The sequence below is a fragment of the Triticum aestivum genome, chromosome 2D, assembly GCF_018294505.1.
Source record: "Triticum aestivum cultivar Chinese Spring chromosome 2D, IWGSC CS RefSeq v2.1, whole genome shotgun sequence".
NCBI classification, from domain to species: Eukaryota; Viridiplantae; Streptophyta; class Magnoliopsida; order Poales; family Poaceae; genus Triticum; species Triticum aestivum.
Window position 1 is genome coordinate 339,399,395 of NC_057799.1, and position 72,089 is coordinate 339,471,483.

Genomic DNA, 72,089 nt, shown 5'->3' on the forward strand with positions numbered 1-72,089 from the left:
GCATGCAATGTTTAAAACACTATGATCTCCTATTCAAATATATGAATCAGCTTTCATATCAAATTATGATCTTTGTTAGTCTCTTACACCCACACAATCCTCTAACCTTTGTAGCTACCACTAACTTTCTCTCGTGCATGCACACGCCCTCCTCGCCCTCCCCCTCCCTCGGCATTCTATCCACCGGGCACATTCATTTTTTTCTTTAGGTCATTCTCCCAGAGTCTCCACAACTCCTTTCTGACACACACCGATCGATAAACCTCTCCAGCGATGCCTGCCTACAACATACACACACACCTTCAATCTCCTCCTTTATGTGTCCTTGCCTCGTGTCTCTCATACGGTCAGACACACGTGTAAACTCTCGCCCCTCTTTTCATCGATCTCACAACCGCACACTCCTCCCCCTATCTAGCTAGTAGTTGGGCCTCTCGCACCACCTCCTAGCTCCATTCTCTTTGTCTATCCGTCTCGCTGGGCCTTATTTGCCTCTAACAAATGGACGTACACCGACCGATCTCTCGCTATACATATAGCCAGCTAGGTCCTTATAACTCGTTTTTACCCACACGTAAATCGATCTACCTCATTAGTTGTGTCTCTCCCTTCCTCTGACAAACAACAATTGATCTATCGATCTAGTTAGGTTTTCTTACCAAACACATGGTTCCCCTTCATCATCCATGGATGTGTCCCGACAGATCTATCATGCACAGGCACACATAGAAACACATCCCCACTCTTATTGATAACATTGCAGTTCCACCCTCAGTTTGTCTAGTAGGCCTCTCCCACCATCTTCGAGAAGCAACTCCATCACCCATCCAGCACTCTACCCCTCTCCCTCCCTCTCCCTCCCTCTCTCTCTCCTCTCTCTCTATCCCATCATATTTCCCGTCCTTCAGTTATGTATGGATGTCGACCGATCTCCCTCAAGACATAGCTGGGTCTCTCCTTCTCAACACATATACGAGTCGTTCTACCTCTATAGTTAGGCCTCTGCCTACCCCTCCCCTACCCCCTCCCCCCACACACACCGATACATCGAGCGCTCTAGTCATGTCTCCCTGCCACACACAAACTTGACATGTGCCCTCTAACGTTCCGGTAGGCCAGTCGCCCTATATCTTTGACTTGCACACACACACAATTTCGATGGCTCTCTTCATCGATCTCGCACCCACCCACTTGATCCTCTCTTCGACTCTATCGATAGCTATGACTGCTCCCTCTCTTCTCGTGGATTGCCCGACCCTCTATGTATGATATGGATAGGCCTCCATTTCACACACATTGCATGCAAAATTTTGTTTGAGATGTCATCGACACATATTCCCACAAATAATTCACGAAATCAACCCCCCACCCCACCCCCACCCCAAAACAAAAAAACACTCATGAACGCGGTTTGTATCTCTCACACACACCCACGTAGGTGGGGGACGTGCACGAAGAGAAGAGGTGCATGCACGGCGCACGTACTCCCGTCTCTTTCCCAACCACACCCGCGCGGGTACACGGTGGAGCTCATTTCTGTATGAAAAAGGCAGCCCACGTGGTAATTTGGCACGTGTACTGGTTGTCCACTTGGTGGAGGGAGGATCGGGTGAACAAACAAATTGCGACTTGATGTGTTATGTTAAAAAAAGAGGCAAACCATGTGGGGCCTACCTTAGAGGCAAGGCTCTATACACCGGAGTACTTTTGATGTGTCCCGTCAACTCGCAGAACGAGGAGAAGCTTGCTTAGTACGCCGTCTCCCCCGCCCATGGGCGCGGTGGCTCGCAGGATGAGGTGAAGCTTGCTCCGCCTTACGCCCGCTCCCTCGCCCATGCGCACGGTGGCTCGCGGGACGAGGAGAAAAATTTACTACTCCCTCCATTTACTCCTCGTCCCTACTACCTTGGTTATAGAGATTATATCATATTGTTTGGAATATATATGTCCTTTAGTAGATTTCAATATGAACTACTAGTACATACTCCAAACACTGATGTATATAGACGTATTTTAGAGTGTAGATTCACTCATTTTGCTCCGTATGTAGCACTCTCCCTCACCCCTCGACCCTCACCCACGTGGTGGACATGCAGCAATTCATTCAGTCTCATATAGCCAGAACGATATATATTGCACTACCATTATTGCTCGACTTCCCGAAGAGGCGAGGAGCCAATCGCAAGGTTAATATTTTGGAGATGCCAAGCGCAAGGTTGTAGGAGAACGAGTAGTAGGTGCCGCGTCATTTATAAATAAAGTTTTTTTTTCTTCAGTGGCACGTACGCAATATGATAGGTTCATATGGAGAGAAAAGGAAACCGTCCACTATATACATAGTCAGGATGGGCCAGCCTACACGGTTGCTTGCTGGGGTTGCTCTCTTCACACTCTCTCGCACAAAACGACTGTGGCCACATCTCTAACATCCCGGCGGATCACGTCTGCTTGGGGAAGGGGTGGATGCTTAGTGTAGATGCGGTGGCCGTCGCCGACAGCGAAAACCCACTGTCGGCACGTCCCGATCAGGGGTCCCCGCCGTTCTCTCTCACAAAGCCTGTGAGGTTGCCTTCGTCCCTTGCTCACTGTCGCGACATGGGCAGTTGCCGCCTCCCGCCGCCCTCCTCAAGGTTGAGCTACGTCCCTCAGGTACAACTCCCTTTACAGCCGGCTTGCACCATTGCTCCAGCTGCCCACATCACTCCCTGTGGATATTTCTCTACTTCTTTGCCCCGCACATACCTCTACTGGCTTCTACGTACTGTATTTGTGATGAGTTTATGTCTCATCAACTAGTCCCAGTAATCTTATTCTAATCACGGTTCTTCAATTTCTTTGCCACGGGGATGCTCATCTCGATTTTGGTGAAACTGCACAAAATGATCCGATGGTCAAAAGGTTCCAAACTTCATTTATTAGGAACCTCGAACGTTGCCAGCAAATTGAAGCCTGGTCAGGGTTCACGGTTCAAGGGCTAGGGACTGCATGGATAGTTTTTTTCTTTAGCTGCCTCTGTTCCAAAATAAGTGTCAACTTTAGTAGTAGTACAACTTTGTACTAAAGTTTGCACAAAGTTGAGACACTTATTTTGGAATGGAGGGAGTACATATTTGCTATGATCTGTCAATCATTGAGATGCAATAGCATGCATGTTAGTCTCCTTTGTATTTGATGAAATGTTGCAACGGGCAACCTTGGACGCAAGATACATGTAACAGAAGCTGGAAGCTTCATAGCATTGTACAAATTTATCTCGCTGATAAATTATAGTACGTACTATACTAGTACTTCCTCCGTTCCTAAATATAAGTCTTTGTAGAGATTTCACCATGAACCACATGCGGATGTATATAGATGCATTTTAAGTGTAGATTCATTCATTTTGTTCCGTATGTAGTGGAATCTCTACAAAGACTTATCTACTAGTAATAGCTAGCCCCCACTACTAGGAATTCTCTATCCTCTCCTTGAGCCACATCATCAAAATTGATGTAGCCGTTAGATGAAGTAAATCAGTCCATAATAGCCGTCTGATCTAGATGTTGAGAGGCTCCGCACTAAGCCACATGCAAGCATGCAGAAATACCGTGGCACATGCATGTGAGTGGGTTTTAAATCACATCAACATGTCTGCATGCATGTAAGTGAGCTTTTAAGTCCCATTAACATGTCAAAAAGAAAAATATAATCCCATTATGCAGTAGGAGTTGGCTGATCTTTTTTCCTTATGTGGGATGATCTAAATGATGATGGGAGTTTATTTAGTTTGGCTACCACATTTGTCATGTGGTTATAGAGTTTTTTTAGTTCTATGAAATTGATAATTTTGCGCAGAGAGATATACCGCTGTTCCGCGGCAACGCGCGGGGACTTATCTAGTAATATTTAGGAACAGAGGGAGTACTATGTAAAGAGTTAGGTGTCGCACGGTGATAGTGTGAGGTGGGCCATGTAATCACTGAGCCTGCGTGTTTTCACTGCTCTTGCACGCCTCCGCTGTAAGAATGGAGAAAATTGTAATCTAGTAGTAGTACCTCCTTTCGCCGAAAGCATGGGACATCCAGCAGTCCTACCACCTCAGTAATAAAGACCAATGAGCCGTCAAATCACATAGACCCAGCAGTAAGTTGGACAGACGAAGCAACCATCACTCTTGCGCCAGTGAGAGGTCGCGTCTGCTCTGCCCGGGCATGAATGCGGCACCGATTCTTTGGAGCGGCGCTGACCGTTTCGGGCGGGAAGCGCGCGCGGGCGATGGAGGGGCTTTGGGTGGGCCAGGCTGGTCAGGAGCGGGCGTGGCAGCTGTCCGCATGTCCCTACCGGACACGCCTGGAAACGAGAGGATGCACCGACTCTCGCGGCTAAAATCGTACACTACACAACATCTCTCTGTAGGAGTAGGTCGATCTGTCGCTCTCTCTAACACACACATGCTGTTAAACACGCACACACACACGCACACGCACGCACCTTGGTCCCGTTGCACCTTCTAACGTGACTTATTACACCTAGACGGAGGGAGTAGTAAGTATACGAGATACGGTGGCACACTGACTTAAGTCGAATACAAGTGCCCAAAATTTGTGTGCATGTTATAATAAGGATTCACTTAAAATAGTACGTGAGCGAACAGAGGGATCAATTGGACAGTGTTCCCGAGCAGTAGCGAGATGTGTGAGGTAAGATACACCGCTGGCGCTTTTAATTTTTCTTATTAATTTGTTTGTTTCACCCTCTGACTGGTGGGACCCAACGTACTACGTGGAGAGAGGTAAGGTGACTAAGGCTGCATTATTTCTGCACCACTGTGGATAGTCTTACCACCAAAGCCACATGACACGATTATGATTGAAATCCCAATGACTCCCACACACACAAAAAAACACGGCATGCTTGTCACACGAATGCAGGAATGTATAAAAGGTTATTTCCCTCTCGTTGAACATAACGGGAGGGTTGTGTAGCTGGTTAGCCTGTTCGCTCATCAAACTTGAGGTCTCGGGTTCGATAACTACACTTGAGCATAATTTGTGCCAGGAGGATTCTTTGACTGGTCAAAATGTTTTCTAGGGTTTGCACGCTTCACACTCTCTCTCCAGTATATATATACACGCTGGAGCCTCAGCGCTTGTAGTTGCTCTCTTCACACTCTCTCGCCCTCTCCCGCTGGAGCCTCAGCGCTTGTAGTTGCTCTCTTCACACTCTCTCGCCCTCTCCAGATCTAAACAAGACTTCGTTGGCCTCTCTCTCCCCTCACTGCTGCTCAAAGAGCCGGCAGGATCCGTCCGCCGGGAAGGGAAGGAGGCTTAACGCTGTCGCCGTCGGCGAGGGACTACCGGCGCAGCTGTTCACTTTCCACCCAGCGGCGGCGCGGGAGGGCCTCCGACCCCTTCTTCTTCGCCGCCGTCCCGTCGCCCACCGAACCACGCCCCAAGAACCTTAAGGTATAATTTACTTACTCCACATGCATTGCTCTAGCTGCATGTATACCATGAATCTAGGACGTGGTTCAAAGAGGAAAGGAGTGGGGGAAAGTAGTGGGAAAAGTTGTATATAGCATGAATCTAGGACGTGGTTCAAAGAGGAAATGAAGGGGGAAAGTTGTATAGCATGAATCTAGGACGTGGTTCAAAGAGGAAAGGAATGGGGGAAAGTAGTGGGGAAAGTTGTATCGCATAAATCTAGGACGTGGTTCAAAGAGGAAAGGAAGGGGCGAAAGTACTAGTTCAAAAAGGAAAGGAAGGGACAAGGCTGTAGAGTTTGAGCAGGACTAGATTTGCTGCGCTCACATAGGGAAAGGTGTCTAAAGATAACAAAACTGGGACCAACACAAATATGCTCCTTGGTTGTTTGTTCTTTGTTGCAACAGACTGTGCATGACCACAGTACATCGGTAGATGCACATGGTGCTGGTGCGTCCACTGTCCCGTGCAACTCATTAGCTGTTGTTAATCTAAGGCCCTGTTTGGTTAAAAACTCCCTAGTCCCTACCTGCTTGGTTCCAGGGACTAAACATGGACTAGAGGTTATTAAATGACATGCTAAAAGACCATGTTACCCCTAGTAATGAACTAATAGAGACAAGGTGCGATGCGTGGCAGGGGCAACTGTTGGAAAAAGTCCCAAAAAGACTCCCTCGGGGTCTTCTTTCTTTAGTCCCAAATGCCCACTTTTAGTCCCTAAAAGTCCCTCCTGTTTGGTTTAGATGGGACTGACACGGAGTTTTTTTAGTCCCTACACCAAAATGTCCCTGTAAACAAACACCCTCTAATAATGCCGCTGGAAAATTGATGCAATGCCACAGTTAAAAGCAAATTACATGTTTAACGAATTTTATTGTTAATATAATCTCTATGTTAATATTAATCAATGCCACCGTTTGAGAAATGCTACTGTCTTGCTTTCTTTCCCATTTAGATAAGGTAGATGCTTCTTTTTGTTGGCTTCTGTGTCATCCACCGTTATTGACCACTAATTGTTTCCTTTGCACCTCTGTGTAAACAGGGTTATCTACTTCACCTCGTTGCCATTGTGACCTTTTGTTGCACTGCACAAAACACTTTTGTTTTAAGAGTGTTTTGTGCAGTTCAACCAAAATGTCACACCGACAACGTTGCTTGATTGCTTGATCTTAGTGGAACTGCACAAGAGGAGATCTTACTTCCTATCCGTTAAGGCGAATTTGGTTCAGATCTTCTTCTTGTGAGTTGTTTGAATTCCGCATCATGAGAGGTCAGTACTAGCCTTCTTTCACATGATTCTGCAGTGTGCTTTCATATGTTGTGCTACTTGTACGATAATGTTGCTTGATTTTAGTGAACTGCACAAATGGAGACAAGACTTCCAATCTGTATGTGCACCGTAATATCCCATTGAGGTAAGATAAGGATATTTCACAACTGCTGGCCTGTATTTTGCCACTTTCATCAGAAAATTAAGTTTAGTACTATACTTGTGCTCCCTAATTGACATGCCAAATCTTACATTGAAGGCGAAGCTTGTCTGTTATTGAACCAAGTGATGAAGGGGAAGAACAAGCGGAAGAAAAACAAAAATCAACTCCCGGTGCTGTAATGAAGCACTGGAACTGTGATGACACAAGTAATGATATAGTTTTGCATCTTAATTTATTGCTATGGCTGGAACGAGCAATTGTTTTGCCACTGATTTGATGCCACTCTTAATGTAATATGTAATTATCTCTACTTGTGCAAACAGGGATCTTCTTTGAAGATACCATATATTTTAGTGGAACTGCACAAGAAGATGTTGGAAACATTAAACTAATCGAGGAGTATATAGTAAGCATGGCCACCACCGTAGATAGCAACAGATGGTTCCGGAGAAGTGCTTCATCTGTATGCTCTACACAATAAGCCTCCTGACAAAGGTTGGTACTCGCCCACTGATTTCATCCATATGATTGAGCTTTGTCATCTCTATTGGTGTTGTGCTACTGTTTAGATACTGTCATGAAAAAGTGGTATTGTCCTTGAGAAGTGCTTCATCTGTGCTGTTTTAAATATTTCCTTTCCTTTTTTTCGAGCAAACAGGGATGCTAGCATTTAGTAGTCCTCTTGTCTTTGCACAACAGGATCATCTTCCTCTGAAGAAGAATATGGAGTACGTGAAGTGACTAGTTCCGATTATGCCAGGATGAAGAAGCCCTGTCTATCTTCTCATCAGAAGGAGCAGTTGAAGGATGGTTACATTACTCCCCACAAGACCAAACTAACTTCAGCTCAGAAGGACTGACAAATCTCCATTTTTTTGCTGTGATGCGCGAGTACAATGTTGTTCTAGGATTCTTTCTGGTGAGTTCCATTTTTCTAAAAGTGTGCTCTACATGGACCATGTATGTGCCTGTTGAAACTGTCAATTCATAGTACAGTTTGCTTTATACTAATCACTTTTTTGTATTTGTGCAAACAGGGGTGCTCAGCTTGATTTCAATGGGAACTGCACAAAATGTTCATGAATACATCGAATCATTCATTTCCACCACAAGAAAGGAGGTGCCGATAAGTTCAAGGCGTTGCAACATATAAGGGCGAAATCATACAAGCTACGCGCGAATTTGGTTGATTTTGGTGGAACTGCACAAAAAGAACAGCTGGTTTATTTAGCACGAGGTGCCATGTCAATGTCCGAACTGATGGCAAACCCTGCCCATTCCACAATCGTAGGCATTTGATATTTTGGAATGGGACAACCTTGTCAAATTTTGCTCATTGATTTTAGCAAGACATGCGTTTGATATTTTCGAATGGGACGCCCTTTGCTGTCAGCAGCGTCGATCAATTTTTTCTTTATTCTTTAGTTGTGAAGTAAATATTGCCTCTGACATGTGAGTCGCTGAGATGCATAATCATCGATTGTTTTGAATGTTCTCTATGAATTGCCAGGCCTGTGTGTTTGATTGCAATGTACAGAAACGCTAAAAAGCTGCTCAAACTCTTTGTACTCCTTCTGTTCCTTTTTACTTCGCACATTGTGAAAGTGCATACTTTTTTGTATAAGATTGGTCAAAGTAGAGATACTTTGACTGCAGACAAAACTTGTATGCACGACTAGAAAGGACCGGAGGGAGTACATGTGAAACTGCTGCAAACGAGGTGATCACCCTGGGAATAATGCTAGTACGTATTGTTTTGCATGTTCATCCAATGCCAGTGATACAGGAATTCGAACTAATCGAAATAAATTCATTCATACACGGTCGGATTTCATATAAACATGCCGGATTTCATTACATTTCATACATTCTTCAACTAAAAAGGGGTGCGCTGGAGGTATAATTAATTAACCGAAGCTACCCACCTGTGTCCCGCTGAGCCGAACAGAAGCTTCAGTGACTTAACTGCAGGTGCAGTTGCGTAACTGACATGTGGCCTGTTGGGCCCACGTGTCAGTCAGCCAACTGCACCAGCAGTTAAGTAGAAGCAGCGTTCTTCTCCAGCGCAGCTCTCCGACTCCACGTCGCCGCCAAGAAGCTAACCGGCCGTCAATGGTCAACCCGCCTAGCTTGGCTTCAACCGGAGGGTAGCAGCGGTGGCCTTACTTGGACCCGAGCGGCGGCGACCTACCGTGTTCTACTCTTCCTCGTTTTCTGTGTGGCGCGGCCTCGTTGGCAGCGGGGCGGGGCCTCGGCGGAGCCGGCGATGTCCTCTGTCTCGTTGCCGGCGGGCGGCGCCTCAGCGGAGCGGTGGAAATCCTCCCCCACGTTGCCGGCAGGGTGGGGCCTCGGCTGAGCCGGCGATGTCCTCTGCCTCGTTGTTGGCGGGGCGGGGCCTCGGCGGAGCCGGCGGTGTCCTCTGCCTCGTTGTTGGCGCCGCGGGGCCTCGGCGGAGCAGGGCCTCGTCGACGCCAGCGGAGCGGGGACTCGTCGGAGCCGGCATTGTCCTCTGCCTCGTCCTCGGTCTCGCCAAACAGCGCCTCGCCCGCTTCATCGCCCTCTTTGCTAGCCTCTTTGTAGGCGGCCGCAGCCTCCGCCACCCGCATGCGGTACCGCCAGCGCTCGAGGCGGCCCTTGCGGGCGGAGCGGTACGAGTCGAGCAGCGCCTCCTGCTCCGCCCGCTCCGCGGCGATCTGCTCCTCCGCCTGCAGGTGCTCCTGGAGGAGATGGTGGTTGTAGGCGGCGTCGGCCTGCGCCTCCCGGAACTGCTCCTCACGCATCTGCCTCACCCTGTCCATATATTGGGCACGGGCCTCGCCGATGGTCATGGTGCAATGCACCGGCGAGGATGGCGCGGAGGAGGGGGTTGGCGCCGGATCGTCGACTACCATGTTCTCCATTGGGACGTCGTCGTCCTCCGGCTGCCTGCCGGCCAGCCGGTCGGCAGCAATGGCTGCCATCTCCTTGTGGTCCGTCGTCCGCCCGTCCCGAAGAGCGCTGGAGCGCGAGGAAGCCATGGTGGGCAGTAGTGGTGTGGACAGGAGAAAGGGAACGGATGCGGATGACTGCGGCTATGGCCGGCGCAGCAGTTTATATAGCAATGGTGGGCGGGCGGAGGGACGGACGTGTGGCGCCGGAGTAGCCGCCTCGGCAACCGCGTATCATTAATGTGGGCGGCAGATGGACGGACGGACGGCACTTGTGTCGTTTGAAGGCGGAGCAATCGCCTGCACCGGGAAGCGGGGCGGGCGGCGCTGACTGTTTCGGGCGGAAAGCGCGCGCGGGCGAGGAGATGACTTTACTTGGAGAGGATGACAATGGGGACCCACCAGGTCCATAGCCTCACGTACGCAAGTGCCTCCTTATTATATATATATATAACTATAATTTATTTTGCTTCCTCCTGGTTTCCTGACATCACGGTCCCACACCATTGTCAACCTATGTAGTAGTCAATAAACGAGAGAATTGCACAAGAAGCGGCCGACAGCTGGGACCAAGCAGCTCGAGCAGTATTTGTGTTTTTGAGGTGTGAGCACTGCAGAGTTTTTCGATGTTTAGCCCAGATATTAATTTTTCTCCTCTGAACAACAACGAAAACATCGCTGCAGGTATTAACTGGGCGGGCTGTGGCCCGTCTAGCCCAGGCCAGATATCCAGCCCAGATATTAATTTTTTTCAAGCTGAAAATGGCTAGCCCAGCTATACTTTTTTTAGGAATACCCAGGCAAGGTCAAGTTGTTATTCTCCGCCCCGCTGGGCTGCAAATCTTTCCTAGGAGGGATGCATTAGGCTTAACAAGAAAATGGGCTTTAAGAAATAATAAATGGGATGTAATTATAAAAACTGGGCAGTAACTATAAAAAAATGCACCAAACACGTGATTACTTTATAAAATATTATTTTTGGATATTGAAAATTTTAATTTCATTAATTGTTGCGAGCGCAATGTTTCGTTGGATTTTTACGTAATATAAATTTATATTGAAATTGTATTTAATCTGACTAGAAATTTCGGGATAAAAATATTTCGGATCCCATCAAAATGTGGGAAATTTTATTGAATTCTGTTTTGAACGGTTGGTTGAAATGGGCTGTACTTTTAACAAACTGTAAATGGGCTGTAGTAAATTCCATTAGAATTCAAAAATGGGCTACACATTCTTACAAATCTCAAATGGGCTATAAGTTCTCTGCCACACACTTCTGGCCTTACTAAGTTGACGCGTCCCCTAAAAAAACAGAGTTGACGCGTATGCAAGGCTTTGTCAACTTATAGTCAACACACGGTTCTAGCAGCAGTGGCCGTTGGATGTCCATCCAACGGATGCCGTGCTTCTTCTTCAATCTCGGATATTCTAGCTTCACCCGCCCAAAAAATGATTCCTCCCCCTGACATCTGGGGCGCACCGTTTCGGAAGCTGACCTGTGGGCCTACTAAGTTGACGTACCAAGGGCTTTGTCAACTTAGTCAATATAAACGATTCTAGCTGCAGTGACCGTACGATGTCCATCCAACGGCCGTCGTGCTTCTTCAACCTCTGGTCTTCTTGCTCCAGCCGCCCAAAGCAGCGCCGGTCGTGCCGCCTGCTCCTGCCTCCCGTGGCCGGCTGTGCTGCCGCGGAGGCCTCACCGCCCCCTACTACTCCCACCGCTGGCCAGGCCATCCCTCCACTCACCCACACCCCCTGTTATTCTGCGGCGACGGCAGCGCAGCCGAACCAGTGAACCCTCGTACTCCTCTCCGCGTGTGCATCCACTGCCGCGTCTTCCCCGGCTCCGCGTCGTCCCCTTCCTAGGCCTCGCCGTCGTCCACCGCCCTGGTGCTCTCGGCGCGGCGTGGTCAACGTGGTCAAGGAACGACTTCCATCGGACGTGGACTGTACGTGGAGAGGCTGACAGCTGGGTCCACGGCAGCCGCAAGGAAGTGCCTCCTTATTACGCGCAAAATAATTATTCCTCCACCTGACAGCGGGGACCCACCGGACGGGCCACCGTATTTCGCGAAAAAAATGATTCGCCCCCTGACTGCTGGGACCCACGAGCTACATCTTCGCACGCAAGGAAGTGCGTCCGAAAAAAAACGATTCGCCCCCCTGACTGCTGGGACCCACCAGCTACATCTTCGCACGCAAGGAAGTGCGTCCGAAAAAAAACGATTCGCCCCCCGACTGCTGGGACCCACCAGCTACACCTTCGCACGCAAGGAAGTGCGTCCGGGCAAAAAAAAACGATTCGCCCCCCTGACTGCTGGGACCCAGCAGCTACACCTTCGCACGCAAGGAAGTGCGTCCGGGCAAAAAAAAAAACGATTCGCCCCCCTGACTGCTGGGACCCACCAGCTACATCTTCGCAGGCAAGGAAGTGCCTGACAGTCGGGACCCACCTGGTCGAAGCGTACGTAGCGTTGTCATTCTGGTCGCGAACGTGTACGTACATACTGGTCGATGTAGAGGCGCGCACGTGTCGTAGTAGAGGCGCGCACGTAGCATGTACACGTACGTACAGCGGCCAGGGTGCAAGAAAGAAAATACGGCCACGTATGTGTACATACGGGCAGGGTCTCGAACGCCTACTCGCGCATACGTACGGCCAGGGCTCGTGTACATGGCTGGGTCGGAACGGAGAAACAGCGTCGTCGTCGTGTTCATGGGGAGGCAACGGAATGCGTCGTGTTCATGGGGAGGCAACGGAATGCGTCGTGTTCATGGGGAGGCAACGGAATGCGTCGTGTTCATCGGGAGGCAACGGAATGCGTCGTGTTCATCGGGAGGCAACGGAACGCGTGGGAGCCAACCGGCTGGGTCGGAACGGAATGCGTGGTCGTGTTCATCGGGAGGGCTTGGACGGAACAGGCGATGGAAACGAGGCCTGGCGTACCGCAGAACGGAGGAAACGGACCTCCTACGTTCGGAACGGGGTCCTGTTGATCGGGAGGGGTGTGGCGTACCGCAAAACGGAGGAAACGGACCTCCTACGGTCGAAACGGGGGTCCTGTTGATCGGGAGGGGTGTGGCGTACCGCAAAACGGACGAAACGGACCTCCTACGGTCGAAACGGGGGTCCTGTTGATCGGAGGGGTGTGGCGTACCGCAAAACGGACGAAACGGACCTCCTACGGTCGAAACGGGGGTCCTGTTGATCGGGAGGGGTGTGGCGTACCGCAAAACGGACGAAACGGACCTCCTACGGTCGAAACGGGGGTCCTGTTCATCGGGAGGGGTGTGGCGTACCGCAAAACGGGACTCCACGGGATACTGTTCATCTCCACCGTCGACCTCCTCCAGCCTCCACGGGCTACCGTCGACCTCCTCCAGCCTCCACGGGCTCCTGTTCATCCAGCCTCCACCGCGCGCTACTCCACCGGCTACTGTTCAACCACCCCTCCACGGGCACCCCTCCACCGTCTACTGTTCATCCAGCCCTCCACACCACGGGGTCCTGTTCAACCACCCCTCCACGGGCACCCCTCCACCGTCTACTGTTCATCCAGCCCTCCACCACACCACGGGGTCCTGTTCATCCAGAGGCAACGCCACCGCTCACTGTTCATCCAACCCCCCCCCCGCAACGCTCACTGTTCATCCAATCGATCGGCTTCAGTTAGCAGCAGTAGCGAAGGAATCGCTCGATCGGGTTCAGTTAACAGCCATCGATCGATCGCTCGGGTTCAGTAACGCGTAGCCTGCAGTGCAATCGCTCGGGTTCAGTTAGAGCCCAACGCCTCGCTTGGGTTCAGTTAGAGCCAACGCCTCGCACACACGCGCGTACGTGTATGAGAGAAACGCGCATCGCTCGGCCCCTGACCTCCCACCGTAACCGGGAACTCCCCGAAATTTTCCTCCCCCTCGCTTCTACCACGGTTTTTTCTGTCATGGACGGCCCAAAGAATGTCATGCAGTTGCGTCTCCGACCCGCCCAGGACGAAAAGCCCATTTTCTGTCATGATTTTTTGTCATAGAAGTAGGAGCCCACCACATCTATGATGATACCGGGTTTTGTCACAATTATCGTCATAGAAGTGTCATATGTATGATAGAAAAAATTTCGTTCGGCCCAAAATGTCACGGATGTGTCTTTTTTGTAGTGGAGGGATTGAGAGTTAGCAAGCTCGAAGAAGGTCAACAATGGGGGAAGAACACGAGCTCAAAGATAAGGTTGAATGAGGAAGAAGAACCCCTTTTATAGGAGCTCCCGAATCCAACTGTTATGTGCTCAGTCCGCGCACGAGCGGTACTACCGCTCAGGGGGGCGGTAGAACACGGAGAGCGGAGCAAAGCAGAAGGCGAGGCAGAGCCGTATGAGCGGCACTACCGTTGGCTGCAGCGGTACTGCCGCTTGGCCCAGCGGTACTACCGCTAGGACCGCGCACAGCGCCTTCCACGAGCACAGGGAGAAGGAACAGGGAGGAGGGCCATTGAGCGGCACTAGGGGCGGTGGTAGCCGCGGTACTACCGCACACGAGCAGTACTACGGCTCCTACTGCCGCTACTACTACCGCTGAACCCGACACGAGAAAACCACGTCTCGAGTCGAGGCGGTACCAGCACGGAACCGGAGCCGTACTACCACTTATGGCCATGGGAAGTACTACCCTGTGGGGCAGCGGTACTACCGCTTGTGGCGATACGCGGTACTGCCACTCCGGCCCAGCAGTACTACCGCTGGCGCCATCCTTATGCCACTTCCACGAAAACAAGTAAACTCCAAGGAAAACCAGAACTGCCAAAACTTCTGCAAATGAGCTCCGAATTGAGCAAACTCAAGCTTGTTGGATACAAGACGACAAGTAGCATCAAAACAACACTGTTTATAGTAAGAAGAGGCAGGGGAGGTATGCCTAACAAATAGAGGAGTGAAACCTCCAACAGAGAAGAACCGACATAACCTCCAACATCGAAAACATCATAGAAGATGCACGAGTGAAACGGACTTGTGTTGGAGTGCTACGGTCGAAACGGGGGTCCTGTTCATCGGGAGGGGTGTGGCGTACCGCAAAGCGGGGCTCCACGGGATACTGTTCATCTCCACCATTGACAGCCTCCACGGGCTACTGTTCATCCACCGTCGACCTCCTCCAGCCTCCACCTGCGACTGTTCATCCACGGGCTCCTGTTCATCCAGCTTCCATCACGCGCTCCTCCACCGGCTACTGTTCAACTAGCCCTCTCCACGGGGTCCTGTTCAACCACCCCTCCACGGGCTACTGTACATCCAGCCCTCCACCGGCTACTGTTCAACCAGCCCTCCACGGGGTCCTGTTCATCCAGCCCTCCATGGGATCCTGTTCATCCACCCCCAACCGGCTCGACCGATCGGGGTCCTATTCATCCAGCGGCAACGGCCTCTACTACCACGGGGTCCTGTTCATCCAACCCCCCACCAGGAACTGTTCATCCACCCCCCCAACAACGCTCACTATTCATCCAGAGGCAGCATCGATCGACTTCAGTTAGCAGCAGTAGCGAAGGAATCACTCGGGTTCAGTTAATAGCAAGGGATCGATCGCTCGGGTTCAGTAACATAGCTAGTGCAATCGCTCGGGTTCAGTTAGAGCCCAACGCCTCGCACACACGCGCGTACGTACGAGAGAAACGCGCATCGCTCGGCCCCCGACCACCCACCGTAACTGGGAACTCCCCTGATATTTTCCTCGCCCTCGCTTCTACCACGGTTTTTTCCGTCATGGACGGCCCAAAGAATGTCATGCAGCTGCGTCTCCGGCCCGCCCAGGACGAAAAGCCCATTTTCTGTCATGATTTTTTGTCATAGAAGTAGGACCCCACCACATCTATGATGATACCGGGTTTTGTCACAATTATCGTCATAGAAGTGTCATGAGCATGACAGGAAAAAAATTCGTTCGGCCCAAAATGTCACGGATGTGTCTTTTTCTTGTAGTGATAGGGGCTTATTGTTTTGCCTCCCAATGTATTCACCTCAAGGGTGATGTCAACAATAATAACTCATGCTACCCTTATTCAACTGGACATATTTCCTAGATCTTTCCTCACCACATGATGCTTGCCGAAGGAGAAAACTAAAAAGGAATAGAGAGAAAAACTTTGACTCTTTGCATAAAAGTAAATACATAAAAGTAAAGATAGACCCTTCGCAGAGGCAGAGGTTGCCATGCGCTTATTTGTTTGTATGCTCAACCCCTTAGTGCAAAAGAACTTCATGTTATATTGCCCCTTATGATAGCAACCTTTATTATGCAGTCTGTCACTTTTATTCTTTGCCATCACAAGTTCGTACAACGTTCAATTTTCTCTTACACTAAATGATCTAACACTTTTAAAAGCAATTTTTATTGCCTTATTGCACCAATGACAACTTACTTGAAGGATATTGCTCAATCCTTAGGTAGGTATGGTCGACTCTTGAAAATAAGATTTGGGTTTAAGGGTTTTTGGATGCACAAGTAGTATCTCTACTTGGTGCGGAATTTTTGGCTAGCAAAGATGGGGGGCAAACACCACATGTTGAAGGATCTATGACAATATAACTTCTATGTGGATATGAACAAACATAAATCATTACATTGTCTTCCTTGTCCAATGTCAACAATTTTGGCATATATTATTTTGATGGGGGCTCACAATCACAAAAGATTTCCATGATAGCGTATTTATATGTGAAAGTTCTCTTCCTTATACTAATTATTCGTGAATTGCTTGTATGACCAAAATTGTGATTGTCAAGCCCTGAAATATTTCACTTTCTAAACCCAATGTGAAGGTACCACTAGGCATGATATGATTTCAACTTCATGACATACAATTTATTCAACAATTTACTCATAGGATATAAGTGAAGCACAAGAGCAATTCCAAAGAAAAGAGCTTCGTTGACGGGATGTGACTGCCGCTTACTTAGCCTCCTTGGCAAATATTTGAGGAATCTATATTATTTAAAAACTTTCAGATCTAAGTATTTTATTAAAACAACAAGCAAAACAAAATAGAATGACATTCCAAGCATAGCACATATCATGTGAAGAAGCAAAAACTTAGGCTCAACCGATACTAACCGATAATTGTTAAAGAAAAAAGGTGGGATGCCTACCGGGGCATCCCCAAGCTTAGATGCTTGAGACTTCTTGAAATATTATCTTGTGATGCCTTGGGCATCCCCAAGCTTGAGCTTTTGTGTCTCCTTAATTCTTCTCATATCACGGTTTTCCTAAATCTCAAAAGCTTCATCCACATAAAACTCAACAAGAACTCGTGAGATAAGTTAGTCTAAACCAATGCAAAAACCTTATCAATCTCTACTGTAGCAAATCACTAAAACTATTATTCAACATTGCATGCTAAATGCCTCTGCATATTTAACACTCCTATCCTCAAATAGAATCATTAAACAAGCAAACATAACAACAATCTGCCAAAATAGTATAGTCTATAAACAATGCAAGAGTATCAATACTTATTCAACTCCAAACATTATGAAATTCTACCACACTGTAGAAAATTTATTAGAGCTTATTATGCAAAAAGTTTCAACATTTTATCACATTCTGACTTTCCTCGGGAATTTTTGCAACATCGATAAACTTTCTGTTTTCAAATAGCAACATGTATACTTGCAAGATAAGCATGGCAAAGGCTATCAATGCCACTTTTATTGAAATAAAAGATGCAAAACATTATTCTAAATAACAGCAAGAAAATCCTAATAAAATGATGCTCCAAGCAAAACTCATATCGTGCGACGAATAAAAATATAGCTCCAAGTAAGATTACCGATAATGTTGGAGACGAAAGAGGGGATGCCTTCCGGGGCATCCCCAAGCTTAGTTGCTTGGCTCTTCCATGGATATTAACTTGGGGTGCCTTGGTCATCCCCAAGCTTAGGGTCTTGTCACTCCTTATTCTCCTCATATCGATATCTCACCCAAAACTTGAAAACTTCAATCACACAAAACTTAACAGAACTTTGTGAGATAGGTTAGTATGATAAAGAGCAAACCATTTCACTTTGGTACTGTCAAAGACAAGATTCATAATTATTTCCACACAATTCCTATTGTATCATATCAGTTCCACAATTTATATTGAGCAATATAAGCCATAGAAACTAGAAAACAAGCAAACTATGCATTGAAAACAGAATCTGTCAAAAACAGAACAGCCTGTAGTAATCGGTACTCAAACCATACTTCTGCTACTAAAAAAATTATGAAAAAATTAGGACCACGTGAGCAATTTGTATATTAAACTTCTGCAAAAATAATCAAATCAAAAGCACTCTTCTGTTAAAATGAGACTTACTTTCGTGAGCGCAAAAGTTTCTGTTTTTCAGCTAAAGGTCAAATCAACTATCACCCAACATGGTCCCAAAGGCTTTACTTGGCACTTTATTGAAACAAAATCAATAAAACATGATCAATACAGTAGCATAATCATGTGAACACACAAGAATAGTATGTAAAAGTGTTGGGTTGTCTCCCAACAAGCGCTTTTCTTTAATGCCTTTTAGCTAGGCACGATGATTCAATGATGCTCGCATAAAAGATAAGAATTGAAGCATAACGAGAGCATCATGAATCACATGACAAGCACATTTAAGCCTAACATGCTTCCTATGCATAGGGATTTTGTGAGAAAACAACTTATAGGAACAAGAATCTACTAGCATAGGAAGGCAAAACAAGCATAACTTCAAGATTTTCAACACATAGAGAGGAAACTTGATATTATTGCAACTCCTACAAGCATAAGTTCCTTCCTAATAAATTTTTTCAGTAGCATCATGAATGAATTCAACAATATAACTATCACATAAAGCACTCTTTTCATGATGCACAAGTATAGAAATTTTATTACTCTCCACATAAGCAAATTTATTCTCATGAATAGTAGTGGGAGCAAACTCAACAAAATAACTATCATGTGATTGAAAATTAAATCATGATGACAAGTTTCATGGTTATCATTATTCTTTATATCATACATGTCATCACCATAATCATCATAAATAGCAACCTTGTTCTCATCATAATCAATTGAAACCTATTCTGAAATAGTGGATTCATCACTAAATAAAGTCATGACCTCTCCAAATCCACTTTCATCAATATAATCATCATAAATAAGAGGCATGATTTCATCATAATAAATTTTCTCATCAAAACTTGGGGGAGTAAAAATATCATCGTCATCAAACATAGCATCCCCAAGCTTATGGCTTTGCATATCATTAGCATCATGGATATTCAAAGAATTCATACTAACAACATTGCAATCAAGCTCATCATTTATCCCAAACATTCTATTGAATTCTTCATCTAACAATTGAGCACAATTTTCCGAACCATCATCTTCAAGAAAGATATTATGAAGATGATCAATAATATGATGCAACCTCAATTCCATTTTTTGTAGTTTTCTTTTTATAAACCAAACTAGTGATAAAACAAGAAACTAAAAGATTCAATTGCAAGATCTAAAGATATACCTTCAAGCACTCACTTCCCCGGCAACGGCGCCAGAAAAGAGCTTGATGTCTACTACGCAACTTTATTCTTGTAGACTCGTGTTGGGCCTCCAAGCGCAGAGTTTTGTAGGACAGTAGCAATTTTCCCTGAAGTGGATGACCTAAGGTTTATCAATCCGTGGGAGGCGTAGGATGAAGATAGTCTCTCTCAAACGACCCTACAACCAAATACAAGAAATCTCTAGTGTCCCCAACACACCCAATACAATGGCATATTGTATAGGTGCACTAGTTCGTCGAAGAGATGGTGATAAAAGTGTAATATTGATGGTAGAAATATATTTTTATAATCCAACTAAATAAAAACTATTCTTGAAAACAGGCACAAAAACGGCATTGCAATGCTTGAAAATGAGGCCAAGGGTTCGTACTTTCACTAGTGCAATCTCTCAACAACGCAAAAAAATGGATCATATAACCACCCCTCAAAGTGCGATGAAGAATCACTCCAAAGTTCCTATCTAGCGGAGAACATAAGAATAAATTGTTTGTAGGGTACGAAACCACCTCAAAGCTATTCTTTACGTTCGATCTATTCAAGAGTTCATACTAAAATAACACAAAGCTATTCTTTCCGTTCGATCTATCCTAGAGTTCGTACTAAAATAACACCAAAGAAAATTCATATTCATAATACTCAATCCAACACAAAGAACTTCAAAGAGTGCCCCAAGATTTCTACCGGAGAAACAAAGACAAGAACGTGCATCAACCCCTATGCATAGATTACCCCAATGTCACCTCGGGAATCCGCGAGTTGAGTGCCAAAACATATATCAAGTGAATCAATACGATACCCCATTGTCACCACGAGTATTCAATTGCAAGACATATATCAAGGTTATCAAATCCATAAAAGTATTCAATCCGATAACAACGAAATCTCAAAGGGAAAAACTCAATTAATCACAACAAGATAGAGAGGGGAAAACACCATATGATTCGACTATATTAACAAAGCCTGCGATACATCAAGATCATGACATCTCAAGAACACGAGAGAGAGAGAGAGAGAGATTAAACACATAGCTACTGGTACAAACCCTCAGCCCCGAGGGTGGACTACTCCCTCCTCATCATGGTGGTCGCTGGGATGATGAAGATGGCCACCGGAGATGATTCGCCCCTCCGGCAGGGTGCCGGAAAGGGTCTAGATTGGTTTTCAGTGGATACAGGGCCTTGCGGCGGCGGAACTTCTGATCTAGGTTAACCCCGATGGGTTTCGGAATATTTGGGAATTTATAGTGCAAAGAGGGGGTGCGGGAGGCCACCGAGGTGGGCACAACCCACCTGGGCGCGCCAGGGCTCCCTAGCGCGCCCAGGTGGGTTGTGCCCCCCTCGGGGCACCCCCCTGGCGCTGCTCTGGCCCAATGGATGTCTTCTGGTCCATAAAAAATCTCCGTGGAGTTTCATTGCGTTTGGACTCCGTTTGATATTGATTTCCTGTAATGTAAAAAACAAGCAAAAAACAGCAACTGGCACTGGGCACTGGGTCAATAGGTTAGTCCCAAAAAATGATATAAAGTTGCTATAAATGATTGTAAAACATCCAAGAATGATAAAATAACACCATGAATACTTCATAAATTATAGATACGTTGGAGACGTATCAAATAGCACAGGAACGCACGGGAAGCCGACGACATGCGCCGGCGTACAGGGCGACCGGCTGCGGTATTGTAGCGGTGTCATGGGGAGGAGCACCCATAGTCAGGCCCTGGGGATGTAGCCATATCGGTGAACCTCATTAACAAATCTTGGTGTCGTGCTTGTGTGATTGCTTGGTCCTTGGTAGATCAACGGTGACCTCAGATTAATTCTAACAATTACAAAGTTTGATGACCTCATGATGTCCAGATCCAAGCCACACCATGGCACGACCCGTAGTTCTACCAAAAGATGCCTACAAATGGCTTACATTGTTTTGACCACGATAAATGTGAGTAATACAAGAATTTCGTTGATCCATGAGTATTTGGATTTCATAAACCATGAAACTGTTCGCTGATCTGTCCATTTCTCCCTTCTTCAAAAGATTGATAGCCTCCAAGCAATCAGACTCAATGTGTATAGGTAGCTCACTCCATTGTAAAGCAAGTGACAGACCCTCTCTGATGGCCGTAAGTTCAGATTCTAAAGCATTGTGGCAATGGTACAAATGACGACAAGCATTGAAGACTATATTACCGTTATGATCACACAAGATCATGCCGCTGCCAGTAGTACCATCCGCCGAAATGAATGAGCCATATGTATTGAGTTTAATTCATCCTTCTTCAGGTCTTAGCCACAGAACTACTAGATTTACTAGTTCAGACGTAGCCGTAGGTGCAGCAGAAAAAGCACAATCCAGCATAGCAGATTTCCCCTTCAAGGGGTCTTTCTCTGGCTCTTCCGCGATTGTCAACGTGGACTGGACACAGCTTCTAAGAAAGCGTACAGAAACCTGAACCGGCGGTGCTGGTTTATCATGTACTACCTCAGTTCGAACGTACCAAATTCTCCATAAGAGCATAACCATGTGCAGGTGCTGCTCATCGGGCAATTTGCACAGGGCATGGAGAAGCCATTCCGGGCCTGTGTTCATCATGGTTTTAAGATCGGGGATAGGCCAAATATCAGCCATTGCAAGCCAAAGATTCCTGGCATTAGGACATCGACACAAAGCATGAAACATGTCTTCTTCTTTAGAGCCACAAACTGGACATAAATCAACAATGAAAGATCGAGGATGTCGCCTAGAGGGGGGTGAATAGGCGCTTTAAAATAATTACGGTTAAGGCTTGAACAAATGCGGAATAAACCTAGCGGTTAATATGCCAAGCACAAAACCTACAACAACTAGGCTCACCTATGTGCACCAACAACTTATGCTAAGCAAGATAAACTACTAGGTGAAAGCAAGATATATGACAAGAAACAATATGGCTATCACAAAGTAAAGTGCATAAGTAAAGAGCTCGGGTAAGAGATAACCGAGGCACGCGGAGACGATGATGTATCCCGAAGTTCACACCCTTGCGGATGCTAATCTCCGTTTGGGGCGGTGTGGAGGCGCAATGCTCCCCAAGAAGCCACTAGGGCCACCGTAATCTCCTCATGCCCTCGCACAATGCAAGATGCCGTGATTCCACTAAGGGACCCTTGAGGGCGGTCACCGAACCCGTACAAATGGCAACCCTTGGGGGTGGTCACCAAACCCGTACACTTTGGCAACCCTTGGGGGCGGTCACCGGTACCCGTCAAATTGCTCGGGGCGATCTCCACAACCTAATTGGAGACCCCGACGCATGCCCGGAGCTTTACACCACAATGATTGAGCTCCGAACATCACCAACCGTCTAGGGCGCCCAAGCACCCAAGAGGAACAAGCTCAAGGGTACCAAGCACCCAAGAGTAATAAGCTTCTCAACTTGTAACTTCCACGTATCACCGTGGAGAACTCAAACCGATGCACCATATGCAATGGCAAGGGCACACGGAGTGCCCAAGTCCTTCTCTCTCAAATCCCACCGAAGAAACTAATGCTAGGGAGGAAAATGAGAGGAAGAACAAGAAGGAGAACACCAAGAACTCCAAGATCTAGATCCAAGGGGTTCCCCTCACATAGAGGAGAAAGTGATTGGTGGAAATGTGGATCTAGATCTCCTCTCTCTTTTCCCTCAAAAACTAGCAAGAATCCATGGAGGGATTGAGAGTTAGCAAGCTCGAAGAAGGTCAAGAATGGGGGAAGAACACGATCTCAAAGGATAAGGTTGAATGAGGAAGAAGAACCCCTTTTATAGGAGCTCCCGAATCCAACCGTGATGTGCTTAGTCCGCGCACGAGCGGTACTACCGCTCAGGGGAGCGGTACTACCGCCCGGGTGGTAGAACACGGAGAGCGGAGCAAAGCAGAGGGCGAGGCAAAGCTGTATGAGCGGCACTACCGCTGGAGCCAGCGGTACTACCGTTGGCCGCAGTGGTACTGCCGCTTGGCCCAGCGGTACTACCGCTGGGACCGCGCACAACGCCTTCCACGAGCACAGGGAGAAGGAACAGGGAGGAGGGCCATTGAGCGGCACTAGGGGCGGTGGTAGCCACGGTACTACCGCACACGAGCAGTACTACTGCTCCTACTGCTGCTACTACTGCCGCTGAACCCGACACGAGAAAACCACGTCTCGAGTCGAGGCGGTACCAGCACGGAACCGGAGTCGTACTACCGCTTATGGCCATGGCCAGTACTACCGCTGTGGGGAAGCGGTACTACCGCTTGTGGAGATATGTGGTACTGCCGCTCCGGCCCAGCGGTACTACCGCTGGCGCCATCCTTATGCCACTTCCACGAAAACAAGTAAACTCCAAGGAAAACCAGAACTGCCAAAACTTCTGCAAATGAGCTCCGAATTGAGCAAACTCAAGCTTGTTGGATACAAGACGACGAGTAGCATCAAAACAGCCCTGTTTATAGTAAGAAGAGGCAGGGGAGGTATGCCTAACAAATAGAGGAGTGAAACCTCCAATAGAGAAGAACCGACATAACCTCCAACATCGAAAACATCATAGAAGATGCACGAGTGAACTCTGTTTTCGATGAACTCGAGCTTGTCATCAAGATGACCATAAGCTCCAAATCTCACAAGGAGAAGAACCAAGCAAGAACCAATAAAGAAGATGCAAGGATGCAATGGTTTGAGCTCTCTACAAACGATACGATCAAGCTACTCATCAAGAGCCCCCCTTGATAGTACGGCAATCGATCCTATAACCCGGTCTCCCCCAACTACCATGAGACCGGCACAATAGAAAACCTATCAAGGGCAAACCTTTGCCTTGCACATAGTCCACTTGAGCTGGATCATGACGATCTTGACTCCCTCAAGCTTGACCAGCTTTCTTGACTGCGTTGGCTCGGTGAAGACTAGTAGATTGCTCCCCCATACTCCACTATGGGTGAGTCACTCTTTGACACATCTTCACAAGTCCATTGCCATCACAATGGACGGCAAGCTTCAAGCCTATGATCTCTTTGTGATGATCCTACTTGAACTTGCACACCACAACCTAACCCCACAAAGAACTCTCACGACGACCATGGGTTAGTACACAAAGCGTAATTGACAATGCTTACCATACCATGGGATCACTTGATCCCTCTCGGTACATCTTCTATGCTTTGTGTGTAGATCAACTTGATTCACTCTTTGACTTAGTCTTGATCAACCTTGAATCTTTCCAACTCTCTTCATTTGGATGATGTCTTGAAGGTAAACATGAATGATCACACACTCTTCTTCTTCAAGACATGCTTGCAATAAGCTCAACCCTCACAAGACCAAACTTTGGATAATTCCTTAATAGCACCTTGGTCATCATGGACTCCAAGAAAAGCCTATGGACAAACCCTTCAAATATAACTCAAGGCAACCATTAGTCCATAGAGATTGTCATTAATTACCAAAACCAAACATGGGGGCACCGCATGTTCTTTCAAACAACCTCCAGCTTCCTAGCATGCTTCAAATCCCAAGTCGGAAGTGAGTTGTTTGCAGCACGCCAAGAAAAATTGCGGGTCTTTGTTGGAGCATTACAAGACCAAATAGCTGACCAAGCTCTTCGTTCTCCATCAGGACAGTTAGTGGAAGAAGGTTGATTCGGCTGGTTCATTTCTTCAAAGGCAATCCTATATGCGCTACGAACCGAGAAGATGCCCGTCTTCTCTCCAGCCCAAGCAATAAAATCGTCCTCGTTGCGCACGGAATTCTTGATCTTCAAGATTATATCAGCATCAACCGGAAACCATTGACGGACTGCAACAACGTCCCAATTGCCATTGATACCCAAGAGTTCGGACACCCACTTCAACCCGCAATGCCCCTTGGCAGAGATTATTTGTTAGGAGGGTTTTCGAGGGATCCATCTATCTCTCCATATTCGCACTTGGGTGCCATTTCCAATCCTCCATATTAGCCCTTTTTTTCAAAAGCTCAAGACCATGAGCTACTCCTTGCCATGATGATGGCGGGTTACCAGCAAAAACAGTGTCCTCAAGCCTACCATTAGGGCTGTATTTGGCACGTAGGACACGTGCACAAAGACTGTCCGGGATTGTCAGGAGACGCCAAGCTTGCCGCGCAAGTAAGGCTTGGTTAAACAACCTGAAATCCCGAAAACCAATACCACCCATACACTTCGGTTTAGTAATCTCCTCCCAAGATTTCCAATGGGTTTTCCTTTTCCCTTTTTCCGAGCCCCACCAATAATTGCGGATCATCTGATTTAGTTCATCGCAAAGTCCTAGAGGCAGTTTAAAGATACTCATGATATAAGTGGGAATGGACTGAGCAATGGACTTTATAAGAACTTCTTTACCACCTTGTGAGGGGCATCCCAAAGCAACATTCTCTTTGTCAGCTTAACTTGTAGATTATGGAATTTACCTTTTGTCATATGACCATCAGGAGTCGGTAAACCAAGGTATCTCTCTTCAAAATTTATGGTATCAGCTTGGAGCATGGCTCTGACTTCATGCTGCCGAATAATGGGACAAGATTCCCCCAAAAGGATAGAGCATTTGGCAAGGTTGAGTAATTGTCCAGTAGCAACAGTATAAGCATTCAAAATACTTTTAACATGCATTGCCTGAGATTGTTTTGCTTAAAAGAATAGGAGTATATCATCAGCAAACAATAAATGAGAGATTCTTGGGGCTCTATGACATATCTTCACAGGAGAAACATTCCCTAGTCTGGTTGCACTGTCAAATAGAGCAGACAGACCGTCTGCAACAAACAGGAATAGGTACGGGGAAAGAGGATCACCTTGCCGTAGCCCACGCGACGGTGCAAATGAATCCAAGATTGTTCCATTTAATTTTACGGAATATCTCATAGTGGTGACACATGTCATTATGCAGAAAACTATGATATTGCAAATGCATGTTCATATAAAAAAAAATAGCACTCAGCTCCCACCCAAACTTACACATGTAATTGACCACTGGTCATCCGGGTTCGATCCGTTTTGAATGCATAAGGTATTTAATAGTCAACCTTTTACTTCAAAATAAAACTATGATATTGCAAATGCATGTTCATATAAAAAATATTATTCAAAATCATATACTTAAGGACACTAGTCAATGTGTAAGTGCAATGCACGTTAATTTGGAAGTATATTAAGTGCATGCGGATATTAAGAAGGATATTTTTTGCGTGTTATTATGTGATTAGCACTTTTTTGTATGAAATTAACTGCACGCTAAACGTGTTGAGCGCTCAACATTGAAGCAGTCTAGGTCGTTGGATTGACATGATTTTATGGCTGAGATTAATTGGATCTGCCCATTTAAATCTTTTTATATTGGTATAGCTAGATTTATAAATGAAGCATGTATGGTAGTGCATCTAAAATCTATCCACACAAATGCACGGATCATTCCGCGGTTATGTTTACACATATGCAACCAGTAGAATTTTTTTTAAATGCCCGTGGCTGCTAGTGTTTGCTGTAGCGGAGAAGTATCGGGCGTCCGAGCGGCGTACAGGGGCTGTAGATGCTCCGACAATTCTCCGCGTGTGCCCACCTGGGAACGACACGGGTGAAACAGTAAGGAGAACGGAACGTAGTGGTTTCAGGGCTACATTTACCACACTGGCATATCGCTCTTAAATCCACCTGCAAAAGTTGGGCCGCTCTACCGCCACTGACAGGTGGCCTCCACCAAGGTGGTCATCATGGGGGCACAGGTCAGCGTTGCACTATAAAAGCCCTCGGCGATGTAAAGGGCAAAATAATTAACTCGAGAAATCAGGAAAGAGGCCCGGAATCACGGACCGGCCCCCTCCACCTTTCGGTTTCGCTCATGAACCCCCGGGTGGTGAAAACCGAGGCGGCCGACGAGCGCCTCACGCCGCCGGCGACTGGCGCGGCCCCCGCCGGCGGCGGCGGACCGCGCGCCCCGGTTCAGTTCATAGAGCTCAGCAGCAGCGATTCCGACTCTGACGGCGGCGTCGGCGGCAGCGCAAAGAGGTCCCGCAGCGCGGCAGGGGACAGCGCCGCGGGGAAGCGGGCTAGGGTTTCCGCGGGGCCCGTGGTCGGCGTGGACGTGCCACCAGGCTTCCTCGATCCGCTACCGGCGCCTCCGCAGCCGTCGAGGGGCGCGACGAAGCAGTTCTGGAAGGCCGGGGACTACGACGGGAACCCGGCCGGGGGCTTGGAGCCGCCGCCATCTGGTATAATTTCATCTTCTTACGATTCGTGTGAAGCCACTGCCTCTTCTCATTGCTTTATTTGCATGCGGTGTTCCCGTCAAACATGGCTAATTGGATGCAAGAGCGAATGTTTCTTCTGTTCCCCCTTTTTTTTGTTAATCTTTACACGTGCTGAAGGTCGATCGGTGCACGAATGCTTTAAGAATCTGAGCGGTTTGGTTCTTTACTGTGGAATCTCATGCGATCTGACATTTGAGATTCTTACAACAATAGTGCGCGAATTGAATGGAGAGTATTTATTTAGAAATATCACAAATAAACCCTACCCATATGAACGGTGGACTGTTCATCATTACCAAAACATAAGATTCCGGGTTTGCATTGTGGGGTGAATCCCTGTAAGAATGGGATCAACTTCGACCAAACCAAGACTACACTTAGCATAGAAAATGTTTTTGATGCCCCAGTCCATGATTTCATTGTAAACTAGTATTTCCGACTACTGCCAGGTCATTTTGGCCAGCGTATGTTTATACTACTGTACATCTGCATAGTTTTGTGCTGATACTTCTCAAACCAACCGCATGAATATGTGAAGTAATAAAATACAATATACTCCTAATTGTGTGGACTGTAAACATTCTCATTTCATTCAATGTCCTGGCTTTTTTCATGGATTTATCTGATGGAAGATAGCAGCTCAATTGGCATATTTGTTATTATCTTAGAAAGTTATGTGTTTCAATAGGGATGAGCCTTGTTGAATGGACGGAAAGAATTTCTTGGGAACTTGTTAGCTTTTTATCCTCACCACTAAAAATAGTAACTCTTGTTTTTTTGTATTCTCAACTACTTATTTCAGCATCTGGATTGGAACATGTCCGCGTACATCCTAAATTTTTGCACTCAAATGCAACAAGCCACAAGTGGGCTCTAGGGGGTATGGTCTTCATCTTCGTTTCACCTTGTTTCTGTCTTTCTTGTTTCCTCACACAAACACTTAAGAAGACACAACAATCAGCAATGCATTGTTTGTTCACATCACCCTTCAATCTTTGATCATGTCAGTTGGCTAATATATACTTTGATCAATGTTACAGCTTTGGCTGAGCTTCTGGACAACTCACTCGATGAAGTAAGCTAAAGAAGATATAAGGCCTCCTTTGGTTCATAGGAATATTGTAGGAATTGCAAAGGATAGGAACTTTGTAGGAAAAATACCTTTGAAGCCCTTTAGTTTAAAGGAATGGATTCCTATTCCTACGTAGGGGAATCAATCCTTCACATTTCAAAGGGAAAAAAACATTAGCCTAGACTCAATGGAAAAAAATCCTATCCTATGCATCAAATGACATCTCTTTCTCTATAGGATTTGAGATGCATGTCATCTCACTTCCTATGATTTTCCTATTCCTATATTATTCCTATCCTATGAACCAAAGGAGGCCTAAGTTGTTCTAGTTTGTAGAATCAAATCCTTGCCTGTTTACTGATTGGCTTCCTTTTTAGGTTAGAAATGGAGCTACGTTTGTGAACATTGACATGTTGGAGAATAGTAAAGACAAAACAAGAATGCTCCTTGTTGAAGGTGCGATTTCTGTCCTCTTTATTTATATACTGATGACGACATATACTTCGTTCTTGTTATTTGACTAGAAAACATATTGAAAATAAGAATATCTTTACCTGGATGAAGTTACCAAAAGAAACATCTCCCGCTGGACTCATGATAGACCTAAACATGAACTTATACGGCTAATTACCACCAGTTTAAACTTAAGAGCAAACTGCATCACCGTCCTAACAATTGTTATTGTCTCACTTAAGTACATAAGCTTTATTTACTTCACCTCGACAGATCCGAGATCCCTAAAATTATTTTCTTGTATTTACATAGCATGTTAAATGGAGTATAAGTATACAATACTCTAGTATAGGACGCCCATGTCCCATATGCCATATTAAACACATGATATTTTGTCTTACCAATTATTTGACGGATGAGCCAAATTTAGTTTAGAGAACCTTACAAAATAAAACCTAATGGATAAAATAGTCCGACTAACCTTACAAGTTTATAAGCCCCTTATTCGATCAGCTCCTGAATACGATCCAGTTCAATGTTATTTCAAATTCAAGTACAATACCTTGTTAGGATAACATGTTTAGATGGAAAATACAAATGGAGCGACAGTGACATAATTTTATATATTTATTTATGTTAGTTTTTTTAACTTATTGCCTAGATAATGGTGGTGGAATGGACCCAGATAAAATGCGTCAGTGCATGTCCTTGGGTTATTCGGCCAAGAGCCAAGTTGCAAATACCATTGGACAATGTAAGTTGGAAGAGTAAATTACCTGAACACCTGCAGTTGATGCATTGAAATGTTTTAGTATGCAGGTCAAACTATGAAGCTTTTCATTTCCTTGCTTTGCTGCCTTGCAGATGGAAATGGTTTCAAGACAAGTACAATGAGACTTGGTGCTGATGTTCTGGTCTTTTCCCGTAGCCGTGGAAAAGAAGGCAAAAGGTTGTCGCAACATATTGCCCATCCCTGTAGGCTGTAGCAACTTGATCTAGATGATGGTTTTTACCATGAATATTGTCTAGCCTTACCAAACTATCTAAATAACATTTGTTTACTAAATCAAATCAAATCAGTTCAGTTTAGACTTGGTGCTGATGTTCTGGTTTTTACCATGAATATTGTGTAGCCTTACAAATCAAATCAGTTCAGTTTAGATACCAGATAAAAATTGATATCTCCTGGTATAATGTATAGAGTATAGAGATAGCATATAAATCAAATTTACCTGCAATGTCTTCCTTGTTGTGTTATTCCCTCATCATTCAAAGTGAGTGTTTAGTACATCGACTACTTCTATAATTTGTATTGCCAACATATTATGATGGGAATCATCGTTCAACATTTTGTCTTGGAAATATTGAAAGGTAAAATAAGACTTGCTTGGAGGAAAGAATGGAGTAGTTTGTAGCAGCACAGAGTATAGTGGGAGGAGGTAGCTTGTGTTTTTACTAGTTGTGATTCTCATAATGTACCATGTGACCATCGCAATTTAGTTTTTATTTTCAGTTACATAGTTATATGAGCTGCATGTGGACTTTCTATTTCTACACATTTTGAGTTTTTTTTTCCTTACCAAGAAACTGAGATCTATTGTTTTCGATTTGCATGAAGGCCTACACAAAGCATTGGCATGCTATCTTATACCTTTTTGAGGAGCACTGGTAAAGAGGATATTGTTGTTCCAATGGTAGGATCATTGCTCTGTCAAAATTGGTAGTCTCAATTTCTAATATACTGTATTATGTACATTTTTACTGTAATTTTTGCAAATGCTTATTTGAAAAAAAGAATGAATTATGTTTGTTCATTGCAGTTTATATGAAGATTAAGTTGCTGGAAATCTATTATTGTCAAGTGTTTAATGTTTTAATTCTAGAATTTCCAATGTTCGTGAAACTTTGCAGATTGATTATGAAAAAAATGGACTGAATTGGACAAGAAAGCTGCGGAGTACATTTGCTGATTGGAATACAAGCCTACAGACTATCATTACATGGTCGCCTTATGGAACTGAAGCAGAACTACTTGAACAGGTATAGCTTATGCTGCATCACTTATGCATTGTGACTTGTGACACAACGAAGATACCCTTTATTTCATGATTAATGTTGCAAAACGAAAAATCGTCAAATAACTGGCATCTTAAAATCAAAAACTCTTGATATGATTGCTGACAAGAAAAATATTGTAAATTTGGTACTATGTGTGACATGGAGTTGTATATATGTTTTGTTTTCTATCTAATTTAGATTTAGAAATGAAGAATTTACAGCATGTCATATTTTTGCAAGGACAATAAGATTATCTCGTGTTAAAAGTTGCTGTACACTACATTTGCAGTTTAGTTCTATAAAGGAACAGGGGACTCGAGTTATCATTTACAATCTTTGGGAAGATGACCAAGGAGATTTGGAACTCGACTTTGATGCTGATGTAAATGTAAGTTTAATAGCTGACGCTGTCCACCATATTTTGGCTTATCAGCAAACTTGGTTTCTAACGATGTTTGAGGGGGACAGGATATTCAACTCAGAGGCGGTAACCGTGATGAGAAAAATATCGAGATGGCTAAGCGGTTTCCTAACTCCAAGCATTTCCTTACATATAGGCATTCATTGAGGGTAAGTTCACAATAATGTGTTGGGATTGACTTATGGTCGATACTCGACATGTATTCTTAAAATGTTAGTCTAATCATGAGAACTTTGGTATTAGGCCATTATATTGTCTCCATTTTTAGATAGACCAATATCTTATTTGCATTGGAACATTTGCGACCACGGGGCCGGACGTCATTGATGCAGCGACAAAAATGATAACTGCTGCTTGCTAAAAAAACTGAATAGTAATAGCTGAATCTTTTATATCTCACCTGGATTTCTTATAAACTGCGTGAGCCTGCTGAGCTGTTGATGTGTGTGATTTTTGTCAAGAGTACCTAATGCTTGTAGTTGTATATAGGTTCATTTGCAACATTGAAATTGTTCTTTTGTTTTAGAAACTAGAATCTGTATCTCTGTGCCACATTATTTTGATTGTTTCTATTTTTTGGGTCCTAGTTTGCACTATCGCTGCTAGACGTGTTGCTGAGGATGATTTGTGTAATCTCCCTTTGCAGAGTTATGCATCTATTTTGTATCTCCGACTTTCGGATGCTTTCCAAATATTTTTACGTGGAAAAGAGATTGAGCACCATAATATTGTGACTGACATGATGCTGAAGAAAGAGGTTACATACAGGCCGGTTGCAACTAATGGACTTCCAAAAGATTCAAATGTAGAAAACTATAACCTCCTTCTCTTGAACTTTTCCTGAATCCTGATGACATATCAGTAGCTCATTACTCACCAAATTTGATCTTCTGTGTCTCAGATGGTAGCTGATGTGACGATTGGCTTTGTTAAGGATGCAAAATTCCATATTGACGTCCAAGGATTTAATGTATATCACAGGAACCGTCTGATAAAGGTTCTTTCTATGCATACCCTTTTTCTTGGTTGTGAGGTTTCAGTCCATTTCTTCCTAATCTAGCTATTATAATTATTGCTTTCTCAGACTACTAATGTATTTTGTCACACATTGATCATTGGTGGGTCCTGCAGATCATGCTTTTAAGCTTGATTAGTTATGAATTTTTTGTACACGTCTACTTAGCAGATGGTGTTTATTTGTTGTGTTGATACTATTAGTCTGTTCACTTCCAGTTATACTAGCAATTGAATGATCTTAGGAATATCATTGACCTTTATGAATGAAGTAGGAAGTATTCTCGTTCTCTATTTTATATCGCTTGATTGTTTTATTATCACATTAAGATTTTATTTGTTCCTTCTAGCCTTTCTGGAGAGTGTGGACTGCTGCGGGAAGTGGTGGGCGTGGTGTTATAGGTAGGTCACTCTGGTATGTTGGTATCACTTTAATTTTATTAGCGGCTGGAGAAGTAATCAATTTAATCTGCAGGTGTACTTGAGGCTAACTTCATAGAGCCAGCTCATGATAAGCAGGACTTTGAGCGCACAACTCTTCTAGCAAGACTTGAAGCACGATTAATTCAAATGCAGAAGGATTACTGGTTCGTTTTATTATCATTCTCTTTGATTTGTCACTTGGCACACCAGTATACAGAGGCAGTTATATTCTGGCTATTATTGTGGCTTATATCAATTAGCAGAAGTATGGTTTCAATTTGCACTCATCCCACCCTTCTCTCTCTCATAGGTCAGGAAATGCTCATCGGATTGGTTATGTTGGAGCTCGCTCTTTCAGAAGTCCTGAAACAGGAAGAGGTAATTGAATGATCGGCGTTTCATCTGTTTGATTTTTTCTGTGACTCGTTAACATTTTTTTAGTATACTAGCATATGGGCTACTTCAGAATTTCTTATATTTACCATCAAGAGTTCTTAAAATATCAAGTACTGTAAGACTTGTGGTTCTGTGGTATTCCCTTTGTCCGTCTTTTTAAAGTATGCACTGTCCATTTTTAAAACAGTAGCTAATTGCCCGTGCGTTGCAACGGGGGTGTTTGAACACCAATCATGCCTGACATATAACTTACATCCACCATATTCTAGATTTTGGTAAGATTTGATTTGATTTGAGTATGGGTACATGAAGGCAAGGAAAGTTTTTTATTTAGTTGAGATTTTGTAAAATTTGGTTTGGGTATGGGTAGGGGAAGGCAAGGGAAGTTTTGATTTAGTTGAGGTTTTGGTAAGATTTGATTTGATTTAGTTAATGCAAGACATGGCGTTGGTAGATTTGATTGAGTTAATGCAGGACATGGTTTCCAGTAGGACAAGGAAATTTAAGTTCTGATTTGGTTTAGATAATCCCAAACCAGGGTGGGCCGGTGGGGGGAGGGGGGACGTGGAGAGGAAAAAACCAAGGTAGGGGAACGGGGGAGGAGGTGAGGGAAACATACCAACTCCCTTTAATAGTAGAGATTAACTACTGATATGCACACAAGTATTTAGATTTCTCATGCGCAAATGTCATCTAAAAAATTCATTTATCTCGGTTACATGAAAAATAGATCATTCTATACATAGATATTGAATCGAGCGAACCTGACAAGTGTGCAATCCAATTATGTAAATTATGATTTTTTTTTCTGCTTTGTTCCTATTGCTCTCTCTAAGTAAACTAATGTTGATTTTTCTACTAATGATAATGAAACGGGATTTACAAAAGTAAGGAGGAGCTTCGTGCTGCAGCGTGCAAAATGTTTGAATTGACGTACCTAGATAGCTCACTTAATGATGTACGAAAACTGCGTTCGCCATTTATATACTTTGTACTCCTTCCAGCAAGACACATTGACTACTTAGTTTCTGCACACAATTCACCAATCTTGAATGGTGACATTTTGCATTGTCAAGATTAAGGCCCTGTTCGGAATCTCTCCACTCCGCAGAGTTGGTGGAGCTTGGTTTTGGCAGCTCCGGCAAAGTGAGCTGAAGTTTGGTCCGCTCCGGGAGCGGAGTTAGAGGAGCGGAGAGGAACCGAACACTCCCTAAAGAACAAAGTATTTTAGAAAGACAACACAATGTTCTTTTAGGGAACTGTGTTAACTGGATGAGCTTGTGCTTTCATTAGATCTGATAAAAGAAGTCTTAAGTTATATGGTTAAATTCGACGCAATGTTGCAAATCTGATGGTTGAAATGGTTATGGTTTACAAAGAAAATTGCAGTGAAGGTACACGGACTTGGCGCGCGGATGCACAGTAGTCCACGAACTTGACTTGTGTGTTCATTTTGCAAACAAAGACCAAGATTTACTAAAATCACATAAAAAACCTGTTCTGTGGGAGTCGTTGCTGACGAGGTGGTGGGAGGAGGTGATTGAGATCTCGGATGGGAAGGAGCACTCGCGGAGGACTCGGTAGGGCGAGGTTGGGCCTCCGCCCTACCTTGATTTGGCGAAGAATTTTTTATACTAGTGAGCATTGCTGTGTACGCATCATGCATCCTGTCGTGCTACACCGCTGAATGGCTGCGAAAAGAAGAAGAAAAAGGCATCGTTGTGCATCCTATGGACCGAACGGATGATGCATCGATTGACCTAGGCATGCTAGCTTGGGCCAATTACTTGGCCTGGTCATGCTACTTGCCTAGTCATCATTCGCTAGTTGACCGAACGGACGAGGCTTCGATCGGCCGGCGGTGGTAGCAGCCTGTGGACCGAAACGGAGAGGCATGTAGCGCAGCTACCACGCACACCACTCGAGCGAGCACCCCTAAAAAAGCACTCGAGCTAGCGACCAACCCTAGCGCTAGTGGCCACTTCATGCGGCGGATAGGCGGACAACGGGAGCAGCGGAAGCTAGACAGGGCTTAGCCGTGGGCATAGGCACGGCCGTAGGTGAGCAGTGGTGGCGTTGCTGGTGTTCGTTACCGGGTGGTTGCCGGTGAAGGATCCGCCCCTACTGAAAATTTCTCGTCCTCCGCCACTGGGAAGGAGAGCGGGTCGTCATAGCGTGCCATTAGTCTAGTGCGTCCACAAAGAGCCCCTTCTTGTTGTGGCCACACCTAATGAAGTCGTCGGCAGTGCAGGAGCCGTCACCGCAGGCCACCTCATAAAACTAGGTCCAGGTACTGCTGAGGCAGGGGCAGTGTCTGAGGTCGCGGCTGCGCAGGCAGTTGCAGGTAACATTGGAGAAGAGGAAGAGGTCATAGACTGGGTCGAATTGGTTGTACCAGTCGTCGTTGGGCTGGCAATTCAGCCAGGTGACTTCACTGCCAGTGTTGAGTACCATGTGGGGCTACCACATGTGATGGCCCATGTGGAGCTACCACATGTGATGACTCACAGTGTCACTGCCTGATCCGGATATCATGGGGCTTGTATCTCCTTTGTGGGAGCCTTGTCGGCATGAGTTCGGCTTCTGTGAGCCTGTTTGCGGCTAGCACCTCGCGCGCGGAACACGGAGTGGAGCTGCAGGGTGAGGTCACTCTCTTGTCCTGCTCTTCAGCTGCTCAAATACCTTGAGGGAAACAAGCAGGTTTAGGAACCGAGAAGAGGATCGGGGAAAACATAGAGACCTAATTTCAAAATGGTGCTGAGTTGGGTTGACTTCATCACATGTCGCGCACGTGACTGATTTGCCAGGGTGTGTCAGCATGTAGGCATGATTAGCCCGAAGTGCCTTTGTTTGGACTAAAATAAACCTGTGAGCCAAGTTAATGGACGCTACAGGTTACCTGCTTAAAACTTGGTACATGGTGAATGAAATAAACTGTGGATATATCATATATGTCCATAGTGCATCTCATGTTGCCTCTGGCCTTGTGTGCCTCAAGATGGTTGCTGTTTGCCCCAGAGCATCCAGGACTGGACACGGCAACACATTATATGTAAATTGTTTAATCTCACTTACACATGAAGGTATACATTTTAGTGAAAATTGCACTTGAACTTATCAAACTATCATGACTTTCCGACTTGGCTCCCTCGACTGGTTTCTCTGCAGCCATGGTCCCTAAACTATCAATTGCACTTGATGCTTAGATGAATATTGACAACTCCCTCTACACTTACATTCTCTGCAGGAGCATATCTCATTGAGAATAACTTTTATCTCCTAACTAACTGGTATTGTTAATCTGCTATGACCCACATGAAATTAATTTACAAAATCATTGATCTTAGATTTTTGTTTGCATGCAATTAGCTTCGCAGAGACAAAATTAAGATGAGTTAACCTAAATTAGCATGCACTTAGCATCACAATTATAGCCTTTATTTAAGGTTGTAAAGCTTCATTGCAAGAGAGATGAGATGCTTTTTGAGGGAAGAGAGATGAGATGCTTGATGTGTGGGAGGGAGGATATTCGAGAACCAAAAGTCAGTGATTCTTTCTCGAAATTAATGTCCCAAGTTGTATTTTGAAGAGCATATCGATGCCCAAACCTACAGCTTTTAATGGACCAGGTCCAGAGGGAGTATATCGAGAGTAAAAAAAGTGTGTTGAAAAACATTAGCGTACATCTCAACATCCAGATGAGAGAAACCGAGGCATCAACGACTCGGCATCCACCTCAGCTAAGTCTGTTAGTCTAATGGTGGAAAGTAGCCAAGTGAGGAAGTCGTGATAGTTGGTGGACCCTGGTGGCAGAGAAACCAGTGGAGGGAGTCAAGTAAGAAAGCCGTGATAGTATGGGGAGTCCCGTGCAATTCTCTTATTTTAAGGAAACATCATGTTCATTTTTGGGTGCATTAGCGTTTTTCTTTTAAAAGCTGTAGTAGGGAAGTTCCCTAAAAAAACTGTAGTAGGGAAGTAGTTGCAGATAGCTGATACAAGGTCCCTGCCATCTGTTTTCGTAACCAATGGCATCTGCTTCTTTTGGCTTCGCTGCAGGATCAATTTTGTTTGTTTAATTTTCACATTTTTGTTCCATTTGAGGTGCGAATGCGTAGTTTCTGTCACTGGTATGTGGGGACCCACCTATTTGTGATCTCAAATAGGAGTAGCTTCTTTTGGATCAGGGGCACTTCTTAAAAAATGAGGTTGTAGAATAGACTGGCAGAAGTTAAACATCCAAAAGTAACTTTTTTCCTATAGAAATATATGGGTGTGGACAGTGGAGTACCTCTACCAGCATTAAGATAGGCCACATCACACAGTCAGCCCTCTTTTTCTTAGAACCAGAACCAGGGCCCTTTTCCTGGTTCCTCCGGCTCTAGTGTGGGGGTAGCGTCAGAAGTGCCACGCTGGCCTTGGTCTTGGCAAAAACAGCGCATAGCTTTTGCTATTAGCAAAGCAGAAGATGACCTAGTGCAATACTCGCACAAACTGTGAATTTTACAAAGACTCATTTGCCTACATTGTTAGTTCCTATTGTCAGTTAAATCCCAAATATCTGTCTGGTTTCTGACTGCCCTTGTAGATGAGAAACCTCTAACGCTAGCACTAGGGATTAGGGGTTTGTGGCAATCTGTATAGTAGCAATGTCAATGAGTTGACAGTTCCTAAATGGGTTCAACGAGGCTGAGAATTTTAATCACAGAAGGATGTTGTACTACCATTACAGACCTATTAGAGCAGGCCTTCTGGCTCAATAAAGGAATTTGTTCCTAGCCATAGCATACAAATGTACTATTCTAAACTACATGATGAAAAGCTCTAATTATTTGGAGATATGTCACCTCAACATTAAAAAAATACTCCCTGACAAAGTTCGAAAGGTCAAAGCAGACTTCAAAACCTTTGAACGGTTGATCTTTGTCGCTTTTTTACATTTTGAATGAATTCTTGTGATCTTGTCTTCTTTTTGTATTTTGAATGTGTTTGCACATGTATAAACTGATTACTAATTTCACTGCCCAAGATATATGATTAAAAGAATTTAATTCGTTCAGGGAACAAGCAATAAAAAATCTCAACTTCTACCACTGTTATAAATTTTTATTTAGACCCGGCATGTTAATCTGATACAAATGATCTCTTTGTGAAGTATGTTTTCATAATGACACCAAAATTATTTTTCAGGTAACTATTACCACATCTTCCTCACTAGCCATAACTCTCTGTTCAGCATACCTAGAAGGCGAGTGCTAGGTGCCGGCCGACCGGCGCCAGCCTCGATCGGTCCGCTCCCCATCGTCAGATTGAACCAACGACAGCCACCAGATATGCATCTCTTTCCCGCATGGGTCAATTCTCTCTTCGCATCGTTCTCTCCCATGCGTGTTCGACCTGGAAGAAAAGGGAGATAGCGGCCAGCATGCAACCCGCAGCCGCCACCAGCTTCGCGTCTCTGCCCACAGCCGCGCTGCCGCAGCACCCTCACCGTGCTCAGCACCGTTGCCCCCATCACAGACATCACCATCGCAGCACCCCCGTTTGCCTCCTGCTGGTACCACTGCTGCAACATCCCGTCTCGCCGGTCGTAGCAATTCGTCTGGCCGGTCGCAGCTTGCCGTCACAGCAGCACAGTTGCGGCCGTATCACTTGCTGCTCCGCCCGTCTACGGTTCCACCACCATCGCTACCGGTTGCAGCACCACGTCCATGCTTGCACCTCCGTCGTGCATCAGTCCCAACTCTGCACTGCGCCGGTTGCAGCACCATGGCTCACTGGTTGCAGCTTCCTCCGACGCCGGTCGTAGCACTGCCAATTGTGGTTGTAGCATCCCCGCCGGCCGCCCCCAGTATCCTCAGCATCCTCATCTGCAGTTGTTGCATCCCCGGTGGTGGTCCCATCATCTCCATCTACCGGTCGATGCATCCTCGGTTGCAGCATCGCCGGGTGGCGGTCCCAACATCCCATCTGCCAGCCGCTGCATCCCTTATTACCAGTCACAGCATGCCGCGTTGCCGTCCCAGCACACCGAGGCACCGGTTGCAGCACACCGAGCTGCTGGTCCCAGCACGCGGTGACAACGGTTGTGGTATGCCGAAGTGTTGATCCCAACACGCGGTGACCATGGTCGTAGCATGCTGAGATGCCAGTCCCAGCATGCGGTGGCCGTGGTTGCAGCACGCCGCGTGGTTGCCATCATTGTACATGGCAGCCTCGCAGCAGGTGCTGAGTCTCAGTAGTGGCCATGGCTAGTCGTAGCAGCGAGTGTCGCCAAAGGCAGCGGCGCGCGCTTCGCCCCACAACGCTTACTCCACGGCCATGACTTGGGAGGTGGAGGAGGCGGATGACCCAATGAGTGTCGATGGTGAAGAGCACCCCCCTGCAGCCCCACTTCGCAGCTCGTCCCTGGCTCCCGCAGCAAAGCCTTGCTCACCTTCCTTCCCTCACCCTTGTAGATTTAGTGGCCATGGGAAAAGAAGGAAAGGGCTTATCTTCCTCATCTTCCTGAGCAATCCCATCAAACTACAGGCACCAGGAGAGGACTAGGTGTAGGGAGGCAGTGGCACGCGATGAGCGGCAATGGCTGACTTGCCGGACGGAACCCGCCTCCTCCGATTTGGGTTGCTGGGTTGCTGGTAAACAAAAGGGAGAAGAGAATACAGGGAAGAAGGGTTAGTTCGCGTGCGCTGGACGGAAATTTCTGGAGAGCCTGCTGCGCGTGCGTGGGCCCTGACTGGGACACGTGGCGTCACACGCAGCGACCGGTCTCGCCCTCGGCCCGTCGGCTGATTCTGGACATTTCCCTACCTAGAAGGCACAGATTTTCATTAATACCCGTGAAATCAGACCATACTTGCTCATATTAGATGGAGTGGTAGTAATGCCATCTAATTTGACATGCATGGTCCAATCCATAAATTGTTACTTCAATTTTATCTCAGATAGGCATGCTTGCCAAACAAAGATTGTGAAATGGAGGGAGTATTGTAAGGGGTTTGTGTCAAAGCTATATGTATGATACTGTGCTAGTGTCCAAATCAAAGAGTTGGCTGCATTTCTTTAGTGGGCTTGGAGTGACTTTATCATAACTTCAATAGCAATTAAATTATTTTTAAATTATTTTTCTTTTCAGATAACCAGCTATTTTCTTGACCAATATTGCTTTTATTCCTTTATCAGAAAACTCTCCTGAAGGTTCCCCAGGAGCACAACCATCACCAGGTCATTCTGGGAAAGATTATCCAAAACAGCGCAACGCTGGTAAATCATATTCTGCCTCCAGTAAAAAGAGCGGGAAAACAAGCACACCGTTTAGTTGTCAACAGGCTGAGAAGTCTGCCAGGACTAAGCGATCTGCAGGATCAATACTGCATGGGTTACCAGACACAAGTGATGACAGTGATTCTGAGTTTGTGAACACACCGTCATTAAGTTCAAAATCTCATATCCTGAATGCACATAGAAAATATTTCCAGAATGAGAATACTAGTTTGGCAACACCCGCGTCCAATGGAACAACAGAAAAAGAAAGAAGCATAACCAAATCCCAGTTGGCGGTAATTTTTCTTCTCGTGCTGATGTTTCAATTTAGTATTAATGTCTACTCCCTCCCTTCCAAAATTATTGTCGTGTTTTAGTTTAACGGAGGAAGTATTTCATTAGGTTTATATATATTTATATGTGAAACAGATGACTTTCCTACCCCATCTACACTTCAAACCCTTCTTTCCTACACAATGATGTATGTGGCTTTGAAAAGTGTGCTTCTATTACAATACTTACACCGCTTATCATCTTTAATCCTCTGATCTACTACAGTGTTTCTTTTCAGAATTTCTTTTTGTTTGATTTTGGGACAAGTTGGTTTTCTTTAATATGCATTGAACAGTGAAGTGTCATGAGCTGATAATCTTGGATGGTTCATATTTTTTCTTACTGGACAAATTCATGGTTGACTTAGTATTTCTGCTGTATAGACTGGAAGACAAATCTGCAATGAATGCTAGCTACCCTAATAGAAAACACATTGAACTTCAGGTGGAGTCATTTCAAAGTGAAATGTTTGTGTGAGGGCTATCCTTCAAAATGACATTCTTTACTTGTTTTATATAAGTATAACGCACCTTTGTTACCTGCATGCTACAATTCTTTTGTAGTTACTGTTGTATAATGTAATTATATGCTTCTATTTTTCACTTGCCTTCGAAATTACATTTTTTTACCTATTTATATGTGTAGTGAACCTTACTTATCTGCATGTTACATTTTTTTGTAGTTATTACTGCTGGATAATGTTAATATATATATGTGGATATTGTTGAAAAGAGATTTTATTATCTTAAACATGTTTGCTCCCCAGGAACCAAATGCAAGAAGTAACGTTGATGGACATTCCATTGATGATCATGAACCTGTAATCAAGCAATTGAGGGATGAAAATGCATCATTAAAGGAAAGGTAAATATCAGCAGGGCTTGGCTATTTTTCATGTTCTTATCATTATACAGCCAGTAATGCAATAACAGATCCTCGATGTGGACTGGTTGAAAATATTTGAGAATGGATGAAACAAATATTGTGAGAACTGTTCATTTTTCTTGCATCACTCCATGTTATGCAACTGCTGAGGGATTGAGCCTACCTTCTAGTAAGTAATTTTTTTAGGGTTTGACTGGCTGAAATGGGTAGCAAGAACAATAATCTGGACTTCAGACTGCTGCATACCAAAATCAAAATACAAGATATCTGAAAATGGATCTGCACTATTTACTTTTTTCTGATGTCGAAACTAGAAGATCAGTGTGATGTTCTAAATTAGTCTTGTGAGACACACTTACAAAATAATTTGAAGGAAGTGTAAATGGTAAGTTTAAGTCCACATGATATGTGATCAATAGAATGATCTGTCCCACGCTGGAACTTTTTAGGTGTAGCATAATGTGACACAGTTCTTGAGGACCAAATAAAGTAACTACAGCCTTAATGCTTGCACTTGCACAAAGTGGGGAAGAAACCCCAAGCGAGTTGGTATGCATGTCCCCGTCACCTGTCCCCTAATTGTGCATCTAAGTGAATTTTACCCCCCCCCCCCCCCTCCCACAAACACACCATGGTAGCAATGATCCAAACTATCCGTATGGGTTTGAACATGGCATTGCTCGTCATGGGTTTCTGCAACTATCCGTATTTGTGATTACTATGATATCACATCTTATCTTGAGATTACGATAAGATGCCCTATTTTGTGGTGCTGCTCTTCTGCCAGGTTATTGATTGTGGAAGAGGCAACGTCACAAGAGCTGGTTATGGAGCGGGACAAGGTCAAGTCTTTGACAGAGAGGGTAAGCGCTTATGTCTTCCCACATGCAAACCACAGTGTCTTGAACTATTTATTAGTACTTGTGTAACCCATGTTGGCGTTTTGGTTTACAGTTTGTAAGGAACATTATGGTGCTGTTATGCTGCTGTAGTTTGGATATTTTCTCCAAAATAAGTACGAACCATTTAAATCATCTGGTACTAGTGCAAACAACCAGATGATCATTTTCTGTTCCCACCGACAGTGGGACAAAAGCTTGCTGTTGCAACTCTTAACATTATCTATTGTCAGTCATTATAATTCTATTGCTTAATACTCCAGTTGGTTTAGATGTTACTCTGTTGCTTTTTGGTTTGTTGGATAAAAAGTTGAACTGTTTGGTGCTGGGAAATCCTACTTTCACAGACCTTCTTATTAGTCATTATTTGTTTCTGTTTGGTGAGTACTCCCTCTGTAAAGATAAGAGCGTTTAGATCACTCAAGTGATCTAAACGCTCTTATATTTCTTTACAGAGGGAGTACCTGTCTAGCATTATGACATTTTATTTACAACCATCACAACATCAACTAATTACCATGTTCTTTTCCTCGCAAATAAAATAACCTAATTACTACTTCCTCCGTCCGGAAATACTTGTCTTAGGAATGGTTTATCTAGACTTATTTTAGTTATAGATACATCCATTTTATCCATTTCTAGACAAGTATTTCCAGACGGAGGGAGTACATTATATGTGTTATCCCAATCCAAGGCATGATCAATGGTTATGCTTCTGTGAAGAGTTTGTATAGTATATTACTGGTCCCTAATCTGTCTTCATTTCGCAGCTGGAGGATCTGCAGAGACAACTTGATACTGCAAACAAGGAACAAGAAGCACTGATCGACATCTTTTCAGAAGAAAGAAGTCGGCGAGACGAAGAAGAGGAAAATCTAAGACAGAAGCTAAAGGTGAGTGAGTTCCTTTGGTAACATATTGAAGCATCACTTGATGTTATCTCCCAGCGTGCTTGGTCTTTGATTGGCAGGAAGCATCGAACACCATACAAGAGTTGCTGCTGGAGAAATCAAACGCTGGCAGGAAAGGTCAAAAGGTGTGAGAAACTTGCTACCGCCTCACTAACCAGAGTGACTCCAGTTTCATGTTTTCACGCCCTGGGGCATGGCATCGCAGTTGCTTCTGCAACTCTAGCTTGTGTACGGCCAATGTTTAGCCCCGCCCCACCTTTGTTTAGAGAGTGGTAGTTGAATCATCTCGTCCAGGGTAAGCTTCGAGCGCTTTGTGCATAGCCATGAATGAGATGACCAATAAGTTGATTCAATGTAAAGTAGAATAACCACTTGTTCGTACGGCCGTTGGCGATTCCACGTTTAGCCCGTCCTAAAGTTGAGTGGTACTTGCATCATCTCGTCCAGGGCAAGCTTCGAGCGTTTGGTTTATAGCCATGAGTTCTATGTAAAGTAGGATGACCACTTAGCTGTACAACGAATCGATGCCAATTTTCTAAGAGTGTTGGATCGAGGCACTAGTTTTAGCCTAAATTCAAGGAGTAGGTCATCTTGGGTGCCTTCTGCATGTGTGAGTTTTTCGCCTTGTTTTTCATATTATAGAAAGTGTATGGTGTTGGAGAGGTTCTCTACATGAGGTGTGGGCTCTCGAGCTCCGCATTTTCATCGTCTGCGTTGTAGAGTGTGGAAAGGCAGGCAATTAGGCTATTCCCCATTGCAGCTCCTTTTCAGTGTGTTTGATATGCTTACATACAAGTACTTGGATTCATTTTTATCTTACACTATTTCTTATGATATACCCTACTTTTATTATGCTTAGTGAGCCTATTTGGATGATAGTACCAATTAAAGAGCATGGCTAATAATATAACCTAAGGACATTGCCCCTAATACTCCCTCTGATTGGTTGGGCATGATTTTTAGGACTTTGATTTGACTAATAAGACATGTATAATATGCCAAAAACATATATGGCTACAAATACATGTGACAACGAATATGGTTAAAAAATTACCCCATCTGTCTTGAATTACTTGTTGTACCACAGAAATGGATATAAATGGATGTATCTAGAATTAAAAATATATCTAGATACATTTTTTTGCGAATGTAGACACATTCATTTCTTCGACAAGTAATTCGGGATGGAGGAAGTATATGGTTCAAAACTACATTTGACCAATGTATGTTTTCCTAGTTAAAATGTAGACTTATAAACCCAATTGAAGGGAATGGCCAACAAGTATATTAGTTACTATAAGTATTACACGAGGTATCTGGACCACTGAACAACCATGTTGCTAGAGTGAGTCATCGATGTTGCCGCTCCCTTGTTGGAGATGACTAGGAAGTTTTGGCGCACGTGTCCCTAAGGGCCAACGTCCTGATGTTGTTGTCATTGAACCCTTGAATAGATCTGAAGGAACTAACATCAAATCTCGCTGCCGTGCACGCATGATGAGAAACCCTAATCTCGTTGCCCTAAGACTAGAGCTTCGTTGACTATATCTAGATGACGTACTTGAGAAGGATCGAAGCCTGAAAGACAAACTTAACGAGAAACACCGCCATCCACTCGAGCATCACACCTGCGAAGCCTAAAATCCTTGACCTAAACTAATTGCCGGAGCGAAGGCATTAGACTTCCCCTTCCCGCCAACAGCCGACGAAGTGGAAGAGAGTGGGGAGGCGAATCGCCGAGCTCGCCGATGAGCATGGAGGGAAGAGTTTGCCCTAGCCGCCGAGAAGGGGAGAAAACGCTTGGATAAGTAGAATTGTTAAAGAAATAGTGAAATACTCACACTTCGCTCTCCTCTTCTCTCTTCTTACTAAAAATATATCAACTCTCTCTTCTTACTAAAAATATATCAACATTTAAAGTCTTATAGTCTGCTTACATCACTTTATTATACTCACTCTAATAATTCACACATTGAATTGCGTGTGGAGACTCACTAATTATATGCCAGAAAACACCATGCTCGTAGGTGGAGTGGTAGAATTGAAAGGGATTATGGGCAAAAATAAAAATAACCCACACTCTTGTGGAATGGAGAGTATGTATTTGCAGTCACTAACATCAGAGATGCTCATACGTGAATACCAAGACACCACAAAATACCAAAAGCAGCGGCCGATGCTACGGTGACATTACAGGCAGGCGGTTGCGTGCGCGTTGCTAACCACAGTAGCTTTGAGTGCTGGGAACAACAACACCCTACCCCATTATTGACGCATGTACACGCTGGGAAGGAACATGCATCGGAGTACACTCGACGGGCACCAGGAACCGGACACTGTCTAGTACGCCTTCCGCTGCTAGTTATGGTCACAAGCAAGCAAAGCAAACCAACAATCATCGTGTAGACCCGTGTATTGTCCGTGGCAACGGCTCACGTGTAACATGCGCACCATTTGCTGTACGCAGTTTTTTTTAGGTAAAACCAAGTTTACTGATAAAAACCATAGATAGTGGAATACATCTCAGATCATGGACAGACCAAGCCACAAGTGACCCTTTTGATCTAAAGAATGTGCAAACTTGGCTAGACTATGAGCATCTCTATTCGACGTTCTACTTTCAAAAGTAAAATTACAATTAAACCCGGCAGCTCTCTAAGTAATTTTACTAATAATGTAGCATATTTTCCTTGATTCCGGTTGTGGATATCGCCAATCACCTGTTTTAAATCAGACGCCATCATAAAGTTCTGTAAAAGCAAATCTTCTGCCAATGACAGTGCCTCCCTCAGGGCGATCACCTCTAGAACTACCGGGTCATGTATATCGTGGATAACCAAAACAAAACTTCCCGTATAATTTCCTTGATCGACGAGACAGGCCGTCGCAGTTGTACATCCCCTGGATGGTGATTGCTACTTCTTGAGTTTGCATTGGTTTTCCTTTGAAGAGGAAAGGGTGATGCAGCAAACTAGAGATACGTATTTCTCTCAGTTAGAGAACCAAGGTATCAATCCAGTAGGAGACAACGCACAAATCATCAATACCTGCACAAACAATCAAATAATTTGCACCCAACGCCATAAAGGGGTTGTCAATCCCTTCACGGTCACTTGCAAAAGTGAGATCTGATAGAGATAGATAAAACTAAGCAAACGATAAAGTAAATATTTTTGGGTTTTTTTGGTTTATAGATCGGAAAGTAAAAGATTGCAAAATAGTAGATCGGAAACTTATATGATGGAAAATAGACCCGGGGCCATAGGTTTCACTAGAGGCTTCTCTCAAGATAGCAAATAATATGGTGAGTGAACAAATTACTGTCGAGCAATTGATAGAAAAGCGCAAAGTTATGACTATACCTAAGAAAATGATTATGAAATATAGGCATCACGTCCGTGTCAAGTAGACCGACTCCTGTCTGCATCTACTATTATTACTCCACACATCGACCGACTCCTGCCTGCATCTAGAGTATTAAGTTCATGAAGAACAGAGTAACACATTAAGTAAGATGACATGATGTAGAGGAATAAACTCAAGCAATATGATGTAAACCCCATCTTTTTATCCTCGATGGCAACAATACAATACGTGCCTTGCTGCCCCTACTGTCACTCGGAAAGGACACCGCAAGATTGAAACCAAAGCTAAGCACTTCTCCCATTGCAAGAAAAACCAATCTAGTTGGCCAAACCAAACCGATAGTTCGAAGAGAATTACAAAAATATCAAATCGTGCATATAAAAATTCAGAGAAGATTCAAATAATAGTCATATATAAGCTGATCATAAATCCACAATTCATTGGATCTCGACAAACACACCGCAAAAGAAGATTACATCGGATAGATCTCCAAGAACATCGAGGAGAACATGGTATTGAGAATCAAAGAGAGAGAAGAAGCCATCTAGTTACTAGCTATGGACCTGTAGGTCTGAGGTAAACTACTCACGCTTCATCGAAAGGGCAATAGAGTTGATGTAGAAGCCCTCCGTGATCAAATCCCCTCCGGTAGGATGCCGGAAAAGGCCCCAAGATGGGATCTCACAGGAACAGAAGGTTGTGGCGGTGGAAAAGTGTTTTCGTGGATGCTTCTGGTGGTTTGGGAATATATGTGAATATATAGGAGGAAGATCTAGGTCAGGGGGCCACCGAGGGGCCCACAAGGTAGGGGGCGCGCCCTCCACCCTTGTGGCCGCCTCGTGGCTCTTCTGACTTGCTGCAGGATCGAAAGTAGGTCTAGAGGGGGGGGGGGGTGATTAGACTACTTGACCAAATAAAAATCTAGCCTTTTCCCAATTTTAAGTCTTGGCAGATTTTAACAACTTAGCACAAGTCAAGCAATCAACCCACACATGCAATTCTAAGAGTATAGCAGCGGAATGTAAATCATTGCATATGAAGGTAAAGGGAGGGGTTTGGAGTGGCAAACGCAATGTAGACACGAAGATTTTTGGCGTGGTTCCGATAGGTGGTGCTATCGTACATCCACGTTGGTGGAGACTTCAACCCACGAAGGGTAACGGTTGCGCGAGTCCACGGAGGGCTCCACCCACGAAGGATCCACGAAGAAGCAACCTTGTCTATCCCACCATGCCATCACCCCCGAAGGATTTGCCTCACTTGGGTAGATCTTCACGAAATAGGCGATCTCCTTGCCCTTACAAACTCCTTGGTTCAACTCCACAATCTTGACGGAGGCTCCCAAGTGACACCTAACCAATTGATACGTCTCCAACGTATCTATAATTTTGCTTGTTCCATGCTATTATATTATCTGTTGTGGATGTTTAATGGGCTTTAATATGCTCTTTTATATTATTTTTGGGACTAACATACTAACCGAAGGCCAGTGCAAATTGCTGTTTTTTTTTGCCTATTTTAGTGTTTCGCAGAAAAGGAATATCAAACGTAATCCAAACGGAAAGAAACCTTCGCGAGGATCTTTCTTGGAACAAACACAATCCAGGAGACTTGGAGTGGAAGTCAGAGACGCAACGAGGCGGCCACGAGGCAGGAGGGCACGCCCAGGGGGGGGGTAGGCGCTGTGACGCCCGGATAATCAAGCTACAGTAAACCTCTGCTAATGGTGCCACGTCACCTCGGTTACTGTTGATAAACTCGAGTTAGTTCAAAAACGATTCAAGTTAAAATTTAAAATATAGGCAAACAATAAAAGTTTTCAAATGTTAAAACTAAAATGTTCGGAGTGAACCAAATATTGCATAGATAATAATGGTGGAGAAATCTAAATTTAATAAAATTCTTAAGTGTTCAAAATAATTAAAATAGAGGTTTAAATGTTAAAATAAATGCCTTTTGAATTTTATAAAATATTAAACTATTTTAATTTGGGTTGAGGATTAATGTGGCAATAGTATATTTAAAAGTATTAATTTAAGTGCTAGTGATAATTTTTATAAAACTAAAATAAAAGAAAACTAAAAGTAAAACAGTAAAAGAAAGATAAATAAAAAGAAAAGAAACAAAACAGAAAAATAACTAACAAAAAAAGAAAGAAAAGAACCCCCGGGCTCCGACCCAGCAGGCCTGGCCCAACCAACTGGCCGGCCCACTCCCTCTCCTTATCCCCCCGGAACCCTAGCCCGATCCCCATTCCCCCCCTCGCACTCCTCTCTCTCCCTCCTCTGCCCGATCTGGATCGGGGCAAACCCCCCGATCCCTTCGAGCCGACGCCGCCGTCGATCCCCGCTGCCACTACGCCGGTGCCCCCCCTTGCCGGCCCCGCCCTCGTCCTCGTTCACCTGACGGCGTCGCCGGCGCCGCCCCATCGCACACCGTCGCTGCCTCGTCCCGCACTGCTTCGCCGGAGCCACCCACCGTCATCGTCGCCTCCTCGTCCTCCTCCTCGAGCCACGCCGCCCGCACCTCTACAACGGGGGTGAGGAACATCTCCCCGCCTTCCCCTCCTCTCTGTCGCGCACGCGCTCCGGCGCCCACTCGCAGCCACCACCGCCCCGCACGCGCTCTGGCCGCGCGCACGCATCTCGCCGCCGGCCCACGCGCGCCTGCGTTCAGCCACCACATCCCGCGCCCCCACTCGCACTAGCACCTCGCCTGCGACCCCGTCGCCGCCCACTGCGCCGCTTCACGTCGCCTGCGGCCGCGACCGTGCCCCGCCTCTGCTCCGCCATCGCTGGCTTCTGCCGCTCGCACCCGTCGCCACACGCGCTGCGAGGCCGAGCCCTGACGCTTCTCCGCTCAACGCCGGCGCCTCCCGCAGCCCACCTCCGACAACCCCTCGGCCGTCCTCCGGAGCGCCTCGTCGCGTTGCGTCTGCCGAGCCCACTCACGGATCCAGCCGTCGCCGGAGATGGCCGGCCGGCGAGCACCTCGCTCTCTCCCTATCCTCGTCGCCCGCTTCCCCCGCTTCGCCCAGCCGAGCCCACGGCCACCCCCCTCCGTCGACGCTCCGTCTCCGGCCGCTGCGGCCTGGGTCTCCCCTGACCAGCGCCGTGGCCGCCGGCGCCCTGCTGCGCTGGGTCGTGGCCTTCACCCGTTAGCGGGCACCCGCACGCCCGCACCCTGCGCCAGCAAACCCACTAGGCCCCCGGGGCCACAGACATGTGGGGCCCGACCCGAGAACGTTTAATAAAAAAGAATTAAAATAATAATAATAAAAAAATAATAAATTAATTAATAAAAATTAATAAATAAATAAATAAAGAAATAAAAATAAATAAATAAATAATTAATTAGTTAATTAATTAAGTTAATTATCCCTGTTTAGACTAATCTAATTAATTAGTTAATTTAATTAATAGTTAATTAATTAGTTAACCCTAATTATCCTAATCAGTCTATGACATGTGGGACCCACGTGTCAGATGACTGCTGACGTCAGCATGATGTCATGCTGATGTCATCACAACACTATTTCGGATAATGTATATATTAAATAATTAAATAAATTCCAGAAATTAATTTAAATCTTTTAAATTCATATAAAATAAACCGTAGCTCGGATCGAAAAACTTTGTACATGGAAGTTGCTCAGAACGACGAGACGAATCCGGATACGCAGTTCGTTCGTCCACCACACCTCCCTAACCTATCGAACTCGCAACTTTCCCCCTCCGGTCCATCTGTCCGAAAACGCAAAACATCGAGAATACTTTCCCGGATGTCCCCCCCCTTCGCCGGTACCACCTACTGTCGCGTTAGGACACACCTCGCACTGTTCATTGTCATGTCACGCATCGTCATGCTTATGTTTGCATTGTATTTATTGTTTCTTCCCCCCTCTTCTCTCCAGTAGACTACGAGGCCGACGCTGCCGCTACCCAGTACGACTACGGTGTTGACGACCCCTCCTTCTCGGCTGACCTTCCAGGCAAGCCCCCCCCCCTTGATCACCAGATATCGCCTACTCTTCTCTATACTGCTTGCATTAGAGTAGTGTAGTAATGTTACTGCTTTCCGTTAATCCTATTCTGATGCATAGCCTGTCCTTGCTCCTACTGTTGTTACCCTTACCTGCAATCCTACTTGCCTAGTATAGGATGCTAGTATTTCATCAGTGGCCCTACATTCTTGTCCATCTGCCATGCTATATTACTAGGCCGTGATAACTTCGGGAGGTGATCACGGGTACATACTATATACATTATATACATGACACATGTGGTGACTAAATTCGGGTCGGCTCGAGGAGTACCCGCAAGTGATTCTGATGAGGGGGCTGAAAGGACAGGTGGCTCCACCCCGGTAGAGGTGGGCCTGGGTTCCTGACGGCCCCCGACTGTTACTTTGTGGCGGAGCGACAAGGCAGGTTGAGACCACCTAGGAGAGAGGTGGGCCTAGCCCTGGTCGGCGTTCACGGATACTTAACACGCTTAACGAGATCTTGGTATTTGATCTGAGTCTGGCCATTTGTTCTATACACACTAGCCATCTACGCGGGAGTAGTTATGGGTATCCCGGCGTCGTGGTATCAGCCGAAGCCTTCGTGACGTCAGCGACTGAGTGGCGCGCGCCGTGTTGGACCACTTTGACGTAACCGCCGTGATCGTGTGGGTTGCTGGGTCTACTCGCGGCCGCGTTCGCAACGTGCAGGTGTGCATAGGGCGATGGGCCCAGACCCCTGCGCGCTTAGGATTAGACCGGCGTGCTGACCTCTCTGTTGTGCCTAGGTGGGGCTGCGACGTGTTGATCTTACGAGGCCGGGCATGACCCAGAAAAGTGTGTCCGGCCAAATGGGATCGAGCGTCTTGGGTTATGTGGTGCACCCCTGCAGGGAAGTTTATCTATTCGAATAGCCGTGTCCCTCGGTAAAAGGACGACCCGGAGTTGTACCTTGACCTTATGACAACTAGAACTGGATACTGAATAAAATACACCCTTCCAAGTGCCAGATACAACCCGGTGATCGCTCTCTAACAGGGCGACGAGGAGGGGATCGCCGGGTAGGATTATGCTATGCGATGCTACTTGGAGGACTTCAATCTACTCTCTTCTACATGCTGCAAGATGGAGGCTGCCAGAAGCGTAGTCTTCGACAGGACTAGCTATCCCCCTCTTATTCTGGCATTCTGCAGTTCAGTCCACTGATATGGCCCTTTACACATATACCCATGCATATGTAGTGTAGTTCCTTGCTTGCGAGTACTTTGGATGAGTACTCACGGTTGCTTCTCTCCCTCTTTTCCCCTTCCTTCTACCTGGTTGTCGCTACCAGATGCTGGAGTCCAGGAGCTAGAGATCCCGAGGATGATTCTACATGGAGTTCGGCTTCGAGGAGTAGTTTGGAGGTCCCAGGCAGGAGGCCTTGCTTTTTCGATCGTTGGTACTTTTGTGCTAGCCTTCTTAAGGCAATCTTGTTTACTTATGTCTGTACTCAGATATTGTTGCTTCCGCTGACTCGTCTATGATCGAGCAATTGTATTCGAGCCCTCGAGGCCCCTGGCTTGTATTATGATGCTTGTATGACTTATTTATGTTGTAGAGTTGTGTTGTGATATCTTCCCGTGAGTCCCTGATCTTGATCGTACACATTTGCGTGCATGATTAGTGTACGGTCAAATCGGGGGCGTCACAAGTTGGTATCAGAGCCGACTGCCTGTAGGAATCCCCCTTTCCAACTCCTTGGCCGAAGTCGAGTCTAGTCGTTGAAAAACTTTCACTAACATGGCTGTGTGGCTTACGGGCCCACGTCGCCATTGGGTGGTATTAGGATCTTTTACTCCTTGTCTATACTCTGGGACTCTGATCTCTCTTCTATTCGAGTTAAAAGAATTTTACTAAATCTAACATTAGGATCTCGTTATCACTTTCACCCGGAGAGCCCCTTATTACTGATGATCGTCTGCTGCACGTGAAGACCCTGAAGATACTCTCCGCTGATAACTCGAGAACTTGTGTTCATCGCTTTTGCAATTCCCTTTCATCGATAAACTCCTATGGATAACCGCGTATACTCGCCATTCATACAATGTTTCCCAGTTGATCTTGTTATTACAAGATACCCCGAAATTATCTCTGTTGTTCCGAGAATCCTTGAGCTTACTGCCTTGCTGTTCTTTGTCACCTGAGTACCCCTACGGATAATTTCTCGCCCTTATCGAGTATCCGCTCATCCCTAGTTGATTTAAGTATTTCATAGAAGTGTTCAAAATACCATTCGATCTACCAAAAATCCTGAGCAGCCTATTGCTCTTGAAATTCTTGCTTGCTTGCATTATGGATAATCCCATAAGTCTCGTAATCTTATAGTCATTCCTTGTCATTATCATTTTGAGTCTGTTGATTCAAAATATTGCGAATGCTCACAATCCTCAATCAGATCCTAGAATTCTTCCTTCTGGCTCAAACGTCATTTTTAACATGAGCTGGATCTCGACCAATCAAATCGTCATCGATTGTACCCCTAAGCCTACTCAACTTATCCATCCTTGATCAGAGCGTTGCTTCTGATCCCTTGAATTTGAAATTATAATTCCTTTGCATTGAGCTTTGAGTTAGTCAGTTGCTTCTATAATCCAATGCCTTTGCATTGTTACTTCCTCTGGTTGTGTCCCGATGCTCACATCCGCTCTGTTATGGACCGACATATCCTTTAATGGATTTTATCCGACAATGTCCTTCATATTAAATAAGCTTGTGAGCTTTTCCTCGGATACATGATGCCTTTGGTAAATTGTATCCTCTGCTTTGTGAACCATGCTCTACTTTCGAGCTTGTATTATTTACTCCGAAGTTTGTGGTATAAGTTCCTAAGATGCCCTGATGGGTTGAACCTATACCTTCCCTAAAAACCGTATGAACCCGAAGGTTTTCACAAGCCATACCCTTCTGGTATTTTACCAGATAATTTTCTACCATACAACTTCATCGAACGCGAGAAGTAAATGAAAGGTTATGCATTGGAGAAGTGGGAGTCGACCTTGAACTTTGCGTTCATGCCCATGGACACGATGTAGATCTTATCATTAAATCTTTTCTTAAATTAATTATTCCATTGGTATAAGTTCATCTTATATCTGGGATCTGGCCTTTTTCAATCGTGGTTCCGACCATGTTCTCCTTTAAATACCATTTCTCATGCAAGTTTAAGCACTTGTCTTCTGCAGAGCAATACCCTAGTCCAACCTCTACTTTGATCTGTCGTCGAGCATTACCCCCCTGGTATCTCGAGATTATCACGGAACTGCATAACTTATTATGAGTTCTCCATCAAGTGCTACATTCTCATTGATTCCAATTTTCCACGGGCTCTGAGTTATTAATCACGCAAAGACACCGATAACTGAACCGAGTCCGCACTACAGTTCAACAACTCTTAGTAATCTTCTTTAAGTACGAGTTTGTACCCGATCACGCCATTCCTAGCCTGTTTGGCTATATCATTATCTTGATGATTTTAACTGTGTTACCTGGACCTTCCCAGCGCACAAATTTCGACAGTGAGCTAATCTTGCGTCGATCTCCCTCGTCATATCACTTCTCCTTGAATAGCAAACTTGATTTCGAGTTTGTGCCCTACCCGTGGTTCCAATAACCTTTCGCTTTCGTCATTCCTTTGACTTGATGTCATCGTCGATCAATTACATCTTCTTGAAAACCTCTCGACAAATTTGTCGTGATCATTGTCAACAATTTGATTTCTTCCAAGTTGTGTGTCGAAATTCAGGATGAGAAATACCATCCTTGCCCCTCGATGAATTGTGTTATCATCGACAACATTCTTGCCTCCCCTCAACACAAACTTGTTCATATTTTGTGTTGTATCTTGATTTCCCTGCTATCCAACCTATGTTATGTTCTACCGTGGAGTATTACCATCTTCGATGTCAAGAATGTCGTGAGCATTACTCCACCTCTTAAGAATTCTTGGTACAGTGATACTTCTCACCATCACCATTCTTTCTTGGTCCCCGTGTTGTTTCTAAACGAAATACCGACAAATGGTCTGTGACGTGTAAATTCTAAACTTCTAGCAACCCTATTGCTTTGAAGTTATTGGTCTATAGTTTCATTCTACGTCTATGGCTTAATGAATCATCATTCGAACATTGATCGTGCTACCTAGCCCACATTTCGGGTGCACATTTCAACCAATGTTTAACTGTGTATGTTTTCCTCGAGCATACATCATTAAGTCATTCGATCTAGCTAATGTTATCTCCTTGTTCACATAGTTGTGGAAATCCATCTTTTGGAACTCTCAATGGAATGTCGCTGAGTCCATCAGCCACCTCCTAACCCTCTCTTCGGTTTAATGAAGAACTCTGGTTTCGGAACTTGCTTTCATAGTTCATTTCCCGAGAATCTTACAATGTCATCCCATCAATTTGTGTTGCACTTTTCTTCTCAGACATCCCGAGTCTGAGGTATCCTGACACCAATCAGATCTGAATCTCGGTCAGATATGATGGTTGGAACATATTTCCAAGAGTTATAACATTGGCCTATTTATGACCCGGTAAGGTGATGACATGCCAAACACACCTGGCCGGAGGACCTATTGTTATAAGTTTTCCTTTTTAGCAAGGTTAGCTATTCTTCCATGAGGAGATTGTAAGACTTACTCTATAAGTTGTTCCTGATGGATCCTTTTTGTTTCCAAAGTCTGATCTTCACCTGTTGACCATGTCAATGCTATCTCGAAGCATGTCTATGGTACTCCGATTTTCAACAGGAACATTTGAAGCCCAATGCTAAATGTTTCCTGCTCAATTATCCAAACACCGTTGTATGGGTAATGTCATGAAATTTCTCTCCCCTACCTAAAGAGTTTTCTACATTATATCCTGTCATGGATATCATGCTCTGCTTGTCCTTGGGAAGGATATACCCTTGAAATATGTGTTTAAACACATTTTCCTTTCCATTCTTCTGTTTAATCTGATAATCATATTTTCCTTTCCATTGTTTGGTTTAACCTTTCTGGTGGTCTATATGATCTAAGCAGTAATATTCTCCTGCTTATGTAAACACCTCGGTGTACAATTCTGTCAGCAAGACCCTGTTACTATTGTTGATGACATCCCGGTAGCCACCGATGGACGAGAACTTTGCCTTATGGTCCGCCTCGTTTCAACGAGCAGGAAAATGGTTCTGTTCGTCCCTCCCCCTTGGTACCAACGTGTTGCCGACATAACTGACAGGGTACTCTCTGACATGCCTTGCTATCATGACCGTGCAACATGTCACTGCTCCTATAAAAAAAACCCCACCTGGTAGGCCCATAACCCACAGTTCCACAGGATCGAAAACTGACTCTCCTGTACACCGTGTTGTCAGAGTTATTCCTCGCTCTTGACTTTGTATGTAATTCACGGGCCACCTGCCTAGTGATCTATACTCGTATTAGATGCAATGCTTATTCACATTGCTCTAAACCCCTTCAACACTTTGTTTCAGGCAACGAATGATTGCCTATGCGCTTGAAAACTTCTATTTTTGTACCTTCTTACTTTGCTCTCGATAATTTCTTAAGTTGCAATTCGAGAGTTACTTTCCGCCACCTTCGCCGATGTTATCGACCAGATAGTCAACCTTACGGAGGTCCGTTCTCCCGGAATACCCACCCTTCATTCCTTCGTAAGTACGATGGAGTTCCCGAAGAAAGGACGACAACTTTATCATGATGACCTGAAACAGCAGAATGAAGACATCAATGTAATGGATCAACCTCTTCGAGAAGAACAACCAAGACCAAGAACACCCCCTAGAATTTCGTAACCCGAACCTCCCCCCCTTTACTTCCCTCTTAAATCTCGGGACGAGATTTCTTGTAGTGGAGGAGAATTGTGACGCCCGGATAATCAAGCTACAGTAAACCTCTGCTAATGGTGCCACGTCACCTCGGTTACTGTTGATAAACTCGAGTTAGTTCAAAAACGATTCAAGTTAAAATTTAAAATATAGGCAAACAATAAAAGTTTTCAAATATTAAAACTAAAATGTTCGGAGTGAACCAAATATTGCATAGATAATAATGGTGGAGAAATCTAAATTTAATAAAATTCTTAAGTGTTCAAAATAATTAAAATAGAGGTTTAAATGTTAAAATAAATGCCTTTTGAATTTTATAAAATATTAAACTATTTTAATTTGGGTTGAGGATTAATGTGGCAATAGTATATTTAAAAATATTAATTTAAGTGCTAGTGATAATTTTTATAAAACTAAAATAAAAGAAAACTGAAAGTAAAATAGTAAAAGAAAGATAAATAAAAAGAAAAGAAACAAAACAGAAAAATAACAAACAAAAAAAAGAAAAAAAACCCGGGCTCCGGCCCAGCAGGCCTGGCCCAACCAACTGGCCGGCCCACTCCCTCTCCTTATCCCCCCGGAACCCTAGCCTGATCCCCATTCCCCCCCTCGCACTCCTCTCTCTCCCTCCTCTGCCCGATCGGGATCGGGGCAAACCCCCCGATCCCTTCGAGCCGACGCCGCCGTCGATCCCCGCGGCCACTACGCCGGTGCCCCCCCTCGCCGGCCCCGCCCTCGTCCTCGTTCACCTGACGGCGTCGCCGGCGCCGCCCCGTCGCACACCGTCGCTGCCTCGTCCCGCACTGCTTCGCCGGAGCCACCCACCGTCATCGTCGCCTCCTCGTCCTCCTCCTCGAGCCACGCCGCCCGCACCTCTACAACGGGGGGAGGAACACCTCCCCGCCTTCCCCTCCTCTTTGTCGCGCACGCGCTCCGGCGCACACTCGCAGCCACCACCGCCCCGCACGAGCTCCGGCCGCGCGCACGCATCTCGCCGCCGGCCCTCGCGCGCCAGCGTTCGGCCACCACATCCCGCGCCCCCACTCGCACTAGCACCTCGCCTGCGACCCCGTCGCCACCCACTGCGCCGCTTCACGTCGCCTGCGGCCGCGACCGTGCCCCGCCTCTGCTCCGCCATCGCTGGCTTCTGCCGCTCGCACCCGTCGCCACACGCGCTGCGAGGCCGAGCCCTGACGCTTCTCCGCTCAACGCCGGCGCCTCCCGCAGCCCACCTCCGACAACCCCTCGGCCGTCCTCCGGAGCGCCTCGTCGCGTTGCGTCTGCCGAGCCCACTCACGGATCCAGCCGTCGCCGGAGATGGCCGGCCGGCGAGCACCTCCCTCTCTCCCCATCCTCGTCGCCCGCTTCCCCCCGCTTCGCCCAGCCGAGCCCACGGCCACCCCCCTCCGTCGACGCTCCGTCTCCGGCCGCTGCGGCCTGGGTCTCCCCTGACCAGCGCCGTGGCCGCCGGCGCCCTGCTGCGCTGGGTCGTGGCCTCCACCCGTTAGCGGGCACCCTGCGCCCGCAAACCCACTAGGCCCCCGGGGCCACAGACATGTGGGGCCCGACCCTAGAACGTTTAATAAAAAAAAGAATTAAAAAATAATAATAATAATAAAATAATAAATTAATTAATAAAAAATAATAAATAAATAAATAAAATAAAATAAAAAAATAAAAATAAAAATAATTAATTAATTAGTTAATTAATTAAGTTAATTAACCATGTTTAGACTAATCTAATTAATTAGTTAATTTAATTAATAGTTAATTAATTAGTTAACCCTAATTACCCTAATCAGTCTATGACATGTGGGACCCACGTGTCAGATGACTGCTGACGTCAGCATGATGTCATGCTGATGTCAGCATGATGTCATGCTGATGTCATCACAACACTGTTTTGGATAATGTATATATTAAATAATTAAATAAATTTCAGAAATTAATTTAAATCTTTTAAAATTCATATAAAATAAACCGTAGCTCGGATCAAAAACTTTGTACATGGAAGTTGCTCAGAATGACGAGACGAATCCGGATACGCAGTCCGTTCGTCCACCACACCTCCCTAACCTATCGAACTCGCAACTTTCCCCCTCCGGTCCATCTGTCCGAAAACGCAAAACATCGGGAATACTTTCCCGGATGTTCCCCCCTTCGCCGGTACCACCTACTGTCGCGTTAGGACACACCTCGCACTGTTCATTATCATGTCACGCATCGTCATGCTTATGTTTGCATTGTATTTACTGTTTCTTCCCCCTCTTCTCTCCGGTAGACTACGAGGCCGACGCTGCCGCTACCCAGTACGACTACGGTGTTGACGACCCCTCCTTCTCGGCTGACCTTCCAGGCAAGCCCCCCCCTTGATCACCAGATATCGCCTACTCTTCTCTATACTGCTTGCATTAGAGTAGTGTAGTAATGTTACTGCTTTCCGTTAATCCTATTCTGATGCATAGCCTGTCCTTGCTCCTACTGTTGTTACCCTTACCTGCAATCCTACTTGCCTAGTATAGGATGCTAGTATCAGTGGCCCTACATTCTTGTCCGTCTGCCATGCTATATTACTGGGCCGTGATCACTTCGGGAGGTGATCACGGGTACATACTATATACATTATATACATGACACATGTGGTGACTAAAGTCGGGTCGGCTCGAGGAGTACCCGCAAGTGATTCTGATGAGGGGGCTGAAAGGACAGGTGGCTCCACCCCGGTAGAGGCGGGCCTGGGTTCCTGACGGCCCCCGACTGTTACTTTGTGGCGGAGCGACAGGGCAGGTTGAGACCACCTTGAGAGAGGTGGGCCTGGCCCTGGTCGGCATTCGCGGATACTTAACACGCTTAACGAGATCTTGGTATTTGATCTGAGTCTGGCCATTTGGTCTATACGCACTAGCCATCTACGCGGGAGTAGTTATGGGTATCCCGGCGTCGTGGTATCAGCCGAAGCCTTCGTGACGTCAGCGACTGAGTGGCGCGCGCCGTGTTGGACCGCTTTGACGTAACCGCCGTGATCGTGTGGGTTGCTAGGTCTGCTCGCGGCCGCGTTCGCAACGTGCAGGTGTGCATAGGGCGATGGGCCCAGACCCCTGCGCGCTTAGGATTAGACCGGCGTGCTGACCGCTCTGTTGTGCTTAGGTAGGGCTGCGACGCGTTGATCTTACGAGGCCGGGCATGACCCAGAAAAGTGTGTCCGGCCAAATGGGATCGAGCGTCTTGGGTTATGTGGTGCACCCCTGCAGGGAAGTTTATCTATTCGAATAGCCGTGTCCCTCGGTAAAAGGACGACCCGGAGTTGTACCTTGACCTTATGACAACTAGAACTGGATACTGAATAAAATACACCCTTCCAAGTGCCAGATACAACCCGGTGATCGCTCTCTAACAGGGCGACGAGGAGGGGATCGCCGGATAGGATTATGCTATGCGATGCTACTTGGAGGACTTCAATCTACTCTCTTCTACATGCTGCAAGATGGAGGCTGCCAGAAGCGTAGTCTTCGACAGGACTAGCTATCCCCCTCTTATTCTGGCATTCTGCAGTTCAGTCCACTAATATGGCCCTTTACACATATACCCATGCATATGTAGTGTAGTTCCTTGCTTGCGAGTACTTTGGATGAGTACTCACGGTTGCTTCTCTCCCTCTTTTCCCCCTTCCTTCTACCTGGTTGTCGCTACCAGATGCTGGAGTCCAGGAGCTAGAGATCCCGAGGATGATTCTACATGGAGTTCGGCTTCGAGGAGTAGTTTGGAGGTCCCAGGCAGGAGGCCTTGCTTTTTCGATCGTTGGTACTTTTGTGCTAGCCTTCTTAAGGCAATCTTGTTTACTTATGTCTGTACTCAGATATTGTTGCTTCCGCTGACTCGTCTATGATCGAGCAATTGTATTCGAGCCCTCGAGGCCCCTGGCTTGTATTATGATGCTTGTATGACTTATTTATGTTGTAGAGTTGTGTTGTGATATCTTCCCGTGAGTCCCTGATCTTGATCGTACACATTTGCGTGCATGATTAGTGTACGGTCAAATCGGGGGCGTCACAGGCGCGCGCTCCACCCTCGTGGGCCCCTCGTAGCTCCACCGACCTACTTCTTTCGCATATATATACTCTTATACCCTGAAAACATCCAGGGGAGCCACGAAACCACTTTTCCACCGCCGCAACCTTCTGTACCCATGAGATCCCATCTTGGGGCCTTTTCCGGCGATCTGCCGGAGGGGGATTCGATCACGGAGGGCTTCTACATCAACACCATAGCCTCTCCGATGATGTGTGAGTAGTTTACCATAGACCTTCGGGTCCATATTTATTAGCTAGATGGCTTCTTCTCTCTCTTTGGTTCTCAATACAAAGTTCTCCTCGATGTTCTTGCAGATCTATTCGATGTAATACTCTTTTGCAGTGTGTTTGCTGAGATCCGATAATTGTGGGTTTATGAACTTGATTATCTATGAATATTATTTGGTTCTTCTCTAAATTCTTATATGCATGATTTGATATCTTTGCAAGTCTCTTCGAATTATCGGTTTAGTTTGGCGTACTAGATTGATCTTTCTTGCAATGGGAGAAGTGCTTAGCTTTGGGTTCAATCTTGCGATGCTCGATCCCAGTGACAGAAAGGGAACCGACACGTATTGTATTGTCGCCATCAAGGATAAAAATATGGGGTTTATATCATATTGCTTGAGTTTATCCCTCTACTGTTGGAAATATGCCCTAGAGGCAATAATAAATTGGTTATTATTATATATCCTTGTTCATGATAATCGTTTATTATCCATGCTAGAATTGTATTGATAGGAAACTCAGATACATGTGTGGATACATAGACAACACCATGTCCTAGTAAGCCTCTAGTTGACTAGCTCGTTGATCAATAGATGGTTACGGTTTCCTGACCATGGACATTGGATGTCGTTGATACCGGGATCACATCATTAGGAGAATGATGTGATGGACAAGACCCAATCTTAAGCCTAGCACAAGATCGTGTAGTTCGTTTGCTAAGAGCTTTTCTAATGTCAAGTATCATTTCCTTAGACCATGAGATTGTGCAACTCCCGGATACCGTAGGAATGCTTTGGGTGTACCATACGTCACAACGTAACTGGGTGGCTATAAAGGTGCACTACAGGTATCTCCGAAAGTGTCTGTTGGGTTGGCACGAATCAAGACTGGGATTTGTCACTCTGTGTAAACGAAGAGGTATCTCTGGGCCCACTCGGTAGGACATCATCATAATGTGCACAATGTGACCAAGGAGTTGATCACGGGATGATGTGTTACGGAACGAGTAAAGAGACTTGCTGGTAACGAGATTGAACAAGGTATAGGGATACCGACGATCGAATCTCGGGCAAGTACTATACCGGTAGACAAAGGGAATTGTATACGGGATAGATTGAATCCTCGACATCGTGGTTCATCCGATGTGATCATCGAGGAGCATGTGGGAGCCAACATGGGTATCCAGATCCCGCTGTTGTTTATTGACCGGAGAGTCGTCTCGGTCATGTCTGCGTGTCTCCCGAACCCGTAGGGTCTACACCTTAAGGTTCGGTGACGCTAGGGTTGTAGAGATATTAGTATGCAGTAACCCGAAAGTTGTTTGGAGTCCCGGATGAGATCCCGGACGTCACGAGGAGTTCCGGAGGTAAAGATTTATATATGGGAAGTCTTGTTTTGGTCACCGGAAAAGTTTCGCGCATTATCGGTATTGTACCGGGAGTGCCGAAAGGGGTCCGGGGGTCCACCAAGGGGTCCACATGCCCGGGGGGGGCCACATGGGCTGTGGGGTGTGCGCCTTGGCCTATATGGGCCAAGGGAACCAGCCCCAAGAGGCCCATGCGCCAAGAGATAAGATAAAGAGAGAGTCCTAAAGGGGGAAGGCACCTCCTAGGTGCCTTGGGGAGGATGGACTCCTCCCTGGCCGCACCCTTCCTTGGAGGAAGGGCCAAGGCTGCGCCCCCCCTCTCCCTTGGCCCTATATATAGTGGGGGAAGGGAGGGTAGCAAACCCTAAGCCCTGGCGCCTCCCTCTCCCTCCCGTGACACATCTCCCTCCTCCCGCAGCGCTTGGCGAAGCCCTGTTGGAATCCCGCTACTTCCACCACCACGCCGTCGTGCTGCTGGATCTCCATCAACCTCTCCTCCCCCCTTTCTGGATCAAGAAGGAGGAGACGTTGCTGCTCCGTACGTGTGTTGAACGCGGAGGTGCCGTCCGTTCGGCGCTAGGATCATCGGTGATTTGGATCACAACGAGTACGACTCCATCAACCCCGTTCTCTTGAACGCTTCCGCTCGCGATCTACAAGGGTATAGATGCACTCCTTCCCTCTTGTTGCTAGTAAACTCCATAGATTGATCTTGCTGATGCGTAGAAAATTTTGAATTTCTGCTACGTTCCCCAACAGTGGCATCATGAGCTAGGTCTATGCGTAGTTTCTATGCACGAGTAGAACACAAAGTAGTTGTGGGCGTCGATTTTGTCAATTTACTTGCCGTTACTAGTCTTATCTTGATTCGGCGGCATCGTGGGATGAAGCGTCCCGGACCGACCTTACACGTACACTTACGTGAGACAGGTTCCACCGACTGACATGCACTAGTTGCATAAGGTGGCTAGCGGGTGTCTGTCTCTCCCACTTTAGTCGGATCGGATTCGATGAAAAGGGTCCTTATGAAGGGTAAATAGAAATTGGCATATCACGTTGTGGCTTTTGCGTAGGTAAGAAACGTTCTTGCTAGAATCCCATAGCAGCCACGTAAAACATGCAACAACAATTAGAGGACGTCTAACTTGTTTTTGCAGGGTATGCTATGTGATGTGATATGGCCAAAAGGATGTGATGAATGATATATGTGATGTATGAGATTGATCATGTTCTTGTAATAGGAATCACGACTTGCATGTCGATGAGTATGACAACCGGCAGGAGCCATAGGAGTTGTCTTAATTTATTGTATGACCTGCGTGTCAATGAAAACGCCATGTAATTACTTTACTTTATTGCTAACCGTTAGCCATAGTAGTAGAAGTAATAGTTGGCGAGACAACTTCATGAAGACACAATGATGGAGATCATGATGATGGAGATCATGGTGTCATGCCGGTGACGAAGGTGATCATGCCGCGCCTCGAAGATGGAGATCAAAGGCGCAGGATGATATTGGCCATATCACGTCACTTTATGATTTGCATGTGATGTTTATCATGTTTACATCTTATTTGCTTAGAACGACGGTAGCATAAATAAGATGATCCCTCACTAAAATTTCAAGAGACGTGTTCCCCCTAACTGTGCACCGTTGCGAAGGTTCGTTGTTTCGAAGCACCACGTGATGATCGGGTGTGATAGATTCTAACGTTCGAATACAACGGGTGTTGACGAGCCTAGCATGTACAGACATGGCCTCGGAACACATGCGAAACACTTAGGTTGACTTGACGAGCCTAGCATGTACAGACATGGCCTCGGAACACAAGAGATCGAAAGGTCGAACATGAGTCGTATAGTAGATGCGATCAACATGGAGATGTTCACCGATGATGACTAGTCCGTCTCACGTGATGATCGGACATGGCCTAGTTTGACTCGGATCATGTATCACTTAGATGACTAGAGGGATGTCTATCTGAGTGGGAGTTCATTAAATAATCAGATGAACTTCATTATCATGAACATAGTCAAAAGGTCTTTGCAAATTATGTCATAGCTTACGCTTTAGTTCTACTGTTTAAGATATGTTCCTAGAGAAAATTTAGTTGAAAGTTGATAGTAGCAATTATGCGGACTGGGTCCATAAACTGAGGATTGTCCTCATTGCTGCACATAAGGCTTATGTCCTTAATGCACCGCTCGGTGTGCTGAACCTCAGCGTCGTCTGTAGATGCTGCGAAACAACTGGCATACACGTTTTGATGACTACGTGATAGTTCAGTGCGTAATGCTAACGGTTTAGAATTGTGGCACCAAAGACGTTTTGAAACGTCGCAGAACATATGAGATGTTCCGAAGACTGAAATTGGGATTTCAGACTAGTGCCCACGTCAAGAGGTATGAGACCTCTGACAAGTTTCTTAAGCCTGCAAACTAAGGGAGAAAAGCTCAATCGTTGAGCATGTGCTCAGATTGTCTGAGTACTACAATCACTTGAATCAAGTGGGAGTTAATCTTCCAGATGAGATAGTGATGGTTCTCCTTAGTCACTGCCACCAAGCTATTAGAGCTTCGTGATGAACTATAACATATCAGGGATAGACATGATGATCCTTGAGCAACTCGCGATGTTTGACACCGCGAAAGTAGAAATCAAGTAGGAGCATCAATTGTTGATGGTTAGTAAAACCACTAGTTTCAAGAAGGGCAAGGGAAAAAGGGATACTTCATGAAACGGCAAATCAGTTGCTGATCTAGTGAATAAACCCAAGGTTGAACCCAAACCTGAGACTAGGTGCTTCTGTAATGAGGGGAACGGTCACTGAAGCAGAACTACCCTAGATACTTGGTAGATGAGAAGGTCGACAGAAGTATATTGGATATACATTATATGAATGTGTACTTTACTAGTACTCCTAGCAGCACCAGGGTATTAGATACCGGTTCGGTTGCTAAGTGTTAGTAACTCGAAATAAAAGCTGCGGAATAAACGGAGACTAGCTAAAGGTGAGATGACGATATGTGTTGGAAGTGTTTCCAAGGTTGATGTGATCAAGCATCGCATGCTCCCTCTACCATCGAGATTGGTGTTAAACCTAAATAATTGTTATTTGGTGTTTGCGTTGAGCATAAACATGATTGGATTATGTTTATCGTAATACGATTATTCATTTAAGGAGAATAATGGTTACTCTGTTTATTTGAATAATACCTTCAATGGTCTTGCACCTAAAATGAATCTCGATCGCAGTGATACACATGTTCGTGACAAAAGATATAAAATAGTACCACATACTTGTGGCACTGCCATTTGAGTCATATTGGTATAGAACGCATGAAGAAGCTCCATGTAGATGGATCTTTGGACTCACTCGGTTTTGAAAAGATTGAGACATGCGAACCATGTCTATTGGTATATATGCATGAAGAAACTCCATGCAGATGGATCGTTTGGACTCACTTGATTTTGAATCACTTGAGACATGCAAATCATACCACATGGGCAAGATGACTGAAAGGCCTCGTTTTCAGTAAGATGGAACAAGAGAGCAACTTGTTGGAAGTAATACATTTGATGTGTGCAGTCCAATGAGTGCTGAGGCATGCAGTGGATATCGTTATGTTCTTACTTCACAGATGATTTGAGTAGATGCTGAGAATATTTACTTGATGAAACACAAGTCTGAATTATTGAAAGGTTCAAGTAATTTCAGAGTGAAGTTGAAGATCGTCGTGACAAGAGGATAAAATGTCTATGATATGATCATAGAGATATCTGAGTTACGAGTTTGGCACACAATTAAGACATTGTGGAAAGTGTTTCACAATTAATACCGCCTGGAACACCACAGTGTGATGGTGTGTCCGAACATCATAACTGCACCCTATTGGATATGGTGCATACCATGATGTCTCTTATCGAATTACCACTATCGTTTATGGGTTAGGCATTAGAGACAACCGCATTCACTTTAAAAGGGGCACCACGCAATTCCGTTGAGACGACACCGTTTAGAGAAACCTAAGGTTGTCGTTTCTTAAAAGTTTGGGGCTGCGATGCTTATGTGAAAAAGTTTCAGGCTGATAAGCTCGAACCCAAAGCGGATAAATGCATCTTCATAGAATACCCAAAACAGTTGGGTATACCTCCTATTTCAGATCTGGAAGCAAAAGTAATTGCTTCTAGAAACGGTTCCTTTCTCGAGGAAAAGTTTCTCTCGAAAGAATTGAGTGGGAGGATGGTAGAGACTTGATGAGGTTATTGAACCGTCACTTCAACTAGTGTGTAGCAGGGCACAAGAAGTTGTTCCTATGGCACCTACACCAATTGAAGTGGAAGCTTATGATAGTGATGATGAAACTTCGGATCAAGTCACTACCAAACCTCGTAGGACGACGAGGATGCGTACTACTTCAGAGTAGTACGTGATCCTGTCTTGTAAGTCATGTTGCTAGACAACAATGAACCTACGAGCTATGGAGAAGCGATGGTGGGCCCGGATTCCGATGAATGGCTCGAGGCCATGAAATCCGAGAGAGGATCCATGTATAAAAGCAAAGTATAGACTTTGGAAGAAATACTTGATAGTCGTAAGGCTGTTGGGTGTAAATGGATCTTTAAGAAGAAGACGGACGTGGACGGTAATGTTACCGTCTATGAAGCTCGACTTGTGGCAAAGAGTATTTTCACAAGTTCAAGGAGTTGACTACGATGAGATTTTCTCATCCGTAGCGATGCTTAAGTCCGTCGGAATCATGTTAGCATTAACTGCATTTATGAAATCTGGCAGATGGATGTCAAAAACAAGTTTCCTTACCAGTTTTCGTAAGGAAAGGTTGTATGTGATACAATCAGAAAGGTTTTGTCGATCCTAAGGATGCTAAAAGGTATGCTAGCTCCAGCGATCCTTCCATGGACTAGAGCAAGCATCTCGGAGTCAGAATATACGCTTTGATGGAGTGATCAAAGTTTTTGGGTTTATACAAAGTTTGTTAGAAACTTGTATTTACAATAAAGTGAGTGGGAGCGCTACAACATTTCTGATAAGTATATGACATATTGTTGATCCGAAATGATGTAAAATTTCTGGAAAGCATAAAGGGTTGTTTGAAAGGAGTTTTTCAAAGGAAGACCTGGATAAAGCTGCTTACATATTGGGCATCAAGATCTATAGAGATAGATCAAGACGCCCGATGATACTTTCAAAGAACGCACACCTTGACATGATTTTGAAAGAGTTCAAAATAGATCAGCAAAGAAGGAGTTCTTGGCTGTGTTACAAGGTGTGAGTATTGAGTAAGACTCAAGACCTGACCACAGCAGAAGAGAGAGAAAGGACGAAGGTCGTCCCCTATGCTTTAGACGTAGGCTCTACAGTATGCTATGCTGTGTACCGCACATGAAGTGTGCCTTGCCATGAGTTGGTCAAGGGGTACAATAGTGATCCGGGAATGGATCACATGACAGCGGTCGAACTTATCCTTAGTATCTAGTGGACTAAGGAATTTTCTCGATTATGGAGGTGAAAAGGAGTTCGTCGTAAAGGGTTACGTCGATGCGAACTTTGACACTAATCCGGATGACTCTGAGTAGTAGACCGGATTCGTATAGTAGAGCAGTTATTTGAAATGGCTCCAAGTAGCGCGTGGTAGCATCCACAAGATGACATAGATATTCGTAAAGCACACACGGATCTGAAAGGTTCAGACCCGTTGACTAATAACCTCTCTCACAAGCATAACATGATCAAACCAGAACTCATTGAGTGTTAATCACATAGTGATGTGAACTAGATTGTTGACTCTAGTAAACTCTTTGGATGTTGGTCACATGGTGATGTGACCTGTGAGTGTTAATCACATGGTGATGTGAACTAGATTATTGACTCTAGTGCAAGTGGGAGACTGTTGGAAATATGCCCTAGAGGCAATAATAAATTGGTTATTATTATATTTCCTTGTTCATGATAATCGTTTATTATCCATGCTAGAATTGTATTGATAGGAAACTCAGATACATGTGTGGATACATAGACAACACCATGTCCCTAGTAAGCCTCTAGTTGACTAGCTCGTTGATCAATAGATGGTTACGGTTTCCTGACCATGGACATTGGATGTCGTTGATAACGGGATCACATCATTAGGAGAATGATGTGATGGACAAGACCCAATCCTAAGCCTAGCACAAGATCGTGTAGTTCGTTTGCTAAGAGCTTTTCTAATGTCAAGTATCATTTCCTTAGACCATGAGATTGTGCAACTCCCGGATACCGTAGGAATGCTTTGGGTGTACCAAACGTCACAACGTAACTGGGTGGCTATAAAGGTGCACTACAGGTATCTCCGAAAGTGTCTGTTGGGTTGGCACGAATCGAGACTGGGATTTGTCACTCCGTGTAAACGGAGAGGTATCTCTGGGCCCACTCGGTAGGACATCATCATAATGTGCACAATGTGACCAAGGAGTTGATCACGGGATGATGTGTTACGGAACGAGTAAAGAGACTTGCCGGTAACGAGATTGAACAAGGTATCGGGATACCGACGATCGAATCTCGGGCAAGTACTATACCGGTAGACAAAGGGAATTGTATACGGGATTGATTGAATCCTCGACATCGTGGTTCATCCGATGAGATCATCGAGGAGCATGTGGGAGCCAACATGGGTATCCAGATCCCGCTGTTGGTTATTGACCGGAGAGTCGTCTCGGTCATGTCTGCGTGTCTCCCGAACCCGTAGGGTCTACACACTTAAGGTTCGGTGACGCTAGGGTTGTAGAGATATTAGTATGCGGTAACCCGAAAGTTGTTCGGAGTCCCGGATGAGATCCCGGACGTCACGAGGAGTTCCGGAATGGTCCGGAGGTAAAGATTTATATATGGGAAGTCTTGTTTTGGTCGCCGGAAAGGTTTCACGCATTATCGGTATTGTACCGGGAGTGCCGAAAGGGGTCCGGGGTCCACCAAGGGGTCCACATGCCCTGGGGGGGGCACATGGGCTGTGGGGTGTGCGCCTTGGCCTATATGGGCCAAGGGAACCAGCCCCAAGAGGCCCATGCGCCAAGAGATAAGATAAAGGGAGAGTCCTAAAGGGGGAAGGCACCTCCGAGGTGCCTTGGGGAGGATGGACTCCTCCCTGGCCGCACCCTTCCTTGGAGGAAGGGCCAAGGCTGCGCCCCCCCTCTCCCTTGGCCCTATATATAGTGGGGGGAAGGGAGGGCAGCATATCCTAAGCCCTGGCGCCTCCCTCTCCCTCCCGTGACACATCTCCCTCCTCCCGCAGCGCTTGGCGAAGCCCTGTTGGAATCCCGCTACTTCCACCACCACGCCGTCGTGCTGCTGGATCTCCATCAACCTCTCCTCCCCTCTTGCTGGATCAAGAAGGAGGAGACTTCGCTGCTCCGTACGTGTGTTGAACGCGGAGGTGCCGTCCGTTCGGCGCTAGGATCATCGGTGATTTGGATCACGACGAGTACGACTCCATCAACCCCGTTCTCTTGAACGCTTCCGCTCGCGATCTACAAGGGTATGTAGATGCACTCCTTCCCTCTCGTTGCTAGTAAACTCCATAGATTGATCTTGGTGATGCGTAGAAAATTTTGAATTTCTGCTACGTTCCCCAACATCTACGTCATGTCATCTTGCCTAATGCGTTACTTCGTTCTTATGAACTTAATACTCTAGATGCATGCTGAAAGCGTTCGATGTGTGGAGTAATAGTAGTAGATGCAGAATCGTTTCAGTCTACTTGACACGGACGTGATGCCTATATTCATGATCATTGCCTTAGATATCATCATAACTATGCGCTTTTCTATCAATTGCTTGGCAGTAATTTGTTCACCCACCGTAATATATGCTATCATGAGAGAAACCACTAGTGAAACCTATGGCCCCCGGGTCTACTTTACATTATATAAGTTTCCGATCTATAATTCTAGCTTACTATTTATTTTGCAATCTTTATTTTCCAATCTATACAACAAAAATAACAAAAATATTTATCTTGTTATCTTTATCAGATCTCACTTTTGCAAGTGGCCGTGAAGGGATTGACAACACCTTTATCGCGTTGGTTGCAAGGTTCTTGATTGTTTGTGCAGGTACTAGGCAACTTGCGTGTAGTCTCCTACTGGATTGATACCTTGGTTCTCAAAAACTGAGGGAAATACTTACGCTACTTTGCTGCATCACCCTTTCCTCTTCAAGGGAAAACCAACACATGCTTAAGAGGTAGCAAGAAGGATTTCTGGCGCCGTTGCCGGGGAGATCTACGCTCAAGTCAAGACATACCAAGTACCCATCACAAAGTCTTATCCCTCGCATTACATTATTTGCCATTTGCCTCTCGTTTTCCTCTCCTCCACTTCACCTTTACCGTTTTATTCGCCTTTTTTTGTTCGCCTCTTTTTTCTTACCTTTTATGTGTTCGCTCTTTGTGCGGTTTGTTGCCATCATGTCTGAAACTGGGGAGGTTATCATTGATAAGGATAATAGTAATAACGGGGGAAACTTTGATGCTTTTGATGATCCTCATGAAGAACCTACTATTTTACACACTAAAAAGTTTCGGATTGGTAGTGGTAACATTATTGGAAAATGAGTTATTCAAGATTTCTTTACTTGTGATGGTGCCCTGCCCACTATGGGTGGGTCTATTCTTCATAGAACTAGTAGTCTTGCGGATGCTATATCTTTGCTCGTAGTTGAACTTGAAAGACAATTTATTCATATGCACCCTTGCGTACAAAGGATTTTTCTAGAATTCTCCTTGAGCATTCTTCTGTTAAGCGAGCAGCTACTATCATTTGAGCTCATGAGTTCAGATTTATAATAAAAGAGGCCAATGAAATTTTTGTGCATTATAGGGTGGACGCTGGCCGTCCTCCCATAGAAGCTATCCTTTTTAATCAAGAAGACATAATGCGTTTACGATCTTTAGATCATGTTGCTTATAATGAAAACCTTAGAAAGTTCCTACTGATGTTCTAGTTGATAGAATTTCTGAACTTAATGATAATTTTGCTATTCAGAATAATGGGTTAGGATTTCCTCTTGAACAAAGGCTCGTGACATTTTTTTCAAAAGAATGCTTATAATGATGAATTGGTTGTGCAATATGAGGGGCCAAAGAAGGAACCAATACCTCCCGAGCTTGATCTTGGGGACTTTTGTCCCATTAAATTTAGCCCTTTTGATTAATTTTGCCTGCCGCAAAGAAAGTTTGCTGCTGAACGTAGGGAGTATGAGATGAGTTTTCGCAATTTGCCTTATCATTATGGTAATACCTAGATCTATTCTTGTTTTATGTCTAGCTAGGGGCGTTAAACGATGGCGCTTGTTGGGAGGCAACCCAATTTTATTTTTGTTCCTTTTTAGTAATAAATAATTCATCTAGCCT

The 72,089-nt window shown here is 45.3% G+C and overlaps 1 protein-coding gene across 2 annotated transcripts; it reads left to right on the plus strand.

The window, feature by feature from the left end:
• The first annotated feature begins 27,173 nt into the window (after nucleotides 1-27,173).
• Nucleotides 27,174-44,212, plus strand: LOC123053048 (protein MICRORCHIDIA 7). Of its 2 annotated transcripts, none has more exons than XM_044476429.1 (20): nucleotides 27,174-27,611; nucleotides 28,453-28,530; nucleotides 28,691-28,725; nucleotides 29,100-29,178; nucleotides 29,837-29,929; nucleotides 30,040-30,124; nucleotides 30,794-30,869; nucleotides 31,087-31,215; nucleotides 31,523-31,621; nucleotides 31,702-31,803; nucleotides 32,301-32,459; nucleotides 32,556-32,651; nucleotides 33,019-33,070; nucleotides 33,144-33,255; nucleotides 33,402-33,469; nucleotides 40,667-41,043; nucleotides 41,847-41,944; nucleotides 42,753-42,828; nucleotides 43,635-43,757; nucleotides 43,812-44,212. In XM_044476429.1, exons 1-20 carry the CDS (start codon nucleotides 27,242-27,244, stop codon nucleotides 44,049-44,051), a joined length of 2,547 nt encoding a protein of 848 aa, XP_044332364.1. In that variant the 5' UTR covers nucleotides 27,174-27,241; the 3' UTR covers nucleotides 44,052-44,212. The 2 variants fall into 2 exon arrangements, with proteins under 2 accessions (XP_044332364.1, XP_044332365.1); XM_044476430.1 differs by having other exon boundaries at nucleotides 43,835-44,212.
• The last annotated feature ends 27,877 nt before the right edge of the window (nucleotides 44,213-72,089 follow it).

Excerpts from the sequence above, each read along its gene's own strand:
- LOC123053048 (XM_044476429.1), top strand. The coding sequence starts at position 27,242 with ATGAACCCCCGGGTGGTGAAAACCGAGGCGGCCGACGAGCGCCTCACG. Across the intron at positions 31,804-32,300 it reads CATATAGGCATTCATTGAGG|AGTTATGCATCTATTTTGTA; the intron begins GTAAGTTCACAA and ends CTCCCTTTGCAG. Across the intron at positions 32,460-32,555 it reads GACTTCCAAAAGATTCAAAT|ATGGTAGCTGATGTGACGAT; the intron begins GTAGAAAACTAT and ends TCTGTGTCTCAG.